Genomic DNA, 72,089 nt, shown 5'->3' with positions numbered 1-72,089 from the left:
TAGTGGAGACAGTCCTCATATTGTGCACTTGTGTACCTCAAACCCCTGTTGCTGAAGAGTCAACTGTACTTATTATTTACATTAATCCTCATGAAGGTATTTTGTAGATGTGGTTCACATTATAATCAAGATGATTATCTACCCTTGATAATGTGTTGAGTCTCATTCATTAAGTTGAAAAGTTTTTAAGAGCAAAATAGAAGTCTACCTGAAGAAGAAATTCTGATTGTGGAGTACAGACTCAGCTCCTTCCCTAGAGTAGAGATTGTGGACTTGCCAGCCCCCACAACTGGGTAAACTAGTTCCATGAAATAAATCTCCATGTACAAGCCTATGTGTATCTGCATAATATGTACATTGAAAGTGTTATGCTGCTGGCTAAGAAGATAGATTGATACTGAAGCTCCAATACTTTGGCCACTTGAGAGGAGCTGACTCATTAGAAAAGACCCTGATTCTGGGGAAGATTGAAGGCAGGAGGAGAAGGGGGTGACAGAGGATAAGATGGTTGGATGGTATCACTGACTCAATGGACATGAGTTTCAGCAAGCTCCAGAAGATGGTAAAGGACAGGGAAACCTGGCGTCCTGCAGTCCATGTGGTCACAAAGAGTCAGACACAACTGGGTAACTGAACAGAAAGAAAATGGAGGAAGGGGCAAGTAGCCAAGGAATGCATTTAGCCTCTTAAAGCTGGAAAACTCACAGAAATGGATTCTCCCCTTCCGGAAGAATTGCAACTCTTGATTTCAGGCCAGTGAGAATCAGTTTTGACTTCTGAATTCCAGAACCGTAAGGTAAGTCTGTTTAAAGCCACAAAGTTTATGCTTATCAGTGCATCTATTGTGCATTATCTGCTGTAAACCTTAAAACCATCACTGCCATCAAGTCATGCTTTATACGTGAGAGACCTGAAATCCAGAGGCATATTGTAACTTAGGCCAGACCAGAGAGTAACCATCATAGCTAGGACTTGGACCTAGTTCTTAAAATTTACAAGTCAGTGTTCCCTCTTTGTCTAGCATATATTCTCATGGTATATCTGCAAGTTGACTCTTTGGACTGGTTGGATCTCCTTGCAGTCCAAGACATTTCTACCTGTTATGAGTTAATAACAACAACAACCAAAAAAAGAAAGATGGAAAGAATTGAGGAAACCTAAGTATTTGGCTTTCTAGTTGATGTTTGCTTTGTTGGTGAGTAAACCATCTGTCTGAATGCCTTGTTAGGTAGCACTGAGTGATTAATTGTATAGCTCATCTCTGTGAACCAAGATGATGACTTCTCCAAGATGTGCCAGGCTGTAAACACCAGTAACTGCTTTAATGAAGTACTGAGACTCCTTTTTTATACAAAGCCTTTTAATGGTCCTTTCTAATACTTCAGTTCAGTTCAGTTGCTCAGTTGTGTCCAACTCTTTGCGACTCCAGCCTCCCTGTCTATCACCAACTCCTGGAGTTCATTCAAACTCATGTCCATCGAGTCCGTGATGCCATCCAGCCATCTCATCCTCTGTCGTTCACTTCTCCTCCTGCCCCCAATCCCTCCCAGCATCAGAGTCTTTTCCAATGAACCAACTCTTCGCATGAGGTGGCCAAAGTACTAGAGTTTCAGCTTCAACATCAGTCCTTCCAAAGAACACCCGGGACTGATCTCCTTCAGAATGGACTGGATAGATCTCCTTGCAGTCCAAGGGACTCTCAAGAGTCTTCTCCAACACCACAATTCAAAAGCATCTGTTCTTTGGCACTCAGCCTTCTTCACAGTCCAACTCTCACATCCATACAAGACCACAGCAAAAACCATAGCCTTGACTAGACAGACTTTTGTTGGCAAAGTAATGTCTCTGATTTTTAATATACTATCTAGATTGGTCATAACTTTCCTTCCAAGGAGTAAGTGTCTTGTAATTTCATGGCTGCAGTCACCATCTGCAGTGATTTTGGAGCCCAGAAAAATAAAGTCTGACACTGTTTCCCCATCTATTTGCCATGAAGTGATAGGACCAGATGCCATGATCTTCGTTTTCTGAATGTTGAGCCTTAAGCCAACTTTTTCACTCTCCTCTTTCACTTTCATCAAGAGGCTTTTTAGCTCCTCTTCACTTTGTGCCATAAGGGTGGTGTCATCTGCATATCTGAGGTCATTGATATTTCTCCCGACAATCTTGATTCCAGCTTGTGCTTCTTCCAGGCCAGCGTTTCTCATGATGTACTCTGCATATAAGTTAAATAAGCAGAGTGACAATATACAGCCTTGACGTACTCCTTTTCCTATTTGGAAGCAGTCTGTTGTTCCATGTCCAGTTCTAACTGTTGCTTCCTGACCTGCATATAGGATTCTCAAGAGGCAGGTCAGGTGGTCTGATATTCCCATCTCTTTCAGAATTTTCCACAATTTATTGTGTTCCACATGTCAAAGGCTTCGGCATAGTCAATAACACAGAAATAGATGTTTTTCTGGAACTCTCTTGCTTTTTCGATGATCCAGTGGATGTTGGCAATTTGATCTCTGGTTCCTCTGCCTTTTATAAAACCAACTTGTACATCTGGAAGTTCATGGTTCACGTATTGCTGAAGCCTAACAAACCACTAATCGTGGAAAGGCCATTTCAAATTCCTCAGCCATGGAGAGGATTGTATTTGCCTCTTCTCCCATTTTACCCCATGCAGACTTTCTTCTGAATGCTGTAGTTGTTTTTATTTATGGAATAGGGCTTTCTTTTCCCACTTTTCCATGAAATTTACCCAAATTATGTATTTTTTTTCTTTTTTACAGTTTGCATAATTTTGATTAATCATGAATAGCACAATTTCAGAAATTATAATTAAGGCAAAACAAGATGTGTAATTTTAAAATTGTACTTATAAGGTATACATTTTCAATTGATCGTGCATTTAAAGGCCTAGTTTTTAAAACCCGAAGTAATTTGCCTTATAGAATGCTGTTTCAAATGGAATGTATATGAAAGCAGTGGGAGGATAAAATGTTGCAGACTTTCACTTTGTTTTTCCTGTTCTAAATTCTTACTTTTTATAAAACTTATCATCATGGAAAATTTCAAAGATATACAGAAGCATATCATATAATATTCAACTAAACCCCCATGTACCTATCCTCTAGCTTGAAAAATTATTAACAGAGCTAATCTTGTTTGATTTATTTCAATTCATTTATACAAATTGGATTATTTTGAAGCAGAGTTCTAGTTTCAAAATGTTGTTTGCAAGGGTTTGGAGGTGAGGGGTGAACTGTTATCTATTCATAAAGGGGAACCATTTGTATCAAAGCCACATTTTGATGGATTTTTTCACAATTTAATTTCTGAGAATTAAATGCTTCTGGAGTTCTTCATTTCTAAAGTATACTGTCTTATTAATTAATTTGGCAAATTGAATTCTCAATGTGTGTCAGAAAGAATACTAGATTTTGGTGATACAGTGATGACTAAGAAGAAAACATTAGGGCTCAAAACATTATGATCTCATAGGGTGAATAAGTAGATTAATGAGTGATGAGAATAACTATGCTTATGTGAGATTATAAAACAGAAACATCTGATCCAGTCTTGGAGGGTCCAGACATCTAAAGAGGGACTAGAAATTAACAAGACTGAGAGGTAAGGAGGGTAGGGGTGGGGCATAGTTGACATCTACTGGGAGGGTGAATCTATGTGCAGGTCTGTGAGTAGGGACATGTGTCTTTCTCCCCTGGGTACAGGTTTGAATATGAAGGGAGAGTTGTAAGAAGTAAGACTGGAGAGATAAGCAAGGAGTTTGGTTTTCATCTAAGAGGATTTTATTTGGGAAGCTGACAAGATGTATCAGAAAAAGTGTTACTCCAGTCTAGTAGTGAGAGGAATTGATCTGAGAGATTAACCACTAATTTAAAGACATCAGAAAAAAGTCATCCCCATGCCTGGGTCTCTAGTCTTCTGACTTGAGTTCCAAGATATTGCATATTATTCTGTTCTTTGTTTTGTGATTTTTATTTAAAATTTCAGTCAGTAAAATCGGCCAGTAATTCCCCTCAGTTGCAATCATCTAGCCTCGATTATTAACCCATAGTATAAGACAGAAAGCTAAGGAGTAAGACTCCTGAGTGCAGTTTCCTCAGTAGTAATCATTGTAGAGCTATTCAAACCATTGACTATCTGCTGGTTAGTCTAGTCTCTCTTCTCCCTTAGTCTTTATTCCTGCTCTCTGACTTCCTGACATTAAAAGCATATGTGACTAAACCCACAGATCTGTGCCCAGTGAAGTTTTGCTGGGGCAAGGTTAGGTGGAAATAAACGACTTATGGGCATAGGGAAGGCAATCCAACTCTTTGAATCTGGGGACTTTGGCGACTTTGCCAACTGTAGTACTAGGTTTGAGCAAAGCAAATGGGTAATATTGGTTGCTGGAACAGCTGGAGAGCAGGGGTTAGTAAATTTCAATTGATCAAATTCATATTATTGCCTACCTTTTATCAGTAAAGTTTGATTGGAACACTGCTGTGTTTATTTATCTTTATATCTCCTGTGGCTACCACTATACTACAATGGCAAAGTTGAGTAGTTGCACAAGAGGGAATATGACCTGCAAAGCTTGAAGTATTTACTTTATGACATTTTATAGAAATAGATGGCCAACTTGTCCTACAAAGGGAGAGTCAGTGAGGGTGGATCTTGGCCTTGATTGTTCTCTGAGATCCAAAGAAACTCATGAGGCTAGAGTCTTTAGGGGGCTCTCAGAGGTGGATCTGGGGCCTTCATTTCTATGAGGCTGAGGAGTCCCTTGGATCCTATAAGACTTTGCTTCTGGTAGGATGCTTGAGGAGATTGCTTTTCAATTCATTGAACCCCAGAGGGGCTTTCACTTGAGACTACCTAATATAAGCTCAGTGGTAATACAAGGGCACTTGTACCATCTGGGGGCTGGTGAATTTCCACTCCTGTATGGCATTTGTTTTATGGCATTAGAGCAATGAACAGCACTTTCACTTCCAGCTGTGAGGCATCTGGCTCGGATCCCTCCTCTCCTCTTAGCTACAGTGTTCTTGATGATCCTGCTGTGTGTTCTGAAGCAGATTGGCATATATCTTCCCCTTTGCAGTGTCCTTTAGGCTTTGCCCAATCCATCTTCTGCTGACTCAGCAGGCCTGCCCACTGGAAGCCTTCCTACCCTTGGGGAAACAGCAGAGTTTCTGTTTTGACTACAAAGACTCACAGAGCTATACACAAACTGGATTTTGTTAATTCACCTATAATTATACCTCTTTTCAGCATCAACCTTGTGTATAGATAGGGGCCTGTGTGAAACACTTGAATCACTGAAAGATCTTCCCTGATCCAAAATATATTATCTACTGACCTTACTGTGCTGCTTGAGCTATTTCAATTTGGATGAAGAAAGCTGAGCACTTATTGCAATAATGGTTCCCTTTGCAGAGTAACTCACCCAGCCACTAGCTGCCCCTAAAGCTAAACAGGAAGGAGTTTAATGGAGTCACTAAAGGAGAAATCTAAATCTCCAAGTAAATGGAAAAAGTAAGATTTGAAAGGGTGAGGAATCTAGGTGATACTGGGGACAGACAGGACCACTGGCACATTCAGAAGGAAATACCTAGATACTGCATATCAGGGAGATAAGACATCAAATTGGAGCAAAGAGCATGAAAGGTGCTATAACATAGAACTGATGGAGTAGAAAAGTTGGAAGAGACCAACTTGTTGACAGATGAGACCACTGAAGGACAGGGCGGGTCTAAGACTTCCCTGAGATACTGCAGAAAGTCATTGGCAGAGCACCTGCCTCTGTGCTCTTTCTTAGCCTTTCCCGAAGTGTGCTCTGGAAAATTCTACATCTGCAAAAAATAACCATATTTTACCTGGAGAAAAAAATATAGTGGTTAAATACATTTAGGAAACATGATTAGAAAGAGGCCTATCAGGGCAAAGTACTCCTCTGCAGTCTTGGGACTTGAGCTCCAGCCATTTAGACAATAGATATTTAATGAGAACCTATTATGAAAGGATATACCTATAATAAATACTGTGCTGATGGCTAGAGGTTAATCATGAACAAGAAAGACGACTTTTGGTTTCATCATTTGCCAGCCTGTTCCACTACTGGAAGATATTAATAGATATTGATCAAATATTCATACAGGCACATAATGTGTTTGCCTGTTGAGTAGGGCCCTGCAGAGAGGCAGTTAAGTTCTCCAGGAGCATATGTCAAAGGGTTCTGATGTTGCAGTGGTTCAGGGATAGCTTCTGGGGTGAAAAGTTTCTTCAGCTGGTCAATGAAGGATAAGTATAAGCTATCTTTATATAACTTATATAACTTATGAGAGGAGCAGTTCAAGCACAAGGGACAGCATGGACGGGAAAGCCTGGGGTGTTGGAGAATCAAGGTCCACCCATAGCCAGAGGAGGGGGCAGGTGGACTGGGACCCTAATCTTCATCCTCTGAACACAACAGGTGTTGTATATTTCTCCCACTGGGTCTTACAAATATTGTTATTCTCTATGCTGTGAAACAATTGGGAAGTATAACATCAAGGTGACAAAAGGTGGAATTTGGTGAGTTAGGACAGTAGTGAGAAATGAGCATGGAACATCAAGGAGGAGCCCTAAAATTTGGATCTTAATCCTAAAAGCAATTGTTCCACCACTAACTCCCGAGTCCCATACTCTTTTCAGACTTCAGTATATTCTTCCAAAATTGGACAAGGTCATTTTGCTTGCTTTATGTTTTTTTTCTTTTTAAACTCAAGCAAAGGTAGTTGGCTCTGGAGAAAGCTGTACCAGACTGGCCCTAACGGGGCGTTGAGTTACTTACTGTCTTGGTCTAAGATGATGTAGAGACTGAATAGTCCTGCATGGTGATAGTGAGTTGTGATTTCTCATAATTCATTTTTGCTGCTACCCACCCACCTACTGCCCGGGGTCAGGAGCCTAAGATCCTCATGGCTTTCTATTTTAAACATGGCAGCTTCCCTCTTCACAGAGTTACATTTGCTGTGGGAGGAAGGGAAGTGGCAAAACCCAGCCCGACTGGTGGGTAGGGAGCTAGAGCTCTGTTTAGCACCACCACTTCCCTCAGGTACTTTTAAGCCATTATTGACAAACACACATTCGCACAAAAAATGAACAAACAGAGCAAAACCCCTCTTTCCAGAGTTGGCATTTCTCCCCAGACTCCAAGAATGTGTGATGGCTGTCTCACTACCTCCTGTTAGCCCTCTGCGACTGTGTGGCATTCCTATTTCACACATCATATGTAGGTAACTGAAGTTGGGTACTTAGGGATGCGATGCTAGAGTTCTTAACAAAACATGTGGTGTAACCAGGAACTTTCTGGGCTGAAGCAATAAATGTAAATGGACTGGAAGAATCTGCCTTCTAGGAATTCCTGAGAACTTAGAGATGCTTACTTAATGAACAGAGTGTTTATCCCTGAACTGGACTAGACAGAGAACCTCAGATGAAGGGAATGAAGGACAGGGGAGGAGTGGCAGTGCTTGAGGTCTGTGGTAGAGGCACAGGCTTCAAGCCCCAGTTCTGTTATTTACTGGTTTTGTGCCTTGAGTGAGTTACTTTCTGTGTATCCCAGTTTTTTCATCCTTTAAATGCAGATTTTAATAAAGTTGGGATATAAATTAAATGGAGCAATGTATGAAAGCATTTAGCATAGTGTCAGGCATGTAGTAAACATTTCAACAGTTTATATAAACACTATACAAAAGCATTTGTATAAATAATAAAATTAAATATACAATAACTATCTCATAGTCTTAAGTGTATATTCTATTTGTTCCTTTTAAAAAACTTTAAAATTTTTTCTATAATTTTTCAAAAGTTATACTCAATTTACAGTTATTACAAAATATTGCCTACCTCATTGTGGTCTTGATTCAGCAAAAGAGACACAGATGTGTAGAGCAGACTTTTGGACTCTGAGGGAGAGGGTGGGATGATTTGGGAGAATGGCATTGAAACATGTATACTATCATGTAAGAAACGAATCACCAGTCTGTGTCTGATGCAGGAGACAGGATGCTTGGGGCTGGTGCATGGGGATGATCCAGAGAGATGATATGGGGTGGGAGGTGGGAGGGGGGGGGTCCATGTTTGGGGACTCATGTATACCCGTGGTGGATTCATGTCAATGTATGGCAAAACCAATACAGTATTGTAAAGTAAAATAAAGTAAAAAAAAAAAAAATTGCCTATACTCCTTGTGACATAAAATATATCCCTGTAGCCTGTCTTAGGCCAACAAGTTTGTACCTCTCACTCCCCTACCGCTATATGGCCCCTCTCTTGCTCCTCACTGGTAACCACTAGTTTGTTCTCTGCATCTGTGAGTCTACTTCTGTCTTGTTACATTTACTAATTTGTTGTATTTTTCAGATTCCTCATAAAAGCAATAACGTACAATATTTGATAAGTCTTTCTGACTTATTTCACTTAGCATAATACTCTCTTAAGTCTGTCTTATTGCTGAAAATGGCGAAATTTCATTCTTTTTTATGACTGAGTAGTATTCCATTGTGAGTGTGTGTGTGTGTGTGTGTGTGTGTGTGTGTGTACACCACACCTTCTTTACCATTCATATATTGATGGACACTTAGGTTGCTTTCTTGCCTTGGCAGTTGTAAATAATGCTGCTATGAAAACTAGGGTGTATGTATACTTTCAAATTGGTGTTTTGGGGTTTTTTTTCAGATATATATCTAGGAATGGAATCAGTAGGTCATATTGGAGAAGGAAATGGCAACCCACTCCAGTATTCTTGCCTGGGAAATCCCAGGGACAGAGGAACCTGGTGAGCTACAGTCTCTGGGATTGCAAAGAGTCGGACATGACTGAGCATGCATGCACACATGTTAGTTCTGTTTTTTGATTTTTTGAGAAGCTGCCATACTGTTTTTCACAGTGGCCGCTATTTCTTTCTTCCTTTCCTTCTTCCTTCCTTCCTGTCTTTTTACTACTACTTCGAGAGAACCATATTTTTCTTCTTGCAAGTGCTTCTTTAAAAGCTCCATCTGTGCCTCCTTTTTAGGCTTGACTGACATCAGGGTCTCTGTTGCCAAGACTCCTGTTCCGTGTCATGGGAAACTGTTATCAGGAAGACACCTTCCAGGGCTGAGTGGTCCACATGTTCCTTATGAGTTCTTTCATCTGTGCAGCACATGACCATTTATCAAATGCCACTGATTCATGAGACCACTTAACAAAGAGCAGAAAAAGCTGATGAGTAGTAGTCAGAACCAAACGGAGAAGATTAGGTTTATATCTCTAAAGGGCATTGGACGCCCTCAGGAAGCAGTTGCTTCCCACAGACATCCTGGACCTGTTCTGGCCACAGTTTCTGTGAGTTTTGTATGAATTATTCTTTAGCCCCAAAGGACTATTATTCCTGCCTTCAGGTTGTGTGGCTGTTGGCCCAGCCAAACTGCCTATCTGTGTGCCTGTGTTGTCATCACTGCCTTAAACCCTGAGACCTCATATGTAGCCTTGACCCTGAATGCTTCTGAGGCACAATTCTGGTTGCTTTCAGTCCACAGGTACCAGGTATTCCCTGATGGCCACATATCCTGTGTGCTGATTCCTTGCTGCCTCATTAGTCTGTCATTAATTCTTGATTCTTTCTCTCCATGTCATCCATGTGACCCAGCAATAGACAGGACATGCTAAGGAGGATCAGTGGCTCTTCCTTTGGTGGCCATATAAAAGGGAAAGTAGAGGGAGTTCCCAGGTGGTCCAGGGCTTATGAATCCACCTTCAAATGGAGGAGATGTGGCTTAGATCCCTGGTCGGGGAACTAAGATCCCATGTCCAGTGGGGCAACTAAGCCCAGGCACCACGGCTACTGAGCCTGTGTGCTCTGGAGCCCACACGCCACAAGTGAGTCTGTGCATCACAATGAAAGACCCCACAGGACTCAACAAAGATCCCGTGTGCTGCAGGTAAGACCCAACACAGCCAAGTAAATATATATATATATATTTTAAGAAAGGAAATTAGAGAGGTTATTTCAACTTAGTACTAGTGCACTCTAGGAGAAATTGGTATTTATCACTCAAGGGGCTTTAGAAGTAACCTTCTATGGCAGGATGTTCTTCATGATTTAATCTACCTGCATAGTTTTTATTAATTACCTTCTCTACCCCACCGTCTCATTCATCCAGGAACTCTTGTTGCTTACTTACCCTCTAGGAAACTCTTCTATATGCTGGGAATATAGTGAAGGGTAAGCAGGTGGTTCTGTTCTTATGGACTTAAAATCTAGAGAGAGAAAGAGAAATCACGAGTTTATAAAACTACATGTCTGATGAGGGTAATTGAAGGTATTAGGAGAGCACTTACACAGCACAGAAATGAAAGATGAGTAAATGTTTGTTGTCTAGGCAAGGGATTATGGGGATTTGTGTGTGTGTGAGAAGAAAAAATACAGATGCCAAATCATATCTGTAAGTTTGATCTTTGTTGTTAGGGTAACAGTGATCTCTTGAAGATTATTGAGCAGGAGAATGATACATGATAAGAGAGACATTTTAGAATTATCAGTCTGAATGCAATGAATAAGAGGGCACGAGCCTTGAGGAGAGAACATCCTTGTGGAAGCTCCTAGAGCACTCATAGGATTTGAAGTAGAAGCCAGGGAATTGGTGGTTGATTGGATATGAGGGTGAGGATGGGTAGCAGGAGGAAGAGTGAAGAATCACAGTTGACTTCTATGTTTCTGGGTTGATTAACTGGGTGAATGATAATGCTTTTCTAATAAGACAGGGATCCGGAAGAAGAAACAAGCTATTAAAATGTTAATAGGGAATAGTTTCCTTTTAGGATGAATGATCCAGCTGGGTATATTGTAACAATTCATGGGTCTAAATCTAGAAATACCTCCTGGTCTTTCAGCAGCAGATCTTGTTCTTTGGGTAGAGAAGGTAGCAAGCTCAACCCAGAGCCACTCTAATCTTACAGCTGTGGTCAAGGGCAAATGTGGGTACCAAGGCCTTCAAGGTCAGTTAACTGGATAGTTTTGGCTACATTTATATGGTTATATGCTGACAACATTAATTTCCATAACAGCTTATTGTCTTTATGGTCCAACCTTCCTCATTTCCTAATTGGTAAGTTGATGCTTATAACAAGCAACCTTCCACCCCAACTTTGAGTTTGGGAATATGTTTTCTTCATCATTTTAATTATATTAAGTGTAGGGTCATATCAATCAAGAGATAGGTACAAACATTTGCTAAAGATGTATTGAATGTGGAGAAGAGATGAGGCTCTGAAGTGTTAGGAAAAATGAAACTGAAATTCAGGAGAATAGTTTTGTATTCTAACAGCCATTTATTTGCTCTGTGACAGAAGGGTGACTCTCCTGGTTTCACTTTAGGTATCTGTAAAGGAAGGAAGCTGGACCCAAATATGGCTTTTGTCATTAATATTTTATAATGTGCTTATGCTTCCCTCGTGGCTCAGAGGTTAAAGTGTCTGCCTGCAATGCGGGAGACCTGGGTTCAATCCCTGGGTCGAGAAGATCCCCTGGAGAAGGACATGACAACCCACTCCAGTATTCTTGTCCAGAGAATCCCATGTATGGAGGGGCCTGGTGGGCTACAGTCCATGGGGTAGCAAAGAATCGGACACAACTGAGCGACCTCACTTCACTATGTGACGCAGTGCAGATTGAGAAGGCAGTATATTTAGATTTCCATGTCTGTCTCTATCTGAGGCTTACAGCTGTCATTCATAGGCATTGCTGATTAGCATATTCATTCATTACCCTATAAACTTCTGGCTCCTGGAGGTAATACATTTTTAAATAGCTTTTTAAAAAAGTAAAGTCATTTTAGGCTATAGAAAGAGTATATTTCTCAAGTAAAAGGAAGAGATAAATCCCAGTTACTGTATGTTGACCTGGTCATACATGAAATATGTCTCTCTTTCTCTCCCCCTAATTTGTTTTCTTCAAATAAACACACATATGTACCTAATATGCACCAAGTACTATTTTAGGCATAAAGATGTTTTTATGATTAAAACATGGCTCTTCTCTTCAGAAGATTGCAGTTTGGTGATGACAGAAAAAAATTAGCCAATAATTATAATACAGCATAAATGTTCTGGCAGATATATAAATTACAGTGCTGTGGAAAACATGGGCTATTCATCCATCCATCTGTCTATCTAACAAGTATTTGAGTGGCTGCCATATCTTATTATACAAAGCCTGATCCAATTGCTATCAAAATAGACAAAGTTCCTCCCTTAACAGAACTTAAAGTCTGTTAGAAGAAGAGAGAAAAAGAATCAATAGCAAACATAAAGGCTTTCAGATAGTTAGAAATACTGTATGGAGAAATTCAAACTAGGGAATAGGCAATGGTGACGAGGACAGCAATTTTCTGTAGAGTGGTCAGAAAGTTTTGTTGATAAGACATTTGATCAGCAAGCGAAGGTAAGTGGGGGAATGACGCAGGATCTAGAGGAACAGTGGTTCAGATGGAAGGAATGGCAGGTGCACAGACCCTGTGACGGGTGTGTGCTTGACCTGTTTGAGGAATACTGGGGAGGCCAGCCTGGGTAAAATGAGTCTGAACAACTAGAAGAGTGACTTGTCCATTGACTGAGTGAGGGAAGACTGCAAGAGGAGCAGTCGTGTCCAGAAAGGGACATCTGGGGTTTGATTTTGGACATATTAAATTTGCAATGTCTCTTAAGCATCTAAGAAGGATGACATGGGGACAGATAGATTCTTGGTTCTGGAGTTCACATGGTATGTCCAGGCTGCAGATGTAGATGTGGGTGTTATCACCATATAAATGCAGTTAAAATTTAAATATTTAATATGGTTGGAGGATATCTCTCCCAGGGAATAACTGTCAATAGACATCTAGGTGAAGCAAAACGGCCAGCAAAGGAAAACTGAGGGAGTTTGGTCAGAAAACATAGGAAAATTGAGACTGTTGACCTCAAAGTTAAGTGAAGAAAGAGAAGGGGTTTCAAGAAGGTGGAAACAATCAGTTGTGCCAATGCTTCTGATAGCTCAAAAACTGACACACAGGGAAGAGAATTTTTGAGGACCAGTGGAAGATAGACTGGAGGGATTCAAGGCCAACGGCTGGAAGGGTGAGAGAAAGGTGGTCCAAGACGCATAAGTAGTGTGGTGGAGCAAAACTGAGGAAGCCAATGAGATGGACTGATTGGACTGGATACTGCAGGAGTGTTTATGGCACGCCTTCATAGGAAAATAGGAAAAGGGGGCTGCTTTCCAGAATTCAGATCTCAATCACTGAAGGAGTTGAATTGTGATGCCATGCACTGACCGTGGGAACACTGGAAGAGGGGGCGTGTTTAGGGAGAGGAAGATGGTAAGTGTTTTGGGCAAATTGATTTTGAAATTCATGAGCTACCAAAGTGAATATTGGGAAATTGCCTGTGAAGTTGAAGCATGAGGGACAGCTTGAAAGTATTTCGTCTGTGGCTTGTGTTTTCATATTTTTACTGATGTAAAGGCAATGAGTACATGTTCAGAGAAAAGCAGCAGGAGAATACATGATCTAGAAACCTTATTAAAAAGAGGAAAATGTAGAGAAGCTGGTTGTCAGCCATCCTGGGTTCTAAGCTGAGCACGTTATGGGCTAGTTGTATCAGTTTTGGCAACAATCTGGTCAGCATTCTCTACTCTGTAAGATATATGCAATAACAACTTCAAGGTAACTTGACAATCCAGGCTGCTAGTAAATGGAGAGAGCATTCAAATTTATTCCACATGTTTATATCATTATAGCTACTTCTACCATTACTACTACTACTACTGTTATATTATACCTACAAGACAATTTATTACTAATGAAATCTCCTCATCTCCATCATAATGAGGACAACTAGTTTTTTAAAGATTACATTTATAAAAGGGACCCCTTCTACTTTCTGCCATTAAAATATACTTCTTTTCTCCATCAAACTATCATTAGTTTCTGATTTAAACTCAAGGGAGGCTATTATTTCCATGTATCTGGGAAACTAAGTCCATGCCCATTAACTAGACTCAATCATTTGGGGAAAGAAACAAGACAGTTTTAAGATTTCTTTAATAAGAACCCACTAGGATGAATTTCCATTTGCCTGTATCCGTCTTTGTCATATATAACATCTTTTCAACTTCTGCTTTTGACAAACACCTGATTTTAGGTTCCTTAACTTGGCTAACAGCATCACCTCCCTGATGTGTGCGTCTTCCTGTGGCTGGAAGAGAGGAGGCAGGTGATTGTGTCTTTCAGCACTTAGCAGCCTGTCCTTACATCACTGTCACTTGTCATCCTAATGGCCAGCCTGGCCTGGACATCCTTAGCAGCTACTAAGAGTACTGAGCGTGACTGCCCTGCAGGGAAAACTGAAGGCTGGGCCAGTTCTCTTGTAGTGATGGTGTGGGTCTCATTCATTGATTGATTTCACTCATTTGTTCAATGGACAAAGGTAATTGGACACCCACAATGAGGATGAGGATAATGATCACTAGCATTTAGCACCCATGCCAGACTCTGTGCTAAGAAGTTTAAATATGTTTTATCCACTAAAGTTTCTAAGAATAATAGGTGTTGGGCACATAGCTATTCTTTCAGCTGAGAAAAATAAGAATTTAGAAAATCAAGTCATTATCTCAGGTTCCTCCTGAGGTTGGTTAGAGCTGAATCATACATTAAGGTCTTTAATTTTTTTTTGTTTTTATTTATTTTTATTTTTTACAAAAGCAGTAAATGTGGATGTAGAAAATATAGAGCTGGGGGCCCCCAAGAACCTTTTAGGAGAATCTAAAAGATCAATACAATTTTCATTCTAATACTAAGACATTATTTGCTTTTGACATTCTTGATCTTTCACGAGTATACAGTGGAGTTTTCCAGAGGTTAACATGATATACAATACGAATTACATACAGAAACATATGTAAGAATCCAGTTGTGTTTTATTGAGCCAGATGTCAGAGATTTTTCTCCAGTATTCTTTCTTGCCTGGAGAATTCCATGAACAGAGGAGCCTGGTGAGCTCCTTTATCCACGTGATCACAAAGAGTCAGACATGACTGAGCACTAACACACAGACAGAGTTTATTTTTTTTTAACATGAAACAATGCACTCTTCTCACTAACTTTATTTTGGAATAAATAAAAATATTTTATAATAGTAAATAAACATATTTTCATAAAAATATTTATGTTAACATGAAATGGGTTTGTTATTTGAAATGAAATAGACATCTTTTAAAACTCCATTTTTATGGAGGAATTAAACTTCCTGACTTCTGACTATATTATGAAGCTACAGTCATCAAAACAGTATGGTACTGGCACAAAGATAGAAATATAGATCAATGGAACAAAATAGGACCTAATTCAATTTAAAAACCTTTGCACAATAAAGGAACTATAATCAAGGTGAAAAGACAGCCTTCAGAATGGGACAAAATAACAGCAAATGAAACAACTGACAAAGAATTAATCTCAAAAATATATGAGCAACACATGCAGCTCAATACCAGAAAAATGAACAATCCAATCAAAAAGTGGACAGAAGACCTAAACAGACATTTCTCCAAAGAAGACATACAGATGGCTAATAAACACATAAAAAGATGCTCAACATCACTCATTAGAGAAATACAAATCAATACCACAATGTGGTATCATCTCATGCCAGTCGGAATGGCCATCATCGAAAAGTCTATAAACAATAAATGCTGGAGAGGGTGTGGAGGAAAGAGAACCCTCTTACACTGTTGGTGGGAATGCAAACTGGTACAGCCACTATGGAGAAAAATGTGGAGATTTCTTGAAAAACTGGGAATAGAATTGCCACACCTTCCAGCAATCCTCCTGCTGAGCATATGGGCTGAGGAAACCAGAATTTAGAGAGACACATGTACCCCAATGTTCATTGCAACACTATTTATAATAGCTAAGACATGGAAGCAACCAAATATCCATTGCCAGATGAATGGATAAGGAAGTTATGGTAATATACACAATGGAATATTACTCAGTTCTAACCAAAAAAATGCATTTGAGTCAGTTTTAAAGAGGCGGATGAACCTAGAGCCTGTTATAGAGTGATGTAAGTCAGAGAATGAAAATATTATATATTAATGCATATATATGGAATTTAGAAAGATGGTACTGATGATCATACGTGCAGGGCAGCACAGGAGACACAGACTTATAGGACAGACTTGGGGGTGGGATAATTTGAGAGAATAGCATTAAAACATGTACATTACCATATGTAAAATAGACAACCAATGCAAGTTCGATGCATGAAGCAGGGCACACAAAGCCAGTGCTCTGGGACAACCCAGAAGGATGGGGTGGGGAGGGAGGTGGGAGTGGAGTTCAGGATAGGAGAACACATGTATACCTGTGACTGATTCATGTTGATGTGTGGCAAAACCCATCACAATATTGTAAAGTAATCATCCTGCAATTAAAATAAATAATTTATTTAAATTCCCCCCCCAAAAAAAAGAAAATATAGAGCTAAAATAAGTAAATAAAACACCACATCCTTGCTATGCAGAAATCACCATTATGTTTTCTTAGGCTAGGTGTCCATCTATATCATTACATCTTCCATGCACATATGTAGAGATTTTTCAACTGCTTCTGAAAAACTGACCCCTGTGCTTTGACATCTCTGTATGAAAAATTTCGTCTTAGTCATTGAATTCCATCCACTTACTACCTTACAGACAGGAGAGTGCTGTCTGAGGCAAAATCCTACAAATGCAGAACTTACCAAATGAACTTGCTGTTTCAAAGGCGAACCCTCTTCAACTTCTTCCTGCTCTTGTTTGCACTCTAGTGCTATTGTCCTACTTTTAACATTTTTATTTGAATTGGGGTATAGTAGATTAACGATGTTGTGTTAGTTTTGGGCAACACACTCTAGTGTTTTTAAATAGTCACGGTTTATATATTGTCCTGTGTTTAAAGATGTTATTTACAGGAGGGCTAATCCAGCACACACTTTTCTGCTCTTGCTGGTACCAAAACCACCTCATGTTGCTTTAGTTTGTGTTTCTCTTAGGACTTGAGGGTCTGTTTCATAGAGAGTCATGGTCTTTATTTTATGTGGATTCTTTGTCATGTGCTTTGCCTATTTTTTTTTCTATTGTGTTTTTTGTCTTTCTCTTATTTTCTGATTATTTTATTTTGGAGAGAGTAGCTTTTTGTCTATGATATGAATTACAAATATTTCCCACTTATTTTCAGATATTATTTCATATATTTGAAAATTTTGTTATAGTTATTTTAGTTACCTTTAAAAAGTTATCTTTTATATTATTGATTCTGTATTTTGAATCTTTGTTACAAAAATCTCATCCACTCTGATTTTAAAGGAGTATACTCCATGTTTTCTTCATACAGATTCCCCTTTCCTCCCTTACACTGTGATCTTTAATCCATTTGAACTTTTTCTTGGTATATGACATAAAGTAAGGATCCAAGCTTGTAATTTTTCTAAAAGGTATGCATCTTTTTTAGTATCATTTAAAAATACATCTTAGGCCCACTCATTAGAATGCCTCCTTTTTAGCCTATTCTAAACTTTCATTTGTTTGAGGGGTAATTCTGGATTTCTTACTCTCTTCTATGTATATTTCTATCCATTTATGCACCAATATAATCCTAACTAAAGTATCGTAGTAGTGGGTTTTAATATAAGACTGATAGGACTGTCCCCACTTATTTCTTATTCTTGCTTGTCAGACCAAGTCTTTTTGCCACAAAATTTCATACTTTTGTCTAGTGTGTTATACAGGCCAGTACTCTATCTGTTCATATACCACATCATCACAGAAAATTGCAAACCTGTTTATGCTGGTCTTTGTGTTAGAGAGCCCTATCTTCAGTGAGCTTGAGTAGAATCCTAGTAGTTTTTATTTATTTATTTATTTGGAGGCTAAGTACTTTATAATATTGTGGTTTCTGCCATACATTGACATGAATCAACCATGGATGTATATGTGTCCACTAGCCTGAACCCCCCTCCCACATTGCTCTGCATCCCATCCCTCAGGGTTGTCCCAATGCACCAGCTTTGAGTATTCTGTTTCTTGCATCAAACTTGGACTGGTCATCTATTTTACATATGATGATATACATGTTTCAATGCTATTCTCTCAGGTGATCCCACCCTCCTTCTCCCACAGAGCCCAAAAGTCTGTTCTTTATATCTGTGTCTCTTTTGCTGTCTAGTATATAGAGTCTTTACCATCTTTCTAAATTCCATATATATGCATTAACATACTGTATTGAGTTTTTCTTTCTGACTTAATTCACTCTGTATAATAGGTTCCAGTTTCATCCACCTCATTAGAACTGAATCAAATGTGTTATTTTTAATAGCTGAGTAATATTCCATTGTGTATATGTACCACAGCTTTCTTATACATTTGTCTGCCAATGGACATCTAGGTTGCTTCCACGTCCTAGCTATTGTGAACAGTGCTACAATGAACACTGGGTAAACATATTTCTTTCAATTCTGATTTCCTCAGTGTGTATGCCCAGAAGTGGGATTGCTGGGTCCTATGGCAGTTCTATTTCCAGTTCTTAAGGGAATCTCCACACTGTTCCTCATAGTGGCTGTACTAGTTTGCAGTCCCACAAACAGTGTGAGAGGGTTCACTTTTCTCCACACCCTTTCCAGCATTTATTGTTTGTAGACTTTTTGATAGTAGCATTCTGACCAATGTGAAATGGTACCTCATTTGCATTTCTCTGATAATGAGTGATGTTCAGTATCTTTTCATGTGTTTGTTAGCCATCTGTATGTCTTCTTTGGAGAAATGTCTGCTTAGTTCTTTGGCCCATTTTTTGATTGGGTCGATTATTTTTCTGATATTGAGCTGCAGGAGCTGCTTGTATATTTTTCAGATTAATTCTTTGTCAATTGCTTTATTTGCTATTATTTTCTCCCACTCTGAAGGCTGTTTTTCATCTTGTTTATAGTTTTCTTTGTTGTGCAAAAGCTTTCAAGTTTAATTAGGTCCCATTTCTTTATTTTTGCTTTTATTTCCATTACTCTGGGAGGTGGATCATAAAGGTTCTTGCTGTGATTTATGTCAGAGTGTGTTTTGCCTTTGTTTTCCTCTAGCAGTTTTATAGTTTCTGGTCTTACATTTAGATCTTTAATCCATTTTGAGTTTATTTTTCTGTACAGTGTTAGAAAGCATTCTAGTTTCATTATTTTACAGGTGGTTAACCAGTTTTCCCAGCAGGACTTGTTAAAGTGATTGTCTTTTCTCCACTGTATATTCTTGCCTCCTTTGTCAAGGATAAGGTGTCCATAGGTGCATGGATTTATCTCTGGGCTTTCTATTTTGTTCCATTGATGTAAATTTTGTCTTTGTGCCAGTACCATACTGTCTTGATGACTGTAGCTTTGTAGTATAGTCTGAAATCAGGCAGGTTGATTCCTCCAGTTCCATTCTTCTTTCTCAAGATTGCTTTGGCTATTTGAGTTTTTTTGTATTTCCATACAAATTGTAAAATTATTTGTTCTAGTTCTGTGAAAAATACCATTGGTAGCTTGATAGAGATTGTATTGCATCTATAGATTGCTTTGGGTAGTATACTCATTTTCCCTATGTTGTTTCTTCTGATCCATGAACATGATATATTTCTCCATCTATTTGTGTCATCTTTGATTTCTTTCTTCAGTGTTTTATAGTTTTCTATATATAGGTCCTTTTTTTCTTTAGGCAGATTTATTCTTAGTATTGTATTCTTTACATCACAGTGGTGAATGGGATTGTTTCCTTAATTTCTCTTTCTGTTTTCTCATTGTTAGTGTATAGGAATGCAAGGGATTTTGTGTATTAATTTTGTATCCTGCAACCTTACTATATTCATTGATTAGCTCTAGTAATTTTCTGGTGGAGTTTTTAGGGTTTTCTATGTAGAGGATCATGTCATCTGCAAATAGAGTTTTGCTTCTTCTTTTCCAATCTGGATTATTTTTATTTCTTTTTCTTATCTGATTGCTGTGGCTAAAACTTCCAAAACTATGTTGAATAGTAGTGGTGAGAGTGGGCACCCTTGTCTTATTCCTGACTTTAGGGGCAATGCTTTCAATTTTTCACCATTTAGGGTAATATTTGCTGTGGGTTTATCATATATGGCTTTTATTATGTTGAGGTATGTTCCTTCTTTGCCTGCTTTTTGGAGAGTTTTATCATAAATAGATGCTGAATTTTGTCAAAGGCTTTCTCTGCATCTATTGAGATAATCATGTGGTTTTTATCTTTCAAATTGTTAATGTGGTCTATTGCTTTGATTGATCTGTGAATATTGAAGAATCCTTGCATCCCTGGGATAAAGCCCACTTGGTCATGATGTAAGATCTTTTCAATATGTTGTTGGATTCTGTTTGCTAGAATTTTGTGACGATTTTTGCTTCTATATTCATCAGTGATATTGGCCTGTGGTTTTCTTTTTGTGTGTCATCTTTGCCTGGTTTTGGTATTAGGGTGATGGTGGCCTCATAGAATGAGTTTGGGAGTTTACCTTCCTTGGAAATTTTTTGGAAGAGTTTGAGTAGGATAGGTGTTAGCTCTTCTCTGGTTCAGTTTTGGAAGGTTATACTTTTATAAGAATTCATCCATTCCTTCCAAGTTGTCTACTTTATTGGCATATAGTTGCTGATAGTAGTGTTTTATGATCCTTTGTATTTCTGTGTTGTCTGTTGTGATTTCTCCATTTTCATTTCTAATTTTGTTGATTTTATTCTTCTTCCTTTTTTTCTTGATGAGTCTGGCTAATGGTTTGTCTATTTTATTTATCTTCTCAAATAAACAGCTTTTAGTTTTGTTGATGTTTTTCCATAGTCTCCTTTGTTTCTTTTTCATTTATTTCTGCCCTAATTTTTATGATTTCTTTCCTTCTACTAACCCTGGGGTTCTTCATTTCTTCTTTTTTTAGGTGCTTTATTTATTTGATTTTTCTCTTGTGTCTTGAGGTAAGCTTGTAAGGCTATGAACCTTTCCCTTAGCTTGGCTTTTACTGAATCCCATAGGGTTTTTCTTTTCATTTGTTTCTATGTATATTTTGATTTCCTTTTTTTTTTTTTAATTGCTTCCATGATTTGTTGGTTATTCAAAAGCAACTGGAACACATATGGGATACAAAGTTCTGAGCACTAATCTATGCATCTGTGTTTGAAAATCCCATGGGTGATTTCTGAAGAGCCATCAGATTTTAGAATAAATGGATTCTGAGAAGAAATAATAACCCAAGGCCTCCAATCTGGTAATTTCCTTATTTCCTGTCATATCATAAATATGATACATAGTTCCAAATTGGAAGGGATCTCAAAGATCCAAATTCAGTCTGCTTATTTAACTTATGTGGAAATAGGTCTAGCTATAACATAATCTGCTTAATATTCAGTGTCTTTTTTTGGCCAGGAAATGAACATTTATTTCAGTTTCATTTTTCTTCATTACGCCATGCTGAGACCTCATTGAATAAGCCAGTATCTCGTGCCTGAAAGGTGTGAAATTAATTTAATTCATATGTAAACATTGCTAAAGCATTCATTAGGCCAGGGTTGCTTTCACTCAATATTTTGAACACGATTTCTAAATTTATTCATTATCTATTTGTTCATACATTTATTCATTTACTGATTAAACACATTTCCTGAGAGTTGTGCATCTTGGTTGATGAGATGAAATAGCAAACATTGAATATGTATTCAAGTATTTTAAAATTAACTGTATATGTAAGATACATATACAAGAGATATTAACAAACAATGTATAATTTGGATAGAATACAATACAGATGATTCAAGGAATGTTGCAAAGCATTTATATGCCACCTGAGTGAAATAAAGAGAAGTCAGTGTGGCCTGGGAGTTGTTAGAGAACGTGCTGAGGAGGAGGTGATTGTTTTGTTTGGTTAGATACTGGGGAAATGTGAAATGTATTTGATACCAGAAAATACAGATACATGTGCACCTAGCAATTGAACCTCCCCAGTGGCTCAGCAGGAAAGAATCCACCTGCCAATGCAGGAGACCTAGGTTTAATCTCTGGTTCAGGAAGATCCCCTGGAGAAGGAAATGGCAACCCACTCCTGTATTCTTGCCTAGAAAATCCCATGGACAGAGGAGCCTAGTGGGCTACAGTCCATGTGGTCTGAAAGAATTGGACATGACTTAAAGACTAAACAATAACAACAAGCCTAGCAATTATGAGAAGCAATGAGAGACTTCTGTCTCTTTGCCTGACCTTTAGCAGAGCATTTTTTCCCTCCTTCTAGCCATGTACCTCTGTTTTACAACATTTGTCTTTTCAAACAATAGGAATGATTTGAATGAAAGCAATCAATAAATATACTACACAAATAAAAAATCCTCCCCAAAGAGCTAACATCATTGAGGCATGTAGTGTTTGATAAAAACTGAATTTTCCAGATTACTGAAGCTTACTCTCTACAAGTCAAAACGTTTTCTTTAATATATTTTACCCATTTTGTATATAAATACAGAATAGTTTTTCAACCACCTTAACTTTTTATAAAGAATTTATGATACATCTTCTGAACTCCTCCTCAAGACTAGAGTTATCATAAGAAATGTGTTTTTCTCTCTGCACAATTGAATAGCTCTGTTTGTCATTCAACTAAAATTTTTGTCAATGGTAATACATGTGAATTTATTTTGTTTTTTTTTAGTTTCCTTATTTCCTCTCTCATGGTGTCTTGTTATGTATTCCTGTGTTTTGGATATCTATTTTGCACAGTCTAGTTTCTCTTCTGAAAGTAATTTGTGTCCATTACTTATAAAAGAATAAATGAGAAATGAATTTGGAGAGGGCTTGCAGTATAAGGAAAGGAGCTGAACTGGGAGTTCTGGGAACTGGGTTTTATTAATGGCTTTGCCAACAGCCAGCTGATAACCTTAGGAAAGTTGCTTTCTTTCATTCCTGGGTTTCTCAGTTTAAAAGGCAGCATGATGATGCGGATATGATGATGTGTTGGATAGGAACCTAGGGGCTTAGTGAAAGCTCTTGGTCATTCCTTTCCTCCCCTCGATACTTTAACTCAACTATCCTAGCTTCTCTGTACCTCCGATATTTTCATAGAAAATATTCCATAACTTTTTTTTTCATTGAGAATGACACTGAATTAGAGTTGTAATGGCTGTGTTTTATTCATATATTAAATATCTCTGTGTTCCCAAATTTATCCTAGGCTTTTTATACATATCACCTCTGATGTTCACAAATTCTTAAAAGATGGTGGAGCACTATTATCCTCACTTCGCTTTTGAAAAAATGAGCCTTGGCTGTTTAAGAAACTTTCCAAAGAACAGATAGCCAATAAAAGTATAGGAATATGATTCTAGCTCTGTCTGACAAGACTCAAGAACTGGTGAAAGTTTCATATTGTCTTATAGTATGATGCCCTGCACTTCCACATGCTTATCACGGCTAGACATTGTATAGTTGCATCTAAACCAACTGCAAGAAAAACCTCAGAGTGAAGTGCTTTTCTATTAGGAAATTGTGTTACAATGTGAATTAGTGACATTTATTCTTGCTTCTCTTGATCTTTTTGCTCCTCTTTTTTTCTGGCTCATGATCATGTTCTGAATATAGGTTCACCCTTATAGCTTTTAAATGGCATCATATTTACCATTTAAAACATGTAAAGATGCATCAATTGACTGTATGGGAGAACATGGACAAAAGAGAAATACAGTTTTGAGAAATCCCAAGTTATATTCCTAAAACAATATGAGTACTAAACTTGGAAAATACCATTTTTCAATTTGGAAAACTGATCTTCTATGTATTTGGTAAATTTCCACCCCAAAGTGAACTTCAGTGGCTTTTCTGTTCTTTAAATTCCTTTTGCCAAGGTCACAGGAGAAAGCTGTCTCTGTTGGCAGGAAGAAAGAACTTAAATAATAAACTGAAACCAGAGAATCGCGAAGACACAAGTGCATGCACACATGCGCGCGTGCACACACACACACACACACACACACACACACCTTTGTCTCTGAATAGCAGTAATTACTAGTTCCCTGCACCTTTTATTCTTTCTACTCTGAGCTGTCAAACTTCTCACCTACCTTTAAAAAAAAATTAACAAAGGTTAATGTTCTTGCTTTTTCAATGAAAAAGTTCCAATTTAAGAGAGCAACCTAGAAATGCCCAAAGATTTTTCCCCAGTTGCCTGGTTTTCATCCTAAAGCTACATTTTTTCCCCCTCCTTGTCAGCAGATAGTGTGAGGGCAGAACTTGACCTTCAGTATTTAATAGAGCGCCTCACTGCTCTTTCCTAGTTTTTTGAACTCCGATTTCCATAGCCAAGGCTGAGTGTGCTCTTTGTCCTGAGGTTTCTTGACTTCTCAGAGGGAAAGTATACCTTTGAATAAGCCATATCCCCTTTCTTCTGGTTTGTGTTTCAGGGAGACATGACTTGGAATTCCTGAACATCTTTTACAATTCTCTGAGGCTCCTGTCCTCTATAAAACATTTTTTTTTCTTTAGGAGTACATGAAAGCTGAAAGCAAAGTATAGTGTGACCAAACACCACGTACTTTATCTTACTCAAGTAGGTAGAGTTAACCTTAGGCAGAGTTAACCTAGCAAGTACTGTGGAATAATAATCACAGGATTTAGGGGAGTACAGATTTACTTCAAATTAATCATTAATCTTTACTTCTATTTTCATGTTCTTGAGAAAATCTTTTCTTTTTTAAATTTTAAAAATTTTGACTGAACTGAGTCTTTGTTGTGGCACACAGGCTTTTCTCTAGTCGCAACGCACGGGCTTCCCTTGTTGCTGCACATGGGCTCTAGAGCACACGAGCTCTCTAGTTGCAGTGTGCAGGCTGTTTCCCCATAGCCCATGGGGTCTTAGTTCCCCAGCCACAGATTGAACCCACATCCCCTACATTGGAAGGTGGACTCTTAATCACTAGAACACCAGGGAAATCTTTTAAGACTTTTCTTACAGAACAGTTTGCCTGAGATATAATTCATATGCCATGAATTTACCTTTTAAAAGTATGTCATTCATTGGCCTTTAAAAACCTCAGAGATATGCTTCCATCACCACCACCTATTTCCAGACTGCATCATTTCAAAAAAAACCCACAACAGCCGCTACTCGTTTGTGGCTACTCCCAATTCTCTCTCCTTTACCTCCACCCCTGGTAACTCCTAATCTATGATTTGTCTACTCTGGACACTTCATGTAAATGGAATCACAATACATGACTTTTGGGGTTTACATTTTTCCACTTAGTATAATATTTGCAAGGTTCCTCTACTTTGTAATGTATTAGTGCATCATTTCTTCATATAACAGAATAATATTTCCCTCAATACCATATTTTGTTCATCTCTTCATCAGCTGATGGAAATTGAGGTTGTTTCCACTTTTGGCTGTTATGTATAATGCTAGTATGAATGTACATGTACAAGTTTTCATGTGGATATGTTTTTAATTCTCTTGATTATGAACCTAGAAATGAAATGGCTGAGTTGTATGGTAATTCCATGCTTAGTTTTTCTGAGGCATGCAAGATTGCTTTACAAAGCGGTACATCTTACATTCCCACCAGCAGTGTTAACATTCCAAATTAGCATTCCAGTTTCTCCAAATTCTCACCAATACTTCTTGTTTTCCAGTTGTCTTATTATTACAGTTTTCCTAAGGGACGCGAAATGGCATTTCATTGTGCTTTTGATTTGCATTTCCCTCACTAGTAACACTGAGCATCTTTTATGCACATTCTGGACATTGAAGATCTTCCCTGGAGAAAACTATTCAAATCCTCAGTCCATTTTAAATTGTGTTGTTGATCTTTTTATTATTAGGTTGTAAGAGTTCTTTATATTTTCTATATAAAAGTCCCTCATCAGATAAATTCTTTTCACGCATTTTCTCTCATTCTCTCCACTATCTTCTCACTTTATTGATGATATCCTTTCAAGACAATTTTTTAAAATTTTGTGAGCCCAGTTTCTATTTCTTTTTATTGCTTGTATTATTGGTGTTAAATCTAGGAAACTGTTGCCTGATTCAATGCCATGTATATTTGCCTATTATTTTCTTCTAAGATTTTTCAGGGCTTTCAGCACTTATATCTAGGTCTATAGTTTATTTTGAGTTACTTTTTGGTTATCGGTTGAGAATTTTTGTGTATGGGTCATTTCTTATACATATGTCTGTTCAGTTGTGCCTGCATTATTCACTGAAAAGACCATTCTTTGACTATTGAATTGTCTAAATCAATTGACCGTAACATAAGGTTTTATTTCTGAGCACTCAGTTCTACTCTATTGATTTCTATGGTAATGTCTATGCTAGGACCACACTGTCTTACTATTGTTTTGTAGTAACTTTTGCCAGGTGGTTTTGGCTAATCAGGGTCTCTTGCATACCCATGTGCATCTTAGAATCAGCTTCTCAATTTCTCTAAGGAAAAAAAGTCTTCAGATCCATGAACATGAGACATCTTTCCATTCATTTAGGTCTTCTAAATATTCATGTCATTCTGCTTCATATTTTTTGTCTAATTTTCACAATGGTTCATTCTATTTGGCAGGGGCTTCCCAGGTGGCTATGTGGTAAAGAATCCTCCTGCTAGTGCAAAAGAGGCAAGTTCAATCCCTGGGTCAGGAAGAACCCCAAGAGTAGGACATGGCAACATACTCTACTATTTTGCCTGGAAATTTTCATGGACAGAGAAGCCTGGCAGGTTGCAGTCCATGGGTTCACAAAGAGTTGGACACAACTGAGCATACACATAATGTTAGTGTAAAATCTCCTTGCTAAGTTTATTGTTGAATATAATTTTTTTGGATGTCATTGTAAGTGAAATTGAGTTCTTTGTTTCATTTTTGGATTGTTTATGTTGCTATATAAAGATATAATTGATTTTTGTATAGCCCTCTGTATCCTTACTGAACAAGTATATTAGCAGTAATACTTTTTGCTGTTCACGTATAATTTTCTATATACAAAATCATGTAACTTGCAAAGAGATATCGTTTTAATTATTTTCTCTAGTCTAGATGCTAATTTTTATTTTTCTTGCCCAAATTCGCAATCTTCAACCTCCATTACAGTGTGAATAGAAGAGGCAAGAGTGGAGGTTCTTGCCTTGTTCCTGTTATTAAGGGAGAGTTTTTAATCTCTCAGCACTCCAGTTGATAGCCTTGGAATTTTGGTGGATTCCTGTTTCTTTAGGTTACTGTTACTATAAACTTATTGACTTAAGACAATGGAAATATATTTTCTCACAGATATGTAGACTTAGAGTTCAGAATCTGGTTGAGTTGCACTCTCTTAGAGAGCTCTACTGGGAAACTTACCCTTTGCCTTTTTCAGCTTCTGGTGATCACTCTGTCATTCCTAGACTTGTGGCCATATCACTCCAGTTTCTGTCTCCATCTTCACTTCACTTTCTCTGCTGTGTGTCTGTATTTTATAAGTGCATATCATTGCATTAGGGCCTACCTAGATAATCCAGGATAAGCTCCTCCTCTTAAGATCCTTAATGAAATTACACACATTTCAGTGTAAGATAATACTCTTTTTACAAAAAAGGTAAAATGTACAGGCTCTAGTGATTAGGAGGCAGACATATCTTTTGGGGTGTCACCATTCAACCTTTTATTGTGTTGAAGTTCCTTTCTGTTCCTGAGTTGTTGAGGGGTTTTGTTTTATCATGAAAGGTAGTTTGTAAAATTCTGTCTCTACATTAATTAAGATGTAATTTTATTGTCTCTTTCTATTAATATGTTGTAGTACATAGATTACCTTTGTTTTATTAAAGCAGCCTTGCGTTCCTAAGACAAATTCCACTTAATTATACTATTAATCATTTCTATGTTGCTCAATTCATTTTGTTAGTGTTATGCTGAGTATTTATATATCTATATTCAGAAGGGTTATGGTCTGTAGTTTTCTTATTTTGTTGTATCTTTTTCTGATTTTGGTATCAGAGAAATGCTGTCTCAAGGAATGACTTGTGAAGTGTTTGGTTGTCTTCTCAGTTTTGGAAGAATTTATGGAAGATTTGTATTAATTCTCTTTTAAACATTTGGGAGAATTCACCTACCCATGAAACCATCTGTTCCTGGATATTTTTCTGCATGGGGGAAGTTTTTCATTTAATCTCTTTACTTAATGTTAGTCTACTTATAGTTTATACTTCTTCTGTTTCAATAGTTTGTGTCTCTCTAAGAAATGGTCCTTTTAATTTAAGTTAATTAATTTGATGGCTTATAGTACTTATAGTATTCCATTATGATTTTTTTTTAGTTTCTAAAAAGTTGACAATGATATCAGCTTATATTTAATTCTTGATTTTAGCAGATTGTCCTTTCTTGTTTCACTCTACCTTGATCATTATAACTAAAACTTAATTAATTTTGTTGAATTTTTTCAAAGAAACAGCTTTTAGGTTTATTTTCTCTGTTGTTTCATTCTTCTATTTTTTCAATTTTTTTTCTTTCTCAGTCTTTATTATTTTCTTCCTTCTGCTTTCTTTGGGTTGTTCCCCCCCCCCACCTTTTTTAAGTTATTTTAAGGTGAAATGTTTGATTGTTAATTTCAATTTTATTTCATCTTTTAAAATATGTGTTAATAGCTATATATTTCCTCTAAGCTCTGCTTTAGCTAAATTGCATAAGTCTTGATTATGTTTTCATTTACCTCAATATTTTCTAACTTCCTTTGTGATTTCTGTTTTCACATACTGGGTATTTAGAAGTTTGTTCTGAATTCTCATGTATTTTTGAAGTTACCAAATTTAGTTATTATTAATTTGTAATTTTAATTAATTGCAGCCAGAGAACATATATTGTATGATTTAAATATTTTTATATTTATTAAGATTTGTTTATTGGCCTTATATATTAAAAACTTGTAGAATATTATTCTTGTTCTTGAGAAGGATATATATTTTGCTGTTGATAGGAGGTCTGTGCTATAGGTGTGTTGTCAAGCAGGTCTACTAGCAATAAATTTGCTCAGACTTTGTCTTTCCTGGGAATGTCATAATTTCTCATTAATTTTAAATTTTAATTTTGATATGGTTTTATTTAACCACTTATATCATCTTAGTGCCTTCTGCTTTTGATGATAAGTCAGCTGTTAGTCTTATTGAGGATCCCTTGTAGGCAGTTAGTCCCAACAGATTCTCTTGTGAATTTTAATATTTCTTTGTTTTTACTTTCAGCAATTTGACTATGATGCCTCTAGAGGTGAAATCCTTTGAATTTATTCTTGAAGTTCACTAAGCTTCTTGAACATGTACCTTAATATTTTAAAATCAAATTTGGGAAAATTTTGACAATTATTTCTTCAGTTATTCTTTCTGCCCCATTCATTCTCTTCTTTCCTTCTAGTTTTTCACTGTGCCAGGTTTTGTTTATTTTTCTTGATTCTTTTTTCTTTCTTTTCCTCAGATTGGATAATCCCAATTTGTAATCTAGTTCACTGATTCTTTCTTCTACCATTTCAGATATGCTGTTGGGCAATTTCACTGAAATTTCTATATCAGTTAATTTTTATTTTTGGCTTCAAAAATTTTTATACCAAATTATCTCTTTATTGATATACTCTATTTGGTGATACATTGTTCTCATGCTTTAATTTCTTTTAATTTTTAAAAATTCTTTATCATGTCTAAAATAACTGATTAAGTCTTTGTTAAGTCCAACATCTTGGCTCCTTTAGGAACAATTTCTATTGATTGATTTTGACATTTCCTGTGTTGTACTTTCCTATTTGTCTCTCATCTTGTGTTGAAAACTAGACATGTTAAAAAATATGGTTTGGTAATTCTGGAAATCAAATTCTCCTCCTTCCAGGATTTATTCTTATTGATGCTTGTCTGTTTAGTGACTCCTAGACTAATTCCTTAATGTCTGTATTTTTTGCCATGTGTGTTCACTGAAGTCTCTCTGCTTAGTCAGATTAATAGACAGAGATTTCCTTAAATACCTCAAACCATTGTATTATTCAGTCTTTGTCAGGGGGCTGTGTCTATTGGCTGGAGGATACATTCAACACTCAAGCAGAGTTTATAGCCCTTTCTTCACATATACATATCCTACTGGTGAAGTGCTTCAAAGTCAGCCAACTGTCTTTTTTTGATATTTCCTTTGGCATACCCACAGGCGTATGCTTACACACATTATTCTAGGTTCCTACATATGTCAGGGCTTTACAAAGTCTCCTGTAAACATCTTATTGCTCAGTTTTACCCGTAAGATTTTTCTTTTTTCTCTAATTAATTTATTTTATCTGGAGGCTAATAACTTTACAATATTATCGTGGTTTTTGCCATACATTGACATGAATCAGACATGTTTCTCCCTTACTGAACCTCCTCCTGCCTCCCACCCCATCCGATCCCTCTGCTTGCTAAACACATTGGAAAGGTCACCTCAGACAGTTGCCAAGTTAAACAGTTGCAACCGATTGTTTTGACAAGTACCCTTCGATTAGGGTTCTTGAATTCCTGTTGAGCTATTTCAAAACCTGAAAGTTGATGATGCAAAAGTGCTGCACTCAATATGCCAGCAAATTTGGAAAACTCAGCAGTGGCCACAGGACTGGAAAAAGTCAGTTTTCATTCCAATCCCAAAGAAAGGCAATGCCAAAGAATGCTCAAACTACCACAAAATTGCAGTAATCTCACACACTTCTAAAGTAACGCTCAAAATTCTTCAAGCTAGGCTTCAGCAATAAGTGAACCGTGAACTCCCTGATGTTCAAGCTGGTTTTAGAAAAGGCAAAGGAACCAGAGATCAAATTGCCAACATTCCTGGGTCATGGAAAAAGCGAGAGAGTTCCAGAAAACCATCTATTTCTGCTTTATTGACTATGCCAAAGCCTTTGACTGTGTGGATCACAATAAACTGTGTAAAATTCTGAAAGACATGGGAATACCAGAGCTCCTGACCTGCCTCTTGAGAAACTTATATGCAGGTCAGGAAGCAACAGTTAGAACTGGACATGGAACAACAGATTGGTTCCAAACAGGAAAAGGCATACATCAAGGCTGTATATTGTCACCCTGCTTATTTAACTTCTATGCAGAGTACATCATAAGAAATGCTAGACTGGAAGAAACACAAGTTGGAATCAAGATTGCTGGGAGAAATATAAAAAACCTCAGATACGCAGATGACACCACCCTTATGGCAGAAAGTGAAGAGGAACTAAAGAGCTTCTTGATGAAAGTGAAAGATGAGAGTGAAAAAGTCGGCTTAAACCTCAACATTCAGAAAACGAAGATCATGGCATCCGGTCCCATCACTTCATGGGAAATAGATGGGGAAACAGTGGAAACAGTGTCAGACTTTATTTTTCTGGGCTCCAAAATCACTGAAGATGGTGACTGCAGCCATGAAATTAAAAGACGCTTACTCCTTGGAAGGAAAGTTATGACCAACCTAGAGAGCATATTAAAAATCAGAGACATTATTTTGCTACAAAAGTCCATCTAGTCAAGGCTATGGTTTTTCCAGTAGTAATGTATGGATGTGAGAGTTGGACTGCGAGGAAAGCTGAGGGCCGAAGAATTGATGCTTTTGAACTGCGGTGTTGGAGAAGACTTTTGAGAGTCCCTTGTACTGCAAGGAGACCCAACCAGTCCATCCTAAAGGAGATCAGTCCTGAGTGTTCATTGGAAGGACTGATGCTAAAGCTGAAACTCTGATACTCTGGCCACCTCACACAAAGAGTTGACTCATTGGAAAAGACTGATGTCAGGAGGGATTGGGGGCAGGAGGAGAAGGGGATGACAGAGAGGTGGTTTCTATGCTGCTGTTATTCCTAAACTCTGTATTTTCAAGTTGGTTTTTCAGACTACCATGGTACTGAGGAGACAGAAATGGAATAAGGGTAAGTTAAATTGCCACAAAGCTTGCTGTCTTAACAAGATACTTGAATTAACACTCCAGGTTGTTGCAAGCCTTTAGTTAATTTCCAGAGTTCTAGAACTGCTAATTTTTGACAGATTTTACTGATGTCTTCCCTACTTTTATGGAGGAACAGGTTTTACAAAGGTCTTCATTCTACCATTCTGAAAGTCACTTCCTTAGGAAAGTCTTCTGAATTTATTGAGTGTTTCTTTCTTAGCTTTGAGGACTTATGATCTCCTCCACCCAGTTCTCAAGCCTGCTCATACCTGGAAAACGTTTTAAAATTCTGTTGTCTCAACTTTATCTCTAGAATTCAAATTTAATTGATCTGCTATAGTGCTATTTATTTGTTTAAGATATGTAGGTAACTTTAATGTGCATATAGAATGGAGAACAGCTAGTCCATTTCTTTTACAGATACAAAAAGTTAGAATAAGCAAGAGAAAGAAAGGTGCCCTAAATCATATGGCCCAATGTTGGCAGAGGCTGAATATGAGCCTGAGTTTTCCTGTCTCCTTGCTGAAGATTGATTAAAACGATCTCACATCATGTCATTTCCCTGAAATGATCTTTCTCTCTCCCTTGTTCCCACATTCATGCAGACATGTGTGACGTGATTGATGTCCCCAGGCCTTCAGTTCAGTTCATTTGCTCAGTCTTGTCTGACTCTTTGCGACCCAATGAATCACAGCATGCCAGGCCTCCCTGTCCATCACCAACTCCTGGAGTTTACTCAAACTCATATCCATCTAGTTGGTGATGCCATCCAGCCATCTCATCCTCGGTTGTTCCCTTCTTCTCTTGCCACCATCCTTCCCAGCATCAGAGTCTTTTCCAGTGAGTCAATTCTTTGCATAAGTTGGCAAAGTATTGGAGTTTCAGCTTTAGCAACAGTCCTTCCAATGAACACTGAGGACTGATCTCCTTTAGAATGGACTGGTTGGATCTCCTTGCAATCCAAGGGACTCTCAAGAGTCTTCTCCAACACCACAGTTCAAAAGCATCAATTCTTTGGCACTCAGCTTTCTTCACAGTCCAACTCTCACATCCATACATGACTACTGGAAAAACCATAGCCTTGACTAGACGGACCTTTGTAGCGAAGTAATGTCTGCCTTTTTTTTTCTTTTAATTTTTATTTTTACTTTATTTTACTTTACAATACTGTATTGGTTTTGCCATACATTGACATGAATCTACCATGGTTGTACATGTGTTCCCAAACATGAACCCCCCTCCCACCTCCCTCCCCATAACATCTCTCTGGGTCATCCACGTGCACCAGCCCCAAGCATGTTGTATCCTGCATTGGACATAGACTGGCGATTCGTTTCTTACATGATGGTATACATGTTTCAATGCCATTCTCTCAAATCATCCCACCCTCTCCCTCTCCCTCAGAGTCCAAAATTCCGCTCTACACATCTGTGTCTCTTTTGCTGTCTCACATACAGGGTCATCATTGCCATCTTTCTAAATTCCATATATATGTGTTAGTATACTGTATTGATGTTTTTCTTTCTGGCTTACTTCACTCTGTATAATCGGCTCCAGTTTCATCCATCTCTTTATAACTGATTCAAATGTATTCTTTTTAATGGCTGAGTAATACTCCATTGTGTATATGTACCACAGATTTCTTATCCATTCATCTGCTGATGGACATCTAGGTTGTTTCCATGTTCTGACTATTATAAACAGTGTTGCGATGAACATTGGGGTACACGTGTCTCTTTCAATTGTGGTTTCCTCTGTGTGTATGCCCAGCAGTGGGATTGCTGGGCCATAAGGCAGTTCTATTTGCAATTTTTTAAGGAATCCCCACACTGTTCTTCATAGCGGCTGTACTAGTTTGCATTCCCCCCAACAGTGTAAGAGGGTTCCCTTTTCTCCACACCCTCTCCAGCATTTATTGCTTGCAGACTTTTAGATTGCATACATTCTGACTGGTGTGAAATGGTACCTCATGTGGTTTTGATTTGCATTTCTCTAATAATGAGTGATGTTGAGCATCTTTTCATGTGTTTGTTAGCCATCCATATGTCTTCTTTGGAGAAATGCCTATTTAGTTCTTTGGCCCATTTTTTGATTGGGTCATTTATTTTTCCAGAATTGAGCTGCATGGGTTGCTTGTATATTTTTGAGTTGTCAGTTGTCAACTATATTTGTCAATATAGTTGTCAATATAGTTGTCAACTATATTTTAGTTGTTTGTCAGTTGCTTCATATGCTATTATTTTCTCCCATTCAGAAGGCTGTCTTTTCACCTTGCTTATAGTTTCCTTTGTTGTGCAGAAGCTTTTACCTTTAATTAGATCTCATTTGTTTATTTTTGCTTTTATTTCCAGAATTCTTGGGGGTGGATCATAGAGAATCCTGCTGTGATTATGCTGGAGAGTGTTTTGCCTATGTTCTCCTCTAGGAGTTTTATATTTTCTGGTCTTACATTTAGATCTTTAATCCATTTTGAGTTTGTTTTTGTGTGTGGTGTTAGAAAGTGGTCTAGTTTCATTCTTTTACAAGTGGTTGACCAGTTTTCCCAGCACCACTTGTTAAAGAGATTGTCTTTACTCCATTGTATATTCTTGCCTCCTTTGTCAAAGATAAGGTGTCCATATGTGTGTGGGTTTATCTCTGGGCTTTCTATTTTGTTCCATTGATCTATATGTCTGTCTTTATGCCAGTACCATACTGTCTTGATGACTGTGGCTTTGTAGTAGAGCCTGAAGACAGGCAGGTTGATTCTGCCAGTTCCATTCTTCTTTCTCAAGATTGCTTTGGCTATTTGAGGTTTTTTGTATTTCCATACAAATCTTGAAATTATTTGTTCTAGTTCTGTGAAAAATATGGCTGGTAGCTTGATAGGGATTGCATTGAAATTGTAGATGGCTTTGGGTTGTATACTCATTTTTACTATATTGATTCTTCCGATCCATGAACATGGTATATTTCTCCATCTATTAGTGTCCTCTTTGATTTCTTTCATCAGTGTTTTATAGTTTCCTATACATAGGTCTTTAGTTTCTTTAGGTAGATATATTCCTAAGTATTTTATTCTTTCCGTTGCAATGGTGAATGGAATTGTTTCCTTAATTTCTTTTTCTACTTTCTCATTATTAGTGTATAGGAATGCAAGGGATTTCTGTGTGTTGATTTTACATCCTGCAAAGTTTACTATATTCATTGATTAGCTCTAGTAATTTTCTGGTGGAGTCTTTAGGGTTTTCTATGTAGAGGATCATGTCATCTGCAAACAGTGAGAGTTTTACTTCTTGTTTTCCAATTTGCATTCCTTTTATTTCTTTTTCTGCTCTGATTGCTGTGGCCAAAACTTCCAGAACTATGTTGAATAGTTGCAGTAAAAGTGGGCATCCTTGTCTTGCTCCTGACTTTAGGGGAAATGCTTTCAATTTTTCACCATTGAGGATAATGTTTGCTGTGGGTTTGTCATATATAGCTTTTATTATATTGAGGTATATTCCTTCTATTCCTGCTTTCTGGAGTGTTTTTTTTTTTTTTTAATCATAAATGGATGTTGAATTTTGTCAAAGGCCTTTTCTGCATCCATTGAGATGATCATATGGCTTTTATTTTTCAATTTGTTAATGTGGTGTATTACATTGATTGATTTGAGGATATTGAAGAATCCTTGCATCCCTGGGATACAGCCCACTTGGTCATGGTGTATGATCTTTTTAATGTGTTGTTGGATTCTGATTGCTAGAAAATTGTTGAGGATTTTTGCATCTATGTTCATCAGTGATATTGGCCTGTAGTTTTCTTTTTTTGTGGCATCTTTGTCAGATTTTGGTATTAGGGTGATGGTGGCCTCATAGAATGAGTTTGGAAGTTTATCTTCCTCTGCAATTTTCTGAAAGAGTTTGAGGAGGATAGGTGTTAGCTCTTCTCGAAATATTTGGTAGAACTCAGCTGTGCAGTCATCTGGACCTGGGCTTTTGTTTGCTGGAAGATTTCTGATTACAGTTTCAATTTCCGTGCTTGTGATGGATCTGTTAAGATATTCTATTTCTTCCTGGTTCAGTTTTGGAAAGTTGTACTTTTCTAAGAATTTGTCCACTTCTTCCATGTTGTCCATTTTATTGGCATATAATTGCTGATAGTAGTCTCTTATGATCCTTTGTATTTCTGTGTTGTCTGTTGTGATCTCTCCATTTTCATTTCTAATTTTATTGATTTGATTTTTCTCTTTTTGTTTCTTGATGAGTCTGGCTAATGGTTTGTCAATTTTATTTATGCTTTCAAAGAACCAGCTTTTGGCTTTGTTGATTTTTGCTATGGTCCCTTTTGTTTCTTTTGCAATTATTTCTGCCCTAATTTTTAAGATTTCTTTCCTTCTACTAACTCTGGGGTTCTCCATTTCTTCCTTTTCTAGTTGCTTTAGGTGTAGAATTAGGTTATTTATTTGACTTTTTTCTTGCTTCCTGAGGTATGCCTGTATTGCTATGAACTTTCCCCTTAGCACTGCTTTTATAGTGCCCCACAGGTTTTGGGTTGTTGTGTTTTCATTTTCATTAGTTTCTATGCATATTTTTATTTCTTTTTTGATTTCTTCTGTGATTTGTTGGTTATTCAGAAGTGTGTTGTTCAGCCTCCATATGTTGGAATTTTTAATAGTTTTTCTCCTGTAATTGGAATCTAATCTTAATGCATTGTGGTCAGGAAAGATGCTTGGAATGATTTCGATTTTTTTAAATTTATCAAGGTTAGATTTATGGCCCAGGATGTGATCTATACTGGAAAAGGTTCCATGAGCACTTGAGAAAAAGGTGAAATTCATTGTTTTGGGGTGAAATGTCTTATAGATATCAATTAGGTCTAACTGGTCTATTGTATCATTTAAAGTTTGCATTTCTTTGTTAATTTTCTGTTTAGTTGATCTGTCCATATGCGTGTTTGTTATTATTGTGTTATTGTTAATTTCCCCTTTCATACTTGTTAGCATTTGTCTTACATATTGTGGTGCTCCTATATTGGGTGCTTATATATTTATAATTGCTATATCTTCTTCTTGGATTGATCCTTTGATAATTATGTAGTGGCCTTCTTTGTCTCTTTTCACAACCTTTGTTTTAAAGTCTATTTCATCGGATATGAGTACTGCCACTCCTGCTTTCTTTTGGTCTCTATTTGCGTAGAATATCTTTTTCCAGCCCTTCACTTTCAGTCTGTATGTGTCCCTTGTTTTGAGGTGGGTCTCTTGTAGGAAGCATATATAGGGGTCTTGTTTTTGTATCCATTCAGCCAGCCTTTGCCTTTTGGTTGGGGCATTCAACCCATTTACGTTTAAGGTAATTATTGATAAGTATGATCCTGTTACCATTTACTTTATTGTTTTGAGTTTGGGTTTATACACCCTTTTTGTGTTTCCCATCTAGAGAATATCTTTTAGCATTTGTTGGAGAGCTGGTTTGGTGGTGCTGAATTCTCTCAGCTTTTGCTTGTCTGTAAAGCTTTTGATTTCTCCTTCATATTTGAATGAGATCCTTGCTGTGTACAGTAATCTGGGTTGTAGGCTATTTTCTTTCATCACTTTCAGTATGTCTTGCCGTTCCCTCCTGGCCTGAAGCATTTCTATTGAAAGATCAGCTGTTATCCTTATGGGAATCCCCTTGTGTGTTATTTGTTGTTTTTCCCTTGCTGCTTTTAATATTTGTTCTTTGTGTTTGATCTTTGTTAATTTGGTTAATATGTGTCTTGGGGTGTTTCACCTTGGGTTTATCCTATTTGGAACTCTCTGGGTTTCTTGGACTTGGGTGATTATTTCCTTCCCCATTTTAGGGAAGTTTTCTTTTCTTTTGTTTTTTTTTCTGGGTAATTATATACACAAGATTTATTTTTACCATAAATATTTCAACAAATTCCACTTTCTAGGATGAGTTCAATCTTCATAAAAGTAGGATGAACAGCACCTGTTTCCACTAGGATCCATAGCATTGCACAAAGTGACAGTGAGTGTGAAAATCTTAATGATGACCACCAGAAAGAAGGTCAGCAAGGCTGATATCATAGATTTTTCAGTGTTCCAATACAAGTTCTACCCAAATCCATAAAGAAAGACATACGCATAGGAAACTACAAATTGAAAGCAAGTCTATTGAGATAAATACTGGACGTCAGTTGTATGAATCTTTAACGCATAACTACAGACATTCATCAGACATTCTTCAAATTCATAGAATGACAACAAAGTATGGCTACGTACAATCCATTCGGTTTTATAAACCACTCATGAATAACCTCACAAGCCATTTAAAACCAGATGACAATTTCAAATAGCTTTGATCTACAAACAAGGCTGTAAGACAGAAAGTTAAAATCGAAATACATGAACTAAATCCTCAATAGATATGAAAACATCCCATGGTATTGAAGTCAATTAACATTAGTTATTAGGGCTTTCATGCACAGACTCATCTCCGATCGATGTGATCTCAATTCATATTTGGCAAAAAATACAAAAGCTGATCTTAACAGTCATATTATTTTTCTTTGTACCCCTAAAAAGAAAAATGAACATGAAAAACTAAATTAAACTTGGAGACTCACATTTCCCAATCGGTATACAAAGCAACAGCATGTCAAACTTTCTAATTCACATATGCATTTAAATGAAATTGGATGAAATACCCCTAAATAAACACATACTGCTATGCCCAATGTTTCACAAGGCAGAAAACACTCAATGAATGAAACTGAGAGGTTAACAGCCAGGAAGGCCAGGGGTCTCCAAAGGGAGGAAATGGGGTGCAAGTGTCAGACAGTTGTTATCTGTCACTTCCGAGGCAGGAGGAAACAAGCTGTTATCTTTTTTCCCCTTCTCGATACAAATTTAAAAAGAGGTTTTCTCTTACAATTCTGTGTTGCTATAATGACACCTGGTTCTGCCTGAACTTCACTTTTCTCATACTTTGAGCTGACCAAGGCATTTTTCTTATGGAAAGGTTTGCCTTAAGCTATGTGAATGTACTATGTATTTACCCTAGACTCTGTCTTCAAGTAGGTTCTGCCTAAAGGCTCAGAACTGACTTGACAAACCAATATGCTTTACTCATACATGGTTCTCCTGATCTATGTGAATGAAGCTATCTATTTGCTCATATCAATCGTTTTATGGCCCAGGATGACTCACCTGGTGCCACGGTCATCTCCATATATCTTGAGGGTGAGGGGTCTGCTGCCATTCCTTTCTCTAATGAGTAGACTGCTAGTAGCTAGATAACATCCAGCTAAAGATGAGTAGGGGGCACTCTTTCTGCCCCCTTCTGATGTCTATGTCAGAAGCTTTCTCTCTTTTATACTTTAATAAAACGTTGTGACACAAAAGCTCTGAGTGATCAAGCCTCATCACTGGCCCTGGGTTGAAGTCTTCCTCTAAGGAGCCCAAGAATTCAAGCACCTTTCATGGTTAGATAACAACCTTTCCAAACAATGGTCTTTTCAAAAAAAATGATGATAAATGATGAGTATGGATATGTCTACGAATGAAATGGGACCCATATGTCAAACCACATAAAAATATATCTTCCCACAACATACATATAACACAATCAGGCCTTCATATGCATCGATTCTCCAACTATCAAGTCATACAAATATGGATGTAAAATATCACAATACATTCCAAAGTTTAAAAGTGATGGATATTGACTTTCGCCCGCTGGTGCTTCTTTTTATGTCATCTCCTTTATATTAGCTATGACAATGAATCATGTGCTGTGCTAAGTCACTTACATTGTGTCCATCTCTTTGGGATCATATGGACTAGGCCCCACCAGGCTCCTCTCTCCATGAGATTCTCCAGGCAAGGACACTGGAGTGGGTTGCCATGCTCTCCCTCAGGAGATCTTCCTGCCCCAGGGATCGAATCCATATCTCCCATGTCACCTGCATGGGTATGTTCTGCATGTTCTTTACCACTAGAACCACCTGGGAAGCCCCAAGACACATGAACATCAGTGGATTTGGGGATCCACGGGGCATATACAGAACCATTCCTCCAACAAAACTGAAGAATGACTTTAAAATCTCAAGCAAAACATGAGTATATGTGTTCACAAACTTCATGGAGCAAGGGTTTCTTCGATCTGAAAACTGGCATCGATGAAGGACTGTGTGAAGAATACTTCAACGTCTATTTGGCAAACACAGCCTACGTTGGCTATATTTAGTCCTCAGATGAATGGAATGTCATGAGCACTGGTCGTTTCAAATAAGTAGCCTGTGAAGCTGTTTACACTTATTGGGATGCGTGGTATACCACATTCACACATTTCAGTAGCATTGGTGCAAAAACGATACATTTCTCAGGGGAAGCTTCTACATGGACTCTTGGGATCAGAGCTCTAAGTCATACACACGTACTTTTCCTTTTAAAATGATTCTGCATGATAAGCAAACAAAACACTGGATGAACACCTAGACGGTGAGCTCTGTACTAAATGATTTTAAAGCCAGTAGATGGAATGAGCTGATGAAGAAGACTACAAACGAGTCATCTTCTTCAACTTGGTCAAACTGCTCATAGTCATACAAGTGAATGAAAAGTTGAGCCTGTTGTCATTAAATCCAGATGAAGTTCAAGGGAAGCTGTGATGCTCACTGCCCTTGAAGGAGTCCACATGGAATGAAGAAGTACTGTGGGAAGTCTATTAGTAACCACCATGTCTTGGGTCCTCTGGATGACCAGAATTCTGGAGAGGTCAGGTGATGGGAGGCTCCAGTTCAGAGGTCCTACCAACCTCCCAGGATCCACTTCGCTGGAATCCATCTCAGCTGAGTGATGTGTGTGCCCCCAAGAAGGATCCCAATTCAGAATGCCTGTGTTCCAAGCCCTTCGCTCTGCTCGCTGGATGCCAATCGACGGGGACCCAGGAGCCCACGAAACGAGCATTCCCAGCTGCAATGGCGAGCCCTGAGAGCACAACTGGGAACCTCTGGCCCTGACGCGCCGCCATGTTCATCCCGCCCCACCATTTTAGGGAAGTTTTCAACTATTATCTCCTCAAGGATTTTCTCATGGTCTTTCTTTTTGTCTTTTTCTTCTGGGACTCCTATGATTTGAATGTTGGAGCATTTCATACTGTCCTGGAGGTCTCTGAGATTGTCCTCATTTCTTTTAATTTGTTTTTCTTTTTTCCTCTCTGATTCATTTATTTCTACCATTCTATCTTCTATTTCACTAATCCTATCTTCTGCCTCCGTTATTCTACTATTTGTTGCTTCCAGAGTGTTTCTGATCTCATTTATTGCATTTTTCATTATATATTGACTCTTTTTTATTTCTTCTAGGTCCTTGTTAAACCTTTCTTGCATCTTCTCAGTCCTTGTCTCTAGGCTCTTTATCTGTGATTCCATTTTGATTTCAAGATTTTGGATCATTTTCACTATCAATATTCGGAATTCTTTCTCAGGTAGATTCCCTACCTCTTCCTCTTTTGTTTGGTTTGGTGGGCATTTCTCCTGTTCCTTTACCTGCTAAGTATTCCTCTGTCTCTTCATCTTGATTATATTGCTGCGTTTGGTGTGGCCTTTCTATATTCTGGCAATTTGTGGAGTTCTCTTTATTATGGAGCTTCCTCACTGTGGGTGGCGTTGTATCAGTGGCTTGTCAAGGTTTCCTGGTTAGGGAGGCTTGTGTTGGAGTTCTGGTGGGTGGAGCTGGATTTCTTCTCTCTGTTTTTGAAGACAATGATCTGCTTTTCTGGGTGCCTGACGTCCTCTGCCAGCATTCAGAAGTTGTTTTGTGGAGTTTGCTCAGCGAAATGTTCTTTTGAGGAATTTGTGAGGGAGAAAGTGGTCTCCCTGTCCTATTCCTCTGCCATCTTAGGACGGCCCCTGTCTCTGCTTTTTAATATGCTATCTAGGTTGGTCTTAATTTTCCTTCCAAGGCCTTAGCAGAGCTCAATTCTAGAAGAGGGGAGAAAGACGCCTCTTAAAATATATCCTAGGTCAGCTGAGGCTGTCAAAGTAGAGATTCTTGCTGGTTAAATCTCAACGCTCAGTTTTAGCTTTATCCCAAGTCTTTGCCAAGTTTTTCTCTCCTCCCTAAGAAGCAGTTTGACAAGCACAGTCTCTTTAGATCCTGTTCTTTGTGTTAGCCACTATGCTAGCTTAGTTGATTATCTCTGGGTATCCATGAATAATTTTAAGAATCTTTGATTTATTGTGTTTTCCATACATATTTTACTTTCATGAACTTGGACTCTCCTAAACCAGTCTGTGGCTCTGTCCAACTGCTCAGTGTCTTGTATTCTGAACAGCTGTAGTCCATCCTGTGTGCTTCTCAGTTATGGAAGAAAAGAAAGAAGCCTCCTTTACTGCCATTTAAAACACTCCCTTCTTCATGGGTAAAACAAATGGTGGTCTTAGACAGGAGGAGAACCCTGTGTTGTTTATTGGGTAGTCTGTAGAACTTAGTTTTGCTTGCTTGAGGAGTGGAAAAGGGAACAGATGAGACTCAAGAAAGATCTTATTATCTTCTTTCAGCTCCTAGATTTATGATGAATCTTTCCTTCTGAAAGCCTTGTCTCTGCCTTGAGATGGGAGTGGCTATGAAGCAACATGGGGATGGCAAGTTGGTAGTGAATGGCAAAGGAAGAAAGACATAACATTCATAGCCATGTCAAGCATTTATTAATTTTTCCAAGCAAAATATTTCAGAAAGACTGTTATGGATAACAGATCCCAGAGATGTGCAACTCAGTAGTCAGTGTCAGATGAGAGGAAGATAGAATGTGAACCTAAGACATGGGGTAACAGTGGAGCAGAAGACTGCTGGTCGGAAGACCCAGATTCATCTACTGTGTGAGCTTCCAGTCCCAGAGAGGCAACTGCATTCACTAGTTTCTTATCTTTAGAGTGAGGAACAACTTTAGACTAACTAAATTCCTCCCTGCTTAGATAACCAGTGATTTGGGATATAATATATACTCTCAAAACACTTCTGAGGGATCTCATGTCCTCAGTTACATCCAGTGATGGACAAGTGATGACTTTGGGTGGCTCATGATGAGAAGGTAACTGAGATTTGGCACTCTGTATACATTTTCTCATTAAATACTCATATCCTGAAAACATAGTGGTATTATCCCATTTTCTAGGTAAAAAAAACAAACAAACAATAAGGCTCAGAAAGATTTAGGCAGGCACAAATTACCCTGGAATACCAAAAATTAATCTACTGAAAGAGAATGAAGTAATGCAAGTTTCTCTCATTAGGTATCAGAATGAAACAAAATAAATGAAAAATCATTCTGGATATACCAGCAATACTTAATGATGTCTTCAGAGCAACTGTATGTATACTCAAATCACACATTAACAAAAAATAATGGAAATACAGTAATAAGGAGGAGAAGGAGAAAAGGTGGAATAACCAACTTACTGAATATCTACTTCTTTCCAGGCATTATGTATAAGTCCTCCAGTGGACCAGGTCCTTTAATCTCTAATTCACAAAAATTCTGTGAAGTTGGTTCTATTATGGACCCCATTTTCAGGTGAAAAACAAGCAAACAAACAGGTTTAAAGTGGCGGGAAGTGAATTGTTCAGCTTATACAAAACATTGACTATAGAGCTGAATCAACACCAGAGAGTCTGACTCTGAAAAATGTATACTTTGCCACTGTACTATATAAAAGCCAGAATGCTTTTATTAACAGGAAGAATCAAGTAAGGGTTCATGAAGGAGATGGTGTTTGAGATGTTGCTAAAGATAAATAGGATTTTGTTTGAAGAAAATGAGCCAGGACTGCCCCTTAAAGAAGAGGCATGAGCTAAAATACAGAAAGATAGTGATTTCAGATGAAGATACAGTGGTCTTCATAGGAGGAACAAATGTGTGTGTGAGGAAGGAATAGGAATAAAAGGCTAAAAGGTAATTTGAACCTTGATATTAAGTATTTCTTGAATGATGGTTTAAAGCCTTTGATCATTTTCCTGCAGGAACTGGAAAATGAGCAAATGACCATGATGAAATGCATGTCCATATCTGTGTTTAGAGAAGACTCTGTCTTCAAGGTGATAAACTCTGACCAGCCTCTACTTGTGTTCCCAACCTCAGTGGGGCTTCTGGATAGAGTCTGTAACCCATCTGTGAAAAATCTAAATACTGGTCACATTCTCCAGTTTGAATGGACACCTGTGGTTCTAACCTCAACTTGCTATCAGAGCCTGAATAAAAGTGTGTTTCTCCAACATGATCCTTAATTCATCCATAGGTCTACCCAGCTATTGGCTCACTGACTTGTTCAGTCACCAACATTTAATGGACAACTAGTCTATGTCAGGTACTGTGCTATGTATTGGAATTCAAAATTTAATGAAATACAACTTCTGCTCTAAGCTGTCTCATTGTACCAGAGTGGAGATAAACATTTCAGCCAACAATTGCAATATAAATGATAAGTACAATCAGACAGATGTGTAAAGAGAACACACTAGGCAAGACCAGTAAAATTTGTTTGAGTCATATCAAAAGATATGATATTGAGAAGGTTCTTTAAAAGAAAATAATGGAAATGAAACAAGAAAAAAGAGCATGCTCAGAATACTTGAACTAGGATTTGAGTGGTGTGATGTGTGATGGAAAGGGGCAAAAAGAAAGTCATCCAAAGCAACAGAATTAACATTTTTATACCTGGAGCATTAACATGCTTTAGACTGCCTTATGTTTTATTCCTCTACATAACAGAATTTTAAAGAATTCTTAGGTAAGACTAAATAATGTATTAGACACTAGGTTCAAACAGATGTGATTCTACACTCATGAAATTTAAGTGAAGTGTGAAGAGTGACCTTAATTGTCATTACTTAACAATATAATTCCACGTGGTGGTTTAATGAGATGACAGGATTGTGGAGCTATGAGTGAGATTCCTGAGACTGGGTATAAATGTCTGTGCGTGGATCTGAGTGAAGGGTGGAGGGTGAGTACCATTTGGGGTAGAATGAAACACTAGGGGCAGATCACAGAGGGTTTTGTACCCCAGGAATAGAAATGTGCACTTTATCCTTAATGGGTGAGAAATTATAAATGAAATATAAAGCCAGGAAGCTTAATTGTGTATATTTGAGATACTTTATAACAGGTTAAAAAACTGGTTTGAGGTAGGTAAGACTAAAGGTGTAAAGAGTAATAAGCAGGTTCTTCTTAAATTTCTAATGAGAGATGGAATAGCCTAATGCTGTGACTGTGAGGAGGGAGAGAAGATTAAAGAAGAATTAGTGATGTTAGGGAAGTAAAAGCAACGGGACTTGCTGGCCAGTTGGTTTCATGGTATTATTTCCTGTGGAGTAGCTGGGAACCTACTTACATTAAAAATCCCATCCTACAGACAGAGTCCAACTCCCAGAAGCAGAGTTAGGTACATTTAAGTCACTCTCCTCCCACTCCCCCCAGCTGATGCTGATGTACATAGTGTTCAGTACCCACTGATGTCAGAGATGGGGCGGACACACAGAAGACGGCCTGTGGTTTCTGACTGAGATTTTGGAAGAAAGCAGGATGATTGGTTCACAGACTCTAATGTGCTCACGAATCCACTGAGGTATTTGTTATAATGCAGATCCCCAGGCTGTCCTACGAGAGACTGTTTTCCCCTGGACTACGTGTGGGTCTTGGGAATCTCATTCCCCAGGTTATCACAGGTCATACCACAGCAAGAGGAATCATTTAAAGAGAACTCATGGCTGGACCACTGACCTAGCTCACCTCAACATTTTGCCCCTCTCCTTGCTTCCAGTCATCTCAAACTCCTTACTGACGTAAATACTAAGAAATGAAACCAAAGTAGAAGCGTTGTCCCTCAAGGTTTTTTGTTTGTTTGTTTGTTGTTTTCTCTCTCACTGGACTCTAAACCTGCTGAGTGCGGGTCTTTCTCTGTTTCATCCTAAATATAATACAATGCTCTGCACATAATAGGCTTGCAACATGTTTCCTGAAATTCCAACATGGAGAAAATTCCAATAGGAAAAGCAAAGCCCTATATGAGAGAAGTTTTAAATTCAGTACCGATGAATAAAGTAGCAATAGAACTTTAGGGAATGCCATTCATGAATGTAATATTTCTTCTCTAAATGGCTGTGTTCTGGTCCCCCCTCCCCAACCCCATACAAACTAAAATTAATGCTGGCTAAAACTGACATCAAGTACCACTGTGGAGGTAGCTTGAGCTGCTAGCATGTTTTTAGAGTCTTCAAAATTGTCACTGTAATTGTTCATATAAAATACCTGCTTGGCATGAGGTACTACACTAATTTTAATTTACACATTATGTCAAGTCTTGTGAAGTAGACATTATGGCTGCCTGTCAGTTATAAAAGCCCTGACTTAATATTGTTCCTCACGAGGTTGAATATCATTTTTTAAAACAGCTTTCATTGGAAGTTGCATCTATCTTTTCATTTTATCTCCTCTCCCTGCAAGAAAATATTATATAATCACGTGTAACTTACTTGATGACTGGATCAAAAAAATATTTATTGATGTGATACATCACTTCCATTTTCCTTTTCCTGCTGCTTCTGGAAGCTGCAGAATCTGTTGTTCAATTAACTAAAGGTCAGAGAGCTGTCAGCGTTTTCTGACTGTTCCCTCACTGTCAGTTCAGTGAGAGTGAGAAGAGCAAAAGCCCCCAGGATGGGTGAGGACTACCGGAAGTAATCTCCTGTGAGCTGTGTGTGGCCGCATCTCTACACAGATGTCCGATCCCTGTGACACACCAAGCCCCCGGGCATGTAGGAATCACACTTTTTCATGACAGTTTGAAAAGAACCAAAGATGAGTAGATAAAATAGTCAGGATGTCAAAGCCGTCACGTTTATTCACAAAAGCAGCAGCAGCTAAAGTTGAGCTTCCCTGATGGCTCAGTGGTAAGGCATCCACTTGCCAGTGCAGGAGATGCAGTTTCAGTCCCTGGGTCGGGGATATCCCCTGGAGTAGGAAATGGCAACCCACTCCAGTATTCTTGCCTTGAAAATCCCATGCACAGAGTAGCCTGGCAGCCTACAGTCCATGGGGTCACAAAAGAGTCAGACACGACTTAGTGACTAAAACAAACTAAGGTTAGCTTAGAGACCAGATGCCCCCACTGAGAAAATCCAAGTTCCGAGATTTAGTTTCCATCTCTGTGACCTTGATGAGATAGTCTCATCTGCTTCAGATCAGGGTATTCTGAATTAATCTTCAAAAGTTCATTTATTTGCTTGTTCATTTATTCATTCATCTTTCTGTTTTTCTATCAATCAGGTGGGGCTTAATGTTATTTAAAGGGGATCATCTGCCTTTGTTCATTCCAGTTAACTGAGAAAGTAGGCATCTACATTTTTTTGGTAAAGAGTCACATAGTAAATATTTTAGTCTATGTAACCACATGTTTCCTGTTGTAGCTATTCCAATCTTTCCTATGCAAAGCAGCTGTGGACAATATATAAACAAATGAACAAGACTTTTCTTTATAAAATCTTTATTTTCAGAAGCAGGTGGTGACCTACATGCTCTAGTTTTCTGTTTCCTGAACTAGGACCATCCTAGAGTTGATGCAAACATCCAGTATTTCAGAAAATCCTGGTTAAAGTTGGCATGAGTGGCTTGATACCCACAGGGTGTGAAATGAAGACAAAAGAAACAGTACTAAATAAGGGTGCTGCTGCTGCTGCTAAGTCGCTTGGGTCATGTCCAACTCTGTGCGATCCCATAGATGGCAGCCCACCAGGCTCCCCCATCCCTGGGATTCTCTAGGCAAGAATACTGGAGTGGGTTGCCATTTCCTTCTCCAATGCATTAAAGTGAAAAATGAAAGTGAAGTCGCTCAGTCGTGTCCGACTCTTTGTGACCCCATGGACTGCAGCCTACCAGGCTCCTCTGTCCATGGGATTTTCCAGGCAAGAGTACTGGAGTGGGGTGCCATTGCCTTCTCCACTAAATAAGGGTAGGGTTGCAGTTTAGCACTGAAGCTGCCTTCTGCTGTGACCAAGGATAATTGCATCACTTCTCTCTACTCCTATATCTTAACTTAGGTTTCTTCTCCTGGACTTAGAGACTAATGAGGGCCTCTTCAATGAATGGTCAAGATGAGAGATATTTAAACCCTAGTTGTAGGGTGAGCAGCAGAGTAATCATTCAGTGAAAGCCACCAAATAACGTGTGATCACTGAGATACAAATCACAACGATTGAAGGCTTTACTTGCAGCTGACGTGCACAAGATAAAATTGATGTTTTTTTTTTTTTTTTTCAGGAAAAGAGCCTGTCTCTGTTGAAAGCACAGATCATGAGAAATGCTTTTCAGTAAGCATGAGAGCTAGAGAAAATGTAAGAATACAAATTGGCCCTGGAACTAAGCTCTTGTTTTTCAGTTCAATAGAAAAGTGAAATAAGCAAAAGCTATTTCATAATCATAGCACTCATTCATTTGAAAACGGTCTTGATAATGATCAAAGAAATCCTTCCTGCATTACTAAGAAGATATCCATGGGGTGTGACTTGAGTGAGTTTCTGGCAACTGTCCAATTAATCTATCCATCACCAAGATCCTGCTTTCTAGATATGATTGTTCTCTGCTTCATGGATGACATGTGGCTAAAACTAGTCCAGATGAGAAACGCAGACACAGATTGCCCAATTTGAATATGGATCAATACACAGAAATGCTTTGAACATTATCTTCTGTTTTATAGGGAACACAGCATTATTAGGCTAAGTGCTACCAATCATCAGAACACGCACAGCAGGTATCTCATAGATGTCAGATGAAAGATCTGGATGCTAGCTTCCTACCAAAGCTGGAGGGAGAAGAGTTGACTTTTGCAGGTGGTCAGGAAAACTCAGAGGACAAAGTAAAAACTTGATGCATGAAAGGTAAGGGTTCTCTTCAAGATATAAAGACAGGATATGGGGTGAAAAGTGGAGTGAAAGTGACGTTTCTCAGTCGTGTCTGACTCTTTGCCACCCAGTAGACTGTAGCCTACTAGGCTCCTCCATGTATGGGATTTTCCAGGCAAGAGTACTGGAGGGGGCTGCCATTTCCTTCTCCAGGGGATCTTCCTGACCCAGGGATCGAACTTAGGTGTCCTGCGTTGCAGACAGACGCTTTACCATCTGAGCCATCAGGGAAGCCCAGCATATGGGGTATGGAAAAGAGAAAAGCATATTGAAAGCACACAATGTAGACTGGTAAATGAAGGAGCCAGTGAGTGAGTCTGGAAAACAGGTTAGGTTACATTGGAAAGGACTTCAGGTTACACCATGGAAGGCTTGTAATTCTGTACCTGCAGTGACAAAATAGGGAATATAAATAAGCAGAATGAACAAAGAGCAGAGGGAGGAGAGAAGGAGAGAGCAAGAGGAAGCAGGCAAGAGGGAAAGCAGGTCACCAAGGCCCCTGCTAAGGGGCAGCTGGCTTTCAGTTCAGGGGTATTTTGTGTCCCAGGGATGTGAGCTCAGTGTTGTCCATCACATAACTTTTCAGATTGAGTGGAGGATCTAGGACTTTATGTGAAATATTCTGCATATTAGACTAACCAACTAAACACTTTTAAAGCGCTGTGTGAAGCAAAATAACAGCAATAGCAAAACCCCAAACCTGTAAGGACATAATCTGCTGGTGACATTTGTAGCTTCTGTGCTGGCCAGAAAGCCCTGGGAAGCACCTGTTGCTGATAAGGAATCTGGAAAGGATGGCATTTAGGAGGGACTGAGAGGGAGGAGCTTGAGAGCTCCTATGAGATTGTCAGAGTGGTCCAGATGGGGTCAGTCAGATGGACTTGACCGTGGTTCTGGAAAGTGAGAGGGAAAGAACATGGTAAACGGGACACAGTGTGTGGCTGCAGAGGGAGGTCCAGTAAGAAGGAATCTTTCTGGGTAAGCCAAGAGATAGGCTGTGCTCCATTTCTCCACAGATGGCCCTGCCTGTGTTTTGTCCTGCGTGGGACACACCCTCAGTGGACATTTCGCTGAGCTGATAATGTTTGAATTGCTATGCTATTATTTATTGACTTTCCCAGTTCAACACTTCCATCCCCCTCCTCCCCAGGTAAACTTGAATGCAGGTCCAACTGAAGGCTGTAATCTTTAATACTGCCAAGTAGGCACTCATCTTACAGGCATATTTTGATGTGGTTTTTTTCTCTTGCATTTCAAGTTGAAGAAGATCAAGGGCTTGCAACTAAATGATTTTAGAGATAAATGATCATAGGAAAATATAGTACTTTTGAAGAGGAATATTCTATTTTCTCTTTTTGTGGCAATGCTCTTCTCTTTGAAGAAACTTCTCCTAACCACTGCAGCACATCATAATCCTTTATTTATATATTTTGGACCTTTTAAAACTTTCCAGGTTATAGTTCATTTTCACAATGTAAAGATTTACTTTCTTCTCTGGTTTAAGGATTGTATACTTACTAAAACAATGTTTTCCAAAAAATACAAAACAGAAATTTAAACATCCCCACTGCTATATGTTTGTTTTAAATGGTGTTTTCTATATATTGTTCCAAAACCTGAAGTTTCTCATTTAATAATAAATGTGTATATGAAAAGTGAAAGCTGCTCAGTCATGTTCAGCTCTATGACCTTGCCAGGCTACTCTGTCCATGGAATTCTCCAGACCAGAATACAGGAGTGGATAGCCATTTCCTTCTTCAGGGGATCTTCCCAACCCAGGGATGGAACACAGTCTCCCATTTTGCAGGTGGATTCTTTACTGTCTAAGCCACCAGGGAAGCCCAAATACATATATACATTTCAATAAATATGAAATTGCATTGGCATTTTTAATAGCTGTGTTCTAGTGAAAAAGTTGGCTTAAAGCTCAACATTCAGAAAACAAAGATCATGGCATCTGGTCCCATCACTTTATGGGAAATAGATGGGGAAACAGTGGAAACAGTGTCAGACTTTATTTTTGGGGGCACCAAAATCACTGCAGATGGTGACTGCAGCCATGAAATTAAAAGACGCTTACTCCTTGGAAGAAAAGTTATGACCAACCTAGATAGTATGTTCAAGAGCAGAGAGATTACTTTGCCGACTAAGGTCCGCCTAGTCAAGGCTATGGTTTTTCCTGTGGTCATGTATGGATGTGAAGAGTTGGACTGTGAAGAAGGCTGAGCACGGAAGAATTGATGTGTTTGAACTGTGATATTGGAGAAGACTCTTGAGGGTCCCTTGGACTGCAAGGAGATCCAACCAGTCCATTCTGAAGGAGATCAACCCTGGGATTTCTTTGAAGGGAATGATGCTAAAGCTGAAGCTCCAGTACTTGGGATACCTCATGCAAAGAGTTGACTCGTTGGAAAAGACTCTGATGCTGGGAGAGATTGGGGGCAGGAGGAGAAGGGGACGACTGAGGATGAGATGGCTGGATGACATCACGGACTTGATGGACCTGAGTTTGGGTGAACTCCGGGAGATGGTGATGGACAGGGAGGCCTGGCGTGCTGCGATTCATGGGGTCTCAAAGAGTCGGACACGATTGAGTGACTGAACTGAACTGACTGACTAGATATATCTGTGTGTATATCTACATAAATGTAACAATATATGATTGCCTTTTCAGTGGCTATTTAGATTGTTTCCAAATTTTCCAAAGTCTTATCAGTGAAGTAGACATCCTTTATGTTCATTTTTATGTGATTATCCAGTGATTCCCTTAAGATACAGAATTAAGATAGTTGAATCAAAAGTAAAAATTTTTAAGGATATTTGTCTATTTTTCCTCATAAGTGTTGTCACATTTACTTCCAGTAACAAATGGAAGTGTGGCCCCTTCCCTACAGTCATAAACGTTAGCAACATTTAGATATTTAATTATTCAAAAGGTAGAATTTTGTCTCTTCGGTTTCTATAAAATGTTTGTTTCCCTCATTTTGGGGATTTAGATGCTCAGTGAATTTTTTGACATTTAAAGACCTTGAAAATATTTGTCTTTCCTGTTAAAATATGAAGACGTAAGATGCTGCTTCCATTTATGACAGCCATCTCTAGCGTGGCTCTATCACCTTCATTTCTTCATTTGTTTTCAGTGTCCTTCCAGCCTTATTTCACCTTGCATCAGTTCAGTTCAGTTCAGTTCAATTCAGTTGCTCAGTCGTGTCTGACTCTTTGCGACCCCATAAATTGCAGCACGCCAGGCCTCCCTGTCCATCACCAACTCCCAGAGTTCACCCAAACTCAGGTCCATCGAGTCTGTGATGCCATCCAGCCATCTCATCCTCAGTCGTCCCCTTCTCCTCCTGCCCCCAATCCCTCCCAGCATCAGAGTCTTCTCCAATGAGTCTACTGTTTGCATGAGGTGGCCAAAATATTGGCGTTTCAGCTTTAGCATCAGTCCTTCCAAAGAACACCCAGGACTGATCTCCTTCAGAATGGACTGATTGGATTTCCTTGCAGTCCAAGGGACTCTCAAGAGTCTTCTCCAACACCACAGTTCAAAAGCATCAATTCTTTGGCACTCAGCTTTCTTCACAGTCCAACTCTCACATCCATACATGACCACTGGAAAAACCATAGCCTTGACTAGATGGACCTTTGTTGGCAAGGTAGTGTCTCTGCTTTTGAATATGCTATCTAGGTTGGTCATAACTTTTCTTCGAAGGAGTAAGCACCTTTTAATTTCATGGCTATAATCACCATCTGCAGTGATTTTGGAGGCCAGAAAAATAAAGTCTGACACTGTTTCCACTGTTTCCCCATCTATTTGCCATGAAGTGATGGGACTAGATGCCATGATGTTAGTTTCCTGAATGTTGAACTTTAAGCCAACTTTTTCGCTCTCCTCTTTCACTTTCATCAAGATTTAGTTCCTCTTTACTTTCTGCCATATGGGTGTTGTCATCTGCATATCTGAGGTTATTGATATTTCTCCCGGCAATCTCTATTCCAGCTTGTGCTTCTTCCAGCCCAGCGTTTCTCATGATGTACTCTGCATAGAAGTTAAATAAGCAGGGTGACAATATACTGCCTTGACATACTCTTTTTCCTATTTGGAACCAGTCTGTTGTTCCATGTCCAGTTCTAACTGTTGCTTCCTGACCTGCATACAGGTTTCTCAAGAGGCAGATCAGGTGGTTTGGTATTCCCATCTCTTTCAGAATTTTCCACAGTTTATTGTGATCTACACAGTCAAAGGCTTTGGCATAGTCAATAAAGCAGAAATAGACGTTTTTCTGGAACTCTCTTGCTTTTTTGATGATCCAGCGGATGTTGGCAATTTGATCTCTGGTTCCTCTGCCTTTTGTAAATCCAGCTTGAACATCTAGCAGTTCATGGTTCACGTATTGCTGAAGCCTGGCTTGGAGAATTTTGAGCATTACTTTACTAGCGTGTGAGATGAGTGCAATTGTGCGGTAGTTTGAGCATTCTTTGACATTGCCTTTCTTCACCTTGCATACCCTCCCCGCCCCCCTAAATAAGGAATCATGAGATTAAAAAATAAATTAGTAATATGCTTTTCATCTCCAAAGCAGCAAACATTTATTAATAGCCTATTCTGTGTTAATTTTTCATTCCTGCTAGGAAAAAAAAAGCCCCTGTAAACCCTACTAGTGACATATATGTTAAATATAAATGCAGCCAAGGTTTAGAGCTACACTGTCCAATAAAACAGCCAATCGTTACATGGATCTAGTGAGTATTTGAATAATGGCTTGTCTGAATTGAGATATGTTGTAAGTATGAAATACACATTGATTTTGTAGGCTTAGGAAAAAATCCTACAAATAATTCTATATTGATTGCATTTTGAACTGATAATATTGTGGATATGTTGAACTCAATATGCTAGGCTAATTCATTTCACCTGTCTCCAACAATTTTTTCTTTTTAGTGTAGCTACTAGAAAAAAAAGTTAATACCGTGGCCTGCATGTGTGATTCACATTTTCTTATCTCTCTCTCTCTTTTTTTTGGCCATGCTGGGTCTTCATTGCTGCCAGGCGTTTCTCTAGTTGTGGAGAGTGGTGGCTACTCTGGTTGCAGTGCAAGCTTGTTGCAGTGGCTTCTCTTGTTGCAAAGAACAGACTCAAGAGCACTTAGACTTCAGAAGTTGTGGCATGTGAGCTCATTAGTTGCAGATCCTGGGCTCTGGAGCACAAGGTCAATTGTTGTTGCACACAGGCTTAGTTGCTCCAGGGCATGTGGGATCTTCCTGGACCAGGAATCAAACCTGTGTCTCATGCACTGGCAGGCAGATTCTTTACCACTGAGCCACCAGGGAAGCCCTCTCTAGTTTTTTTTGTTGTTGTTGTTAACTTTTTCATTTTTATTTTATTTTGGAGTACAGTTGATTAACAATGTTATGTCAGTTTCAGTTGTACAACAAGGTGATTCAGTTATTCATACACATGTATCTAGTCTTTTTCAAATTCTTCTCCCATTTAGATTGTCACAGAATATTAAGCAGCGTTCCCTGTGCTATATTGTAGGTCCTTGTTGGTTATGTTTTAAATATAGCAGTGTGTATATGTGTATATAGTGTGTATATGTCAGTCCCAAACTCCTGATCAACCGTTCATTCTTTAAGTTTGGGTGTCTGCTTCTGTTTTGTAAATAAGTTAATTTGTATAATTTTTTTTAAAGATTCTGGATATAAGTGATATCATATATTTGTCTTTCTCTGACTTACTTTACTTAGTATGATAATATTTCCATCTAATGGTGCTGCTCTAGACATTTTTGCAGTATAAATAAATATTAAGACCATAAAAGGCCAACCTGAATGTACTAGCAGATGGTCTTCAGGTCAGAATTTCATCATTCTTTTGCAATAAGAAAGAAAGCCAAGCTCTCTAATACCATTGTCATACTGGCTAATGTTTGCCTTGTCTTTCATCTGAGGGAGCTTTGATGAAAGGAAACAGCTTCAACCAGAATAGTTTATAGCCCCTTTGGAAAGAAGCTTATATTGAAAAGGAAGAGATAAATTGAAATAGTTCTGACTTTGAACAACTGCTCATGTCACCACAAAGCCAAGGCCACTGTGTGATCTGTCAGCTGGCTGCAGAAAGAGGGCAAATCACTTGTCTCCTCAAAAGGTTGGGTATTGCAGAATCCTGAAGGCAGCACAGAGCTGATGGAAGCTCAGCCTGAGCCGTGAGGAGGGATCTTTATCTGGCTTGCTCATCCTTCTGTCTGTAGGAGCGGAGGAAAGAGAATGGCTCTTCACGCAGGGTCCCGATGATCTTCCCAGTAATGATGTTTCTTTAGGGGCAATGTGGCCTCCCTCCCATTAAAATGGACACTTGCAGCACTTTGCAGTTGGCTTTCTCATTTTGTACATGAGATACATGGCTAGTGAAGTAAATGACCCAGACCCTAGAATGGAAGTGTCTGTTGAAGTAGAAGTCAAATTCAAGTTTTCACATTTATGGTGCAAAGCTCCTTTTGTAGCAGTTTGAACTGCCTATCATAGTTCTTTTAAGAGGGATATATCTTAGCTTTTTCTCCACACAGGTTTCAATTCTCATTTCTCTTTGAATGAGCTTCATCAGTTGGCTCTGGACAAAGCCTGTTCTATACTAGGTATTTATCTAACTTCTTTCCTCTATCCTCCTAACATTTGGCTTTACTGTTTGTTTTTTATTTTTTGTTATTATTGTATTTTTGCTATTTTTTCCTGTTATTGTACACATAGATTTGTGTGTAAAATAGTTATTTTTATTGTGTTTTTCTGTTATTATTGTTATTTTATTTATTTATTTTTTCCTGTGTTAATGTATGCCTTTGGATTGGCAGGAATATAGCTTGAACTGATCAAAATCAGAGTGGGTCTCAAACCCCTAACCCTGCAAATGAATGCAACTTCTTCATTCATTCATCTGTTGATAGACATCTAGATTGCTTCCATGTCCTAGCTATTGTAAATAGTGCTTCAGTGAACATTGGGATACATGTGTCTTTTTCAGTTACCGTTTTCTCAGGGTATAGTGGGATTGTTGGGTCATATGGTCATATAGATTTTATCCCTAGTTTTTTAAGGAATCTCCATACCGTTCTCCATAGTGACTATACCAGGTTACATTCCCATCAACAATACAAGAAGGTTTCCTTTTCTCCATATCCTCTCCAGCATTTATTGTTTGCAGGTTTTTTTTGATAATGGCCATTCTGACTGGTGATACCTCATTGTATTTTTGATGTGCATTTTTCTAATAATGAGCGATGTTGAGCATCTTTTCATGTGTTGTTAGCCATCTGTATGTCGTCTTTGGAGAAATGTCTGTTTAGGTCTTCTGAGATACAGGCATAGGCTTGTGGACACAGTCTGGGAAGGAATGATGCAGGGAGCTCAAACCTGGTGCTCTGTGACAACCTAGAGAAGTGGGATGCGGTGGGAAGTGGGAGGAGGGACATATGTATGTATGGAGGACGTGTGTATGTAAGGGGATATATGTATGCCTGTGGCTGATTCATGTTGATATATGGCAGAAACGAACACAATATTATAAAGCAATTATCCTCCAGTTAAAAATAAACAAAAAATAAAACAAAATCCTACCCTTAACTTTCATCTTTGCATATTAGAAGAAGATACTTAGATATCACACATCCAGATCTTACTAAATGTGTGTAGTATGTGGGTGTCCCTAGGTGTTGAAGGATATGAAAAAGGCATTTGTCTCACATATCTTCTGTAGAAATACTGGATTTGGGAAAAAAAATTAATATCCTACTAAAATGAAAGGACCAGGGAGCAAGCTACTACATTATCTATAAGTTATTTTGTGTAACCTCTTTCATTCTTACATTTAATGAGTTTATTCATTTTTCTACCCATCCACAACCTACTAAATACAGACGACTTTTGACTATGTATTGGGTTGGCCAAAAAGTTCGTTCAGGTTTTCAGGTACTTCATACAGAAAAACCTGAATGAAATTTTGGCTGACCCAATATGTTATATTTGCTATTCTAGGAGAGACAGTCATAAGACAAGACCCCACTGTCCAGGATCTTATGGTAGAGTTATGATTCTCATATTAAGAGTATCAGGATGTTGAGAAAAGATGGTGAATGTTGAACTCTAGGAACCTGGGTTGGGTAAGGGATTGTCCTCTGTAAAAGGCCTTGGGCATCCATGGAGTGGTATGTGGCCTGTTGATAACTGATGAATAAAAGATGAGAGGACAGCAGAGATGGTTCATAGATAGGGGATGATAAACTTCATTTCCTTCCTAATTTTGTTAATGGTGGCCCATAAAAGAAGAGTTATACATTTAAACTGTACAACTCCGAGGGATTCATCAGACTCTGTGTCTTTGGACTTTAAAGAGAAAACGTTTACCACGGTCTAGCAGTCTGGGGAAGATTTGTCTTTCTTGATAAGAGAAATTTTGAGGAAGAGAAATGATTTTATTCTCTCCAATTTTCATTTTCTTTGAAACTAGAAACATAAGGCTTAGCAAGCCTGGGATTAGGGAAACAAAGACCCTTCATCTCGCAGTAAATAGCCATTTCCTGTAACAAGTCTGATTCCTTCCCCAGATGCTTGGAATTTGCAAGCCTTGTGATTCTATTTCTAGAATTGTTTATAATGGGCCTATCTTTCCTCATTTCCTTACCCTTTCTTTCTCCTGCATTCTGAATATACTGTTACTACTCTCTACCTCTCTCCTCAATCTCAAAGATAGCCAAGGTCATGGCATAGCAAAATAGGGCTGAATGTTAAGATTCGGCTAAATAAAATCTTTTGGAAACTCTGGAATTCACTATTTGGAAAACATATAATGTGCACTTGTTTAGGAGTAATGAATATTATAGAAGATTAAGTAAGTGTTTCTGCCATGTAGTGACACATGCTTGTCTGCTAGAAATAGCTTCATAAACAACTGCACTTCCCAGGTGGTGCTAGTGGTGAAGAATCCACCTGCCAATGCCAGAGATACAAGAGATGGGGGTTTGATCCCTGGGTTGGGAAGATCCCCTGGAGAAGGATATGGCAACCTACTCTAGTATTCTTGCCTGAAAAGTTCCATGGACAGAGAAGCCTGGTAGGCGACAGTCCATGGGGTCACAAAGAGTCAGACATGACTGAGCAAGTGAGTGCACACACATTAAACAATTGCTTGAGGTTTGGAAGTCATGCCATCTTAGGTGTGATTCTTGAGTAGTGTGACTGACTCAGTAGCGTACCCATCTTGGCCCGTTTCTCCATTTGTACACTCAATGATTGGTCCAGTTTAGTTTTGGTGACCTCTTATCTACTGAGATAATAATATGAGGTAATATATATCTCTTGAGCCCTTAATATGAAACAGCAGCTGTGCTAATGACAGAAGTGAATTCCCTGTTTTAATTCTTACAGGCTGTTCGACAGCTTGTTAGGTTAGGTAATAATGCTGTCCTCATTTTATAGAAAAGGAAGCCGTGATTTAAGTATGAGCTCAAAACTGAAGGGGCTAGTACTTGAAATAAGGTTGTTGAACTCTGGAGCTGAACTCTAGGCAACTGATATCTTCCTATGTCATCTGTTGCTTGATTGAATATTAAAGATGGAACAAGATTCATGACTAGAGAGTAATCTCAAAGTTAAAAAAAAAGTTTGCTATATTTTTCAATTTGAGGTTCTACAATATGAACTTAAAGAAAACTGAAAGGAAAAAAAATGTACTTGATGTTTGGGGGGATATTTGTATAGAAAAGAAAGAAGAATGCCAACCTTTCAGGTTGAGCCAAGAGAGATATATGTCAGAAGTGAACTGAGTGAGTGAGTCTGGGGAGTATAAAATGGTTAGGTTGGCTTTTAAGCAAGTCTCTGGATAGATGAGATTGAATAGATAATAACATTAGTTAATGGACAGCATCAGGCTTCCCTGGTGGCTCAGAGGGTAAAAAGTCTGCCTGCAATGCAGGAGACCTGGGTTTGATTCCTGGGTTGGGAAGATCCCCTGGAGAAGGAAATGGCAACCCACTCCAGTATTCTTGCTGGAGAATCCCATGGACAGAAGAGCCTGGTGGGCTACAGTCCATGAGATCGCAAAGAGTCGGACATGACTGAGCGACTTCGCTTTCACTTTCACTACGGACAGCGTCAAATATCATGCTCAGTAAAAAGGAATAAATTCACTCATTCAAAAGATATTGACAGAAATGAAACATAGACACTTTCATGAGTGCATAACCTAATACAGAATGAGTGTTCCTTTTGGGTTTGAATCACGGCTCTGCCATTTGCTAGTTCTTTGGCTTGAGTTAGTGATTTAACATCTCTGGACTTTAGTTTTTCATCTGTGGAATGGAAGTAATGATGCACCTTACATAATTCTATGAGAATTCAAAGTTGTATCTGAGATACCTCCAAAATCGTGTACTCAATGGAGCAAATGATATACTCAGTCTATAGCGCTGCTGTTATTTCCTGAATTAAAAAATAATATATGCAAAGTATCTGATACAAGGTCTAGCCCTTTGTAAGCCCAGAATAAATGTGAACTCTTTCTGCTGCTACTTCTAGTGTAAGACAGATAAGCCACCTCAAATTGTAATCTAGTAGAGAGAAAAGCCAAATACAGTTCATGAAAATGCAATGTAATTGTTATAGAGATATTACAAGGTACACTGTAAATATCAATGAAGAGACACCAAGGTTAGCCAAGAAAATGTGGATGATCCGTGAAAGCTTTATAGAGTAAACCACATTTAGGGAAAGCATCTTAAAAATAAAGAGGAATTGGAGTAGATGAAGAAGCCGGTGAAGGGTATTTTGACAGGAAACCCAAGCAGGAAGATGTTAGAGATCACGGAGCACGACCTGAAAACAAGTAGGAAGTGAATTGCTGAGACATGATGTGAGAAGGGGGAGTGGCAGGAAATGGGGATGAAGAAGTAGACAACCACCAGATAAGGCTGGACCTTATCCACCACGTGAAGTCATTTAAGATTCCACATGGAACACAACAGGGGAACAGCATCTAACTGACATGGTCATGATCGTGAAAAGGAGACTTTTCATGATCATGTAAAGGAGTCTGAAAATGTCAGACTGTCCAAAGGGAGGGAGCTGCTTTTTGCATTTTTAAAACTGCTAACTGAAGGTGTGAGTCCTCTCCAAATCGAGGTGTTAGACTCCAGACTGCGGTGGGGAATTAGTGGCATCAATCTTCGCTTTGAATTCTGTCCTCTCACAATTGGGGAATGACAGTCTTTAGCTTGCATCAAAGGAAGCAAAGTTACATGGGAACAGTGTGTCAGACTGGTGGTGAAAATGACAGCTTGACACAAAAAGTATTGATTCCAACTGTAAGCAGATACTTTTGTGACCTGGGAGTCACAAAACATACTGTTCACCTTGTCAAAAAAGAGGTTGATGTACATTAAAATTTTATGATGAGATGAAACAAGCATGGACTTTGGAGCTCTTTCTCCTGGGTGGATCTGCCCCCCTTTAACTGCCCACTTGCCCGTCTACCTTTCTTCCTTCCAAAATATTTAGTGAGCACTTGCTGTGTAACCTTAGACAAATTACTTTACCGCTCTGAGACTTATTCCTCACTTGCAAATTGGAAATTAGCTCCCCAACGGCTGAGCAGTAAAGAACCTACCTGCAATGCAGGAGATGCAGGTTCAATCCCTGGGTCAGGAAGATCCCCTGGAGAAGGAAATGGCTACCCACTCCAGCTTCTTTCCCGGAGAAAACCAAGGACAGAGGTGCCTGGCAGGCTACAGTCCTTGGGATTACAAAGAGTCAGACATGAGCGAGTGACAGATCACAAAAAAAAAAAAAAAAAATGCCTCCTTCAAAACTGAGAATCAATAAGGCAATGTATTTGTCCTTTTAACAGTTATTGTTGGACTATAGTTGCCTTCCAGGGTTACATTAGTTTCTGCTGTACAGTGAAATGAGTCAGCTGTATGTATACATATTGTTATTGTTGTTCAGTCACTAAGTCGTGTCAGATTCCCTGCAACCCCAGGGCTACACGTCAGATTTCCCTGTTCTTCACTATCTCCCAGAGTTTGCTCAGACTTCTGTCCACTGAGCTGGTGATGTCATCCAACCATCTCATCCCCTTCTCTGCCTGCCTTCAATCATTCCCAGCATCAGGGTCTTTTCTAATGAGTTGGCTGTTGGCATCAGGTGGCCAGAGAATTGGAGCTTCAGCATCACTTCTTCCAATGAGTATTCAGGGTTGATTTCCTTTAGGATTGACTGGTTTGATCTCCTTGCTGTCCAAATGACACTCAAAAGTCTTTTCCAGCAACCATAGTTTGCGATAAATATATATATCCACTCTCTTTTGGACTTCGTTCCCTTTAGGTCACCACAGAGCATTGAGTAGAGCTCCCTATGCTATTTGAAAACATTCACTCCAGGTCTAACAACATGGTAGATGCTCAACAAGCACTTCTCCTTTGTACTCACTGTTCCATAGATATTCACTCAGTACCGTTTGTGTTCCAGGCATGAGTGTGAACACTGGCCAGGAACAGAACAAGCAGACTCTCCTGAAGCTTTCAGTGGAGAAACAGGAAATAAATGAGTTTTTTAAAAAAGCAATATCTGATAGTATTAAATGTGACAGTTAAAACAGTGATGTAAAAGGCAGCATGCACTGGAGAGTGTGCTAATTTTTTAGTGTGGTAAGTTGTATTATCCTGGAGGCATGGTATTTTGAAGCAGAAACATGAATAAAAATTGGAGCCTAATGTGCCCATTTCTGGGAACATGCTTTCCAGGCAGAGGGATCTCTTATTTGGTTGGTGCTGAAGTACAAACTTGGGGCATCAGTGAAGCAGAGCAGAGGCCAGAACCTGACCCATGAGGGGGAAAGTAACCTTAGCAAGTTTGAGGATAGTAGTCAGCAGCCACTGTAAACCAGCAGTCCTCACTAGCAGAGTAAGGTGCTGCTGTCAGAAATGATACAGTTAGAAGACCAGCATCCTCTAAAGCAGCCTTCTTCCTGTACATGAATCCCTCCTACATGACCTTGCCAAGTGCATTTAAGAGGGGCTTGGACATCTGGACTAAACAGATAATTTTCCTATTTCCTTTAAGCCAGCAGTTTTCAAAAGCACAGACTCAGACCTTCAGTCTTTCTTTAATATCTCGGTTTGTAGCACATGTCACTTTTGAAGATACACATTTTGTGATAAAATCATAGAGCTTACAAGGTTATGGTAGAGATAAGTGCACACAGTAGAGGTGATACTATAGCAGAATTCCAGAAGCTCTGTGAAAATGCAGAAGATAGGCAAAATCTACATGTGTGGTCTGAAAAGTCTTCACAGAGGAAGTTTTAAGTCAAATGTTGATAGTCTCCAAAGGTGGAAGGTGTAGTCTTCTTCCCTCGTTTTTTTATTTTGTTGTTGTTCTTTATAAATATGTCCAGATTTTACCAACCTAAATAATTCTAGATTTCTTCTAATTCATTTCTTCCTGCTTTTTTTTAGAATTGCCTTTAACATAGAGATTTTTTTAAAAATTTGTCCCAATTCAGGATGAGGTGTTCCCATATCTTAGATGTGACCGTTCTCATTTATATTTTCTTTTATAACCTCCAGTAAGGTGATATGATTTAATTTGCAGTGAAAAGTGTCAGTTCCCAACACTTGCAATAATTAAACATTATCTAAAATTATAGCTTTGTTAGAACCCAGAAAGCTCTAGCATCTCTTCCAGTTGCCACTCCAAAATTACATGATCACCCTCGTTAAAAGCAAAGACACATAAGAGAAGGTTTTTTCTCTCTTTACAAAGCACAAGCAACATTTTCCTCTTTTTCTCCCTCATATATTTATTATGCACTAATTAGATGTCAAGCTTGGCCGTAAGGATTCTGGCTTAGAACATACAGTTTGGTGGGGAGAGGGAATGGAGCAAAGGTTATAGAACTGGGAAGAACAGTGTGGTCATTTCTGGGTTCTTCAAGAAACTTCTGAGAAGGGGATATACAAGGCTTTTTTCTGAATAGAGAGGCCATTTCCTGGAAGGAGATATGTAAGTAGATCCTGGGTCCTAAATATCCAAAGAAAGGATGTTTGTTTATTTAAATTCAACTGTAGACTGAGTGGTTGCAACTATTTGTCTTGGAGAAAGAGGTCAGGAATAATCACCTACCCAGAGATATATGGATTTTTTTTCAGACAGTCATTACCGTAATTCTAAATCTTACAGTTCAGTTGAGTCTCTCAGTCATGTCCGACTCTTTACGACCCCAGCACACATCGCAGCACGCCAGGCCTCCCTGTCCATCACCAACTCCCAGAGTTCACACAGACTCATGTCCATCGAGTCAGTGATGCCATCCAGCCATCTCATCCTCCATCATCCCCTTCTCCTCTTGCCCCCAATCCCTCCCAGCATCAGAGTCTTTTCCAATGAGTCAACTCTTTGCATGAGGTGGCCAAAGTACTGGAGTTTCAGCTTAAGCATTAGTCCCTCCAAAGAACACCCAGGATTGATCTCCTTTAGAATGGACTGGTTGGATCTCCTTGCAGTCCAAGGGACTCTCAAGAGTATTCTCCAACACCACAGCTGAAAAGCATCAGTTCTTCGGTGCTCAGCCTTCTTCACAGTCCAACTCTCACATCCATACATGACCACTGGAAAAACCATAGCCTTGACTAGACAGACCTTTGTTGGCAAAGTAATGTCTCTGCTTTTGAATATACTATCTAGGTTGGTTATAACTTTCCTTCCAAGGAGTAAGCATCTTTTAATTTCATGGCTGCAGTCACCATCTGCAGTGATTTTGGAGCGCAAATACTGATACAGGTCATATTTATAGTTCACCTTCCTCCAAACGATTTGCTGCCTGAAGAAAAATAGACTCATGAAATCTAGCCAGCTTTTGTAGTGCTCTGTGGGTAGGTGCATTCATTCCATTTGCTGATTTGTCTCCAGCATACTCAGGATGAAGAAGCATAGGTGAGTTATTATTCTTACCTGTAGCTGCAATAATATTTTGTTGAATATAGCTTATTTTCTCTGATAACAGTAAAAGCTCATTGAACAAAATTTGGGAAATTGAGCATAAATAATAGGAGACAGATGAGCTATAACTTTAGATCTCAAGGAAAATTCACTTTATCATTTGCATCTTGCTTCTATTGCACGCATATTTGTGCTAAGGACAGCTTGCTCTCCATAAACTTTTTAATAATGTGAGGTACCTAAATGGCCTACCATAAAAATGAGCCATACTGCTTTTTTTTTTAAAGCTTTTTATTTTATACTGAAGTGTAGGTGATTAACAATGTGATACTTTCAGGTGAACAGCAAGGGACTCGGGCACACACACACGCGCACGCGCACGCACGCGCACACACACACACACACACACACACACACTCTTTATATTCCTGTATCCATTATCCCCCAAGTCCCCCTCTCCCATCTAGGTTGCCATGTAACATCGAGCAAGGTTCCCCTGGTCCTTGTTGGTTATCCGTTTCTTACTGCTTTTAAATGGCAGGGATATGCCCAGTGTTCACTGTGATTATTTCTCTTTCTGTTCTCATTGAGTTGCTATGATAGAAGCAGTATATTGGAGAGGTTCTGACTCAATTCTGGAGCCAGAATATCTGGGTTTGAGCCCAAGGTCACAATAGCTGTGTGACCTTGATTAAGTTTCCTAATATCTTAGTACCTTGATTTCTTCATCTGCAAACTGGAGATAAAAGGAGTACTGAGTAGTGACTAGGTACTTTGTTGAGTGAGTTAATATGTAGGGACCAGAAGAATTCCTGGCACATACAGTGTGTGGAATTATGTAAGCTATTAACCACAGGGGGACACAAACTCTAATGCCTATAAAGGGATCAAGGAGATGATGTAATAAAGTCAGGTGTAAAATAATGCAGCTCTTTTGGAAAGTGCAGCTCTAGCAGTATATTCAAAATAAGAGGATAGAGGACATGTCTCAAACATGAAGGGGAAAAAGGTCCCTTGAAAGCATAATAAATGCAGATAACTCTTATTTATTGTTGGAAAATAGTAATAAATAATCAGGACCATAGACAGAGGACTTGGAAGCTAGATGTACTAAGATCCACACAACTTCTGCCAAGAGAAGCTGGAACACTAGATTAATATGTGAAATTTCCCAGTGTTTAAATGTTAGCACCCAAGGCAAACTTGAAAAAAAAAAAATTGTGTGTGTGTAACCTAAGCAGCTAATGCCCTCAAGCTACATTTGACCTTGAAGTTGGCAGTTTAAGAACTCTGAACTTCGACTAAGTAAGTACTATTTTTGAGTTCTAGCCAAGGAGTCCTGGACTCCTTCTATGACAGCTGGCTGTAATGTCACACATTTACTGACCGCTTTAACTCTTGGATTGAAAGGACCAAAAGATGTGACCCACACTGGTACTCTGCCCATTGCTAGCATTGGTATATATGGATCATCCAGGGGCTGCAGTAAGGAGTGATCAGTCAGAGAAAATAGCACTGTCTCTAGTTCCTGTCCCTGTCCCTTGGCCACACAATAACTATTTTGTCTTAGTTGGGAATCCCAGCCTCTGCCTAAATCACTGTCTACTTACTGGCTGATGATGGAGGCTTTCCAAATCTTCCATCTGACTTTGGAAATGTCACTGTGCTACTCATTCTGTTTAATTGCTCCCTCCTGTGGAAACACTGTGATGTCCCTGCTGCTCCTTCGAGTGGAGAATAACATGTCTTTAGGTTTTTCTTGGCTCTTACTTGCTGAGGAAGGAGATGATAAATGCTCGGTGCTGAGGGGGCTGCTTTCTGAACCACCCTGAGGCGACAATTGCTTATTCAGACTTAAGAAAAGGAGGCAGGCATGCAGGGAGTAGCTTTTGAATAAAACAGTTTCTGATCAGGGAAGGCAAAGGAGAAAGGCAGACTTGACCTCTGGGGATGTCCTCTCACCGAGACAAAGAGCAGGCTGAAAGGAGAAGTACTGCAGGGGACCAGAGTGCAGCATTTAGAACCAGCCAAAGGGCTGCCTCGGAGCAGGCTGTTTGGCTTTACGATAACCGTCTCTAACAGCTGGTCAAATAGAATGAAATAGGGAAATTCCGACAACCCTGTTGCTCTCCAAATCTCAGACTCTCCTCCACCCCCCCTGCCACCCCAACAAACTTCCAAGTATATTTGTAGAGAGAAATCTTACATAGTCATTTCTTTAACTAGTCTTATCTAATGAGACTCCATTCTTTTGATTTCTGTCTTATCTAATCCCACTACGCTCTAGTCTTCTCACTTGCTATACACTGTCTTTGCCTTTGCACATGGACTTTTCTGTCTGGAATACCCATCTCTTATCTCAACCTACAGAAATCCTGGGCTTACTTCAAACTTTGTCTCTACCAATAAATCTGTCTGGATTTCTCCCAGTGCAATAGAAATCATGAGCCTCTAGGAAGGAAAAGACATTCTTTGCTTTTCTTCCCACCCATTCTTCCTTCCTGCATCCTATTCCAAGGAAAATATATAAATCTGATTGGCCAAATTCTAATACTTTTATTGGGAAATTTTTTCTAATGGTAGAATCACTTTACTTCCAAAGCTATGTATCAAGATGTTTCTCTCTCTCTCTACACTGTGTTTTGTTCTTATAGTGAGAGGAGTGATTGCAACTAGGGTCTGCCCTCCTGGAGATGACACAACCAGCTTTCCAGGAAACCCTTCTCTTTTGTCTTGAGTCTTTCCTTTCCTACACTGATATTGTAGAACTGAGGTGGTCATGAGACAGGAATCTGAGTTTTTGTCCATGGAGCTGAAGAACGGAATCCACAAACACACATTCATGGTAGCAAGTGAAGAGGATTTATTAAACAGAGGAAAGTACAAAGCTCTCAGCATACACACTGAGAGGGAGTAAAGAGTCCCCCCAGGGTGGGACTTACAGCAGTTTTTATATCCTTCCTTAAATCACATTATTTCTTACCAACCAATTTAAAGGTCAAGATACTTAACATCTTTATGGCTTCTCTAGATCCTTGGATTAAGTCACCACCCTTTCTCATGCCCTCTGGCCATTTTACCATGGACCCAATGTATGGGTTTAAGATTAATGATCGCCAGTTTTTGTTTTTCCCTCAAGGACATGAAACAGAGTTTAATTACTGCCCTTCCTTGGATCTGAGTGCTGATAATTTATCAGACTAAAGACACATTCCAGGAATTCAGGACAATGGAGTGGGATGTTTACTGAAAACACAACTGAGGTCTCAGAGTTCTACACTGACTGCCTAGTAATTTCTACCTTAGTAAGGAATCCAGCACTTTCACTTTTCACTCTCATGCATTGGAGAAGGAAATGGCAACCCACTCCAGTGTTCTTGCCTGGAGAATCCCAGGGATGGAGGAGCCTGGTGGGCTGCTGTCTATGGGGTCGCACAGAGTCGGATATGACTGAAGTGACTTAGCAGCAGCAGCAGCAAGGAATCCAGCGTACAATTTGGGAGTAATGGGAGATTCTTAAGCCTTCATGTTAGTGTATATGTTCTAGCTCCTTTCATCAGAGCTTCCTTGCACTATGGTTAGGTTTACAAGTTCAGTAAATGGGAAAAAGAATATTTGCGTTAAATTTACGGATGTTCTTATCTCCTCTGGGGACTCTTTAGGCATGGTTTCAAACCCCACTCCCTTTTCAGGAGGCAGGAAATTGGCCTGAAGAAAACAATGTTTGAAGCTAGACTCCCTGGATTCAAATCCAAGTTCCGCCACTGAATAGATGTGTGATTTTAAGACAGTTATCCAACTTCTGTGCTTCAGTTTCCTCATCTGGATTATGAGAGTGGTTATAGTGCTAGCCTCTTAGGATAGTCCAGGAAATCAATTAAAATGTTATCTCCAAAATGCTAAGAGCAGCTCCCTGGAGCATAGTCAATTACCAAATGTTAGTCTTCATCCTCATCATCATTTGCACGCCTAAGTGTTGTTGTTCGGTCACCAAGTCATGTCCAACTCTTTGTGATCCCTTGGGATGCAGCATGCCAGGCTCCTCTGTCCTCTACTATCTCTTGGAGTTTGCTCAAACTCATGTCCATTGAATCAGTGAGGCTATCTAACCATCTCGTCTTCTGTTGTCCCCTTCTGCGCTTACCTTTCCTAGCATCATGGTCTTTTCCAATGAATCAGCTCTTCACATTGGGTGGCCAAAGTGTTGGAGCTTCAGCATCAGTCCTTCCAGTGAAAATTCAGGGTTGATTTCCTTTAGGATTAACTGGTTTGATCTCCTTGCAGTCCAAGGGACTCTCAAGAGTCTTCTCCAACACTACAGTTTAAAGGTATAAATTATTTGGTGCTCCGCCTTCTTTATGGTTCAACTCTCACATCCATACATGACTACTGGAAAAACCATAGCTTTCACTATATGGACCTTTGTGGGCAAAGTGATACCTCTGCCTTTTAATATGCTGTCTATGTTTGTCATAGCTTTCCTTCCAAGGAGCAGTGTCTTTTAATTTTCTGGCTGCCGTCACCATCCGCAATAAACATCCGCATGTACAATGTCATGACAAATTTTAGAACTGAAATAAACTTTACAGATTATTGAGTCCAAATTCTTCTTTTTAAAGATAAGAAATCTAAGGCCCAGAATGTAGAGGAAACCCTTGAACCTCCCAATCTGCAGAAGGCTCGTCCGTGCTGCCCAGTTGTCAGAGCACATCATCGGACACCTTTGTCTCTGCAGTGCCACTGTGGGGAGCGTACAAACCCTTCAGTGCTCCAGAGTCTCACTGGGGGCTTTAAAAATTAAGGGTGGTGGTTATCTTTGCATCCAAGATAAGAAATAGTGTGTTTAAATGTCTCTCCAGATGGCTATATTTCCAGTTTAATAGGCACATTGCTCTTGTATGTTAATTAGACACCAAGTTCCTGTTTGAAAGGATACCTCATAAGGTTTTATAAATAAGTTTAGAGGCCAGTGCTCTGTGACTCCCTACTGAGTAATTAGTTTCACCTGTTTATGATGACTATTACCAGCAGGATTAACACAATCATGTATATAGTGTAATAAGTATAGCAGTTGATCTTTCTACACTTCTCCTAGTCTATGCCTTTACCTGCATTCATTCCCAATTTACTTGTAAACTATGTGGCTTCTTTCAGCATTTGGACAGTTGCCAAACAGTTTTTAAAGACTTTAAATTGATAACTAATTGATATGTGAAAGGATGAACTTACATTTGTTTCCTACTATTCATTAAACACAAGCAATTTTCTTGTAAGTTTCATGGGTTCTTTCCAAGTGCCCTGTAACGAGTAACAGTGTCTTTGTAATTTATATATCATTGTTTGCTAATCTCACAATCAGTAATTAAAAAACCAGTGAAGGTCCTTTCAGAAATCTACAGACATTAATCTAATATGGAACATTTCACCAAGGGTAATAAAATAGATATGCACAGGAGATATTAAACATTGATGAAAACTCTAAAAAAACAACAACAACAACAACAAAATAATTTTAAGTCATTGGAGAAATAATCCTCCTTGTATTCTATAGTCTATCCAGCTACCAAACGACAGATTGTGCTTGCGCACTTTCTATGTATAAATATCATCCTAGTCTTACAATATGATAGAATCCTATGTCCCAAGGTGTTTATTGTACAGTGAGAAAGATAAGGCATCTCCTGAAAGAATGTTCCTTCAAAGTATAAAGTGGAAAAAATGTCAGGAAGTTCATACAAAGGGCATTTATATTAGAATACAGGAGATACACATAGGATAAGGGTTAGAGACACAGGCTTTGGGAGGCAAAGAGATAAGGAATCAATGCTGCCTGACAGTATGCCAGTTTGGGGATAACCAAGTTGTTTAAATCATCACAACCTCAATTTCTTCACTTTAAAAATTAAATTGGCACAGTAATGAAACTGCCCGTGTCTGATGTTTTATACACTGAGAGTCTTAGAGAGGTGATGTTTATACTAGAAGAATGAAAATATTTGGATAGGTGATGATGAGTGAGATATAGTGTGTCTAAGGAGAAGAAACTAAAGCAGATACCAGACAACCATGGCATTGAAAGGAGACGAGTGTTAAAAATAGGTAGTGTGTCAAGGGAATATTTAAAGATGAAACTAAAAAAGTTAGGGCCAGGTAATAGAGTGATGTATCAAGAGATTCTGTGTAATACGTGATTTCCATATCATTGCATTGATGGGGCCAAAAATTATCCTGCTTTTGTCATGGTTAAGAATATGAGCTCAGTAGATTGTGTGGCTTTTTATCTTAGCTTTACTTTTTGCTATCTGGGTGATTTCAGGAAGTTTTAGCTTAACTTCTCTGCCTCACTCATAAAATAGAGCTTACGTTAGTAAATATGCTTTCTATGTTCACTCTTATTATTGTGTTTCTCTCCAAAATGACTCTTTTCATCTCATTTCAGTCTTTCAGTCGTGTCTGACTCTTTGAGACCCCATGAATCGCAGCACACCAGGCCTCCCTGTTCATCACCATCTCCCAGAGTTCACTCAGACTCACGTCCATCGAGTCAGTGATGCCATCCAGCCATCTCATCCTCTGTTGTCCCCTTCTCCACCTGCCCCCAAACCCTCCCAGCATCAGAGTCTTTTCCAATGAATCAACTCTTCACGTGAGGTGGCCAAAGTACTGGAGTTTCAGCTTTAGCATCATTCCTTCCAAAGAAATCCCAGGGTTGATCTCATTCAGAATGGACTGGTTGAATCTCCTTGCAGTCCAAGGGACTCTCAAGAGTCTTCTCCAACACCACAGGTCAAAAGCATCAATTCTTCAGCACACAGCTTTCTTCACAGTCCAACTCTCACATCCATACATGACCACAGGAAAAACCATAGCCTTGACTAGACGGACCTTAGTCGGCAAAGTAATCTCTCTGCTTTTGAATATACTATCTAGGTTGGTCATCACTCTTCTTCCAAGGACTAAGCGTCTTTTAATTTCATGGCTGCAGTCACCATCTGCAGTGATTTTGGAGCCCCCAAAAATAAAGTCTGACACTGTTTCCACTGTTTCCCCATCTATTTCCCATGAAGTGATGGGACCGGATGCCATGATCTTTGTTTTCTGAATGTTGAACTTTAAGCCAACTTTTTCACTCTCCTCTTTCACTTTCATCAAGAGGCTTTTTAGCTCCTCTTCACTTTCTGCCATAAGGGTGGTGTCATCTGCATATCTGAGGTTATTGATATTTCTCCTGGCAATCTTGATTCCAGCTTGTGTTTCCTCCAGTCCAGCATTTCTCATGATGTACTCTGCATAGAAGTTAAATAAGCAGGGTGACAATATACAGCCTTGACGTACTCCTTTTCCTATTTGAAACCAGTCTGTTGTTCCATGTCCAGTTTTAACTGTTGCTTCCTGACCTGCATACAGATTTCTCAAGAGGCAGGTCTGGTGGTCTGGTATTCCCATCTCTTTCAGAATATTCCACAGTTTATTGTGATCCACACAGTCAAAGGCTTTGGCATAGTCAATAAAGCAGACTCTTTTCGATAGGATGAAAAGAAAATCTTCTCTGAACAATAATAATTTTTAGCTCCCTTATCCTTCTATCATCTACTTCTAGGAATAATGACCTAGATTCTCGAAACTCTTTTGCTCACATTGCCCAAAATTCTGCTAATAACACTGGACCAAATAAATATTTTAATTCACCTTAAAAAAAAAAAACAAACTATAGAGCTAAAAGATAATGGCGCATTACCATGCCAAGGGAAAGGCTGTAGAAAAGATAACCCTGGGCATACAATAAGGAAATATGGCCCTTCCCCATGACATATGGTTGGAACTGAAACTCTCCCACCCTATCTGGATATGGGTAGTGAAAACATGTACAACATATGCTGGGGACTGTCAAAAAGTATTAGAAGCATGAATGTGGGTGAATCTCCTTAGATGACAAACTTTACTCCCATCAGAATGCATAAGCCCTCACCCATATATACTACTTGAGTACTGTTCTTTCATATTCAGTTTAGTTTGTTGCTCAGTTGTGTCTGATTCTTTGCATCACCATGTACTGAAGCATGTCAGGGTTCCATGTCCATCACCATGTCCATCCCTGAGATTGCTTAATGTCATGTCCATTGAGTCAGTGATGCAATCCAACCATCTCATTCTTTGTCGTCCCCTTCTCCTCTTGCCTTCAATCTTTCCCAGCATCAGGGTCTTTTCCAATGAGTCAGTTCTTCACATCAG

Source organism: Ovis canadensis, chromosome 5 (assembly GCF_042477335.2).
Source record: "Ovis canadensis isolate MfBH-ARS-UI-01 breed Bighorn chromosome 5, ARS-UI_OviCan_v2, whole genome shotgun sequence".
NCBI lineage: Eukaryota > Metazoa > Chordata > Mammalia > Artiodactyla > Bovidae > Ovis > Ovis canadensis.
This window is presented reverse-complemented; position numbering follows the sequence as displayed.